The 62316-nt window shown below is 53.7% G+C and overlaps 1 protein-coding gene across 2 annotated transcripts; it reads left to right on the forward strand.

Annotated features, from left to right (window-relative positions):
* The first annotated feature begins 546 nt into the window (after nucleotides 1–546).
* KRT80 (keratin 80) lies at nucleotides 547–23877 on the forward strand. Of its 2 annotated transcripts, none has more exons than XM_081588824.1 (9): nucleotides 547–926; nucleotides 6930–7138; nucleotides 11719–11779; nucleotides 12053–12148; nucleotides 19668–19832; nucleotides 20335–20460; nucleotides 21100–21320; nucleotides 21759–21814; nucleotides 21911–23877. In XM_081588824.1, exons 1-9 carry the CDS (start codon nucleotides 627–629, stop codon nucleotides 21943–21945), a joined length of 1269 nt encoding a protein of 422 aa, XP_081444950.1. In that variant the 5' UTR covers nucleotides 547–626; the 3' UTR covers nucleotides 21946–23877. The 2 variants fall into 2 exon arrangements, with proteins under 2 accessions (XP_081444950.1, XP_081444949.1); XM_081588823.1 differs by having other exon boundaries at nucleotides 21946–23877.
* The last annotated feature ends 38439 nt before the right edge of the window (nucleotides 23878–62316 follow it).

Raw genomic sequence — 62316 nt, forward strand, 5'->3', positions numbered from 1 at the left:
CAGGGAGACTCTTAAACGCAGATAGAAAATAAACAGTCAAGGTGCTATTTACCAATGCCAGGTTGGCACGGTGCCCAGGACGGCTGCCCTGCACTTGGGAGCCCAGGGACTGCTCTTGCCTCATCTTTTCCAGAGGTATGTAAGCCTAGATACGTCAGCCTTCAGGTATGCAATGAGGTCTGCGGTGAGAGGCATTGCTCTCGCCCTCTCTCTCTCTCTCTCTCTCCTCTCTTTCTTCTTCCTTGTTGAATCTGTCCTTCCTCTGGCTACCTCCCCACCCCCAGCCAACCAGCCAGCTCAGCCCAGCCCGTGTCCCCTTCCCCTGGAGCCAGGCCAGGCTTGTTGGGAGGCCAATGAACAGCCCCCTCAGCCTGGTAGATTCCTGCCCGGGGAGGAGATGGGTACATGGTGCCGGGGGGAGGGGCGGGAGCCGCATCATCTAACAGGTTGGTCGGGCTGGGAGGGGAGGCGTCCCGCCCTCGTGGAGCTAATGAGCACTGTGCGACAGGTGTCTGCTCCTCAGTCCACAGCCTGCCCTGCCTGCGACGGGAGCAAGCCGCCGCCACCCCTCAAAGGCTCGCTCGCCGGTCCCTGTGCCCTGCGCGCTCTGGGGCCCGGGGGCGGCGATGGCCTGCCGCTCCTGCGTCGTCGGCTTCAGCAGCCTGAGCAGCTGTGAGGTGACCCCAGCGGGCAGCCCCCGGCCTGCAACCTCCGGATGGAGCAGCTGCGCGGCCCCCGGGCCAGGCTTCAGCTCCCACAGCCTTACAGGCTGCTGGACAGCAGGCACCGTCCCCGAGGTGACCGTGAACCCCAGCTTGCTGGTACCCCTGGATCTCAAGGTGGACCCAGCCATCCAGCAGCAGAAGAACAACGAGAAGGAGGAAATGAAGGTCCTCAATGATAAATTCGCCTCCCTGATTGGCAAGGTGAGCAGAAGTGGAGGGAGGGGTCCCCAAACTAAGGCCAGTCTGGCTGGGGCAGGTGGCTGAGCCATGTATTTCCCCCCAGCATCATGCCCCACCCCCGCCCCCAGCCCAGCCAATGGGACGCCAGCATTGCCAACTACCCGGGCTAGCTTTGAGCAGAGAGAAGAAGGGGGAAGTCCCTACGCCATCCTGACACGCGGGAGAAAAGGACTTCAGGATGGCCTGCCTCTGAGGGGTGTCTGGATAATAACGCGCTGCATGGCCTGGGGTCACCCTCCCCGCAGGCAGGGACTAGGGAGGGGCTCTGAGTGTGACCAAGAGGAGGCCCTCTCTTGGGAACAGCTGATGGAGGCATGTGCTGCAGTCAGACTCCACGGTGGACAGACAGGGCTCACCTTCCTGTCCAGGCCGTTGGATCTGTTCAGCTTCCCAGGGTCAGAAGCGCCGACATGGGCAAGGGGGCGTGTAGGGCAGCCGGAAGGAGGCTGAGCGGCATGGGGTACAGCTGTGGTTCCTCAGGAGCTAGGAATGCGGGGGATGGGTGCTGCGAGCCTGAAACAGGTGGCCTGCCAGTCTTCCATGCCCCGACCAGAGGAGAGTGATTGAGTCCCTCGCACCTCACTTCCTGGACCCATTGCCATGGCCAGCATTCTGGTCTGGGCACTAGTGTCAAGCTCTGGCCCAGAACAGGGGCTTCAAGAGCTCCAAGGAAGTCCTGTCCACCTTCCAAACCTGCTCCTCACTCACCTCCTCCAAGAAACCTCCCATGACCAGCCCTCCCAGCTTTGCTCCCTCCCGCCCTGACTGAGAAGAATAGATAGTAACAGCTACTGTTGATTAACTGCTTACCCTGTGCCAGGAACTGTGCTGAGTGCATATTTATTTCTATTTCCCTCAACCTTAGGAAAGAAGTTACTTCTATGCCCATTTTACAGCTTTCTCACTCCCCCATCCTTCTGCCCCGGGCTGGGTCCTTCTCGGCCCCTTGCTCTCCCTGCCTCTGTGTCCCTCTACACATGGTTGGTGTCCTCCACTAGGTAGGGGCTCACCCAGGGGGGCAGGGGGAATAAAGTAACAGACCTGGAGCCCCAGTTGGTGTTCTGCCCCCACTGCCCAGCACTCCACAATGGCCGGTTCCCCTGACGTGCGGATGGGGAGATGGAGCGGCCCAGGGGCAAAGCGCCTCGCCCAAGGTCACACGACCAGCAAGGTCTGGACTTGAACTCAGGTCTGTGAGACACAAAGCCTCTGAAATGGGAGTCATTTCTCCCCACCTCGCCCCCAGATCCGAGTGCCCAGACCAGCATTCTTGCACCCACACCTGGGGTGCCTGGGGTGGGGGTGTGTAGGGGAAGTGATAGCTGGAGGACAACCATCCCCTGAGGGGGAGCGTTCCCTCCATCAGCCCCGGTGGCTGCGCAGCATTCAGACTGCCAGGCGGTCCACCCTAGGAGAAGGGCCCGCTGCCGGAGGGAGGCAGGTCCCTGCAGAACCACCTCCTCTCCAAACACAGCTTAATCCCTTAAAAGGAATGCTTCATGAGCTATGTAATTTGGCTTCGATGGGTGGCTTTTCTCCGTGAACGCCAGGGCTGATATCACCCTGTGCCTCTACCATGGGGACAGGAGGGGTGTGTAGGCACAGGGAGGGGCCCGAGGGGTCTGGGTTCTGTTCCCAGAGCCAGGGCATTGCCCTTGAAGGTCTAGAAGAACTCGAGTTTCCCAACCCCCAGTTCAAGCCTTGGCCTTGAGACCGGTGCTCTCCATGGTGGCACACAGGGAACTGGGGCTGCCAGCCCCTTGGGGATCCTGATCGCTGGAGCTCTGCCCAAGGAGACCCAACTGATCCACCAACTCTATGGAGAAAGTCTGTTATTCGCTCATATCCCTCCTTGAAAAGACCACGAGGGCCCAAGTGGAAGCAAGCAGAGGTTAGAATATGAAACCCGGAGTCACATTTCTGGGTTTGAATCCTGGCCTCACCTCTTACGTTTGTGTAATCTCAGGGAAATCATTTAACCTCTCTGGGCCTCAGTATACATTGTTGTCATGGGCTTGTCAGAATCAAATGGGATCATTTCTGAAAATCACGTAGAAAGGCCTCACCAGGTACCAGGTGTATTCTGTTTGTTATATTGAAAAGACCATACACGGGTCCAGCCCAGAGAACTCCAGCCCAGGGCATTTAGTCCCTGCCAGGCAGGAAGGGCTTCCCAGGAGGTGCCAGTGGTAAAGAACCCACTTGCCAATGCAGGAGGCATAAGGGACATGGGTTCAATCCCTGGACCAGAAAGATCCCCTAGGGAGGGCATGGCAACCCACTCCAGTATTCTTGCCCGGAGAATCCCGTGGGCAGAGGAGCCTGGCGGGCTACACAGTCCATAGGGTCGCAAACAGTTGGACATGATTGAAGCGACTTAGCACGCGTGCAAGCAGGAAGAAGCCTGGGAAGAAGAAGGGAAGGGCCCTGCTGGAGGGTGGGGTGGAGGAGCTTCGTGGGTAGGGGTGCAGCATGGAGCTGGAAAGAGATGCAGGAGCCCAGGGTGAGATGCCATCACCAGTGCAGGGGTAGGGTTCTAGGCAAAGAGAAGAGACTGACAGGGTGGCCCTCCATCCTGGGCCCTCTGAGGCACCCAGAGAAATCAGAGATCATTGAGGAAGAGCAGGAGGAAGAGGGGAAGGGTTGGTGAGGAGACCCACAGGAGTCCCCCAAGAGGCCCTGGAGCGGTGACAATTCTTTCACTTGCAGGCTGTGTTTCCTTGGGCAAGCCACTTACCCTCTCTGTGATTCAGATTCCAACTCCCTGCTCTGTGCCTGCTCCAAGGGTAGCCTTGACTTCATGCCAGTCAAGAGACTAGTACAGCTGCAGCCATGAAGGAGGAGGATGAGCAGAAGCAGCAGCAGGAAAGGAGGCCAAGCGGGTAGCACAAGGGCCACGCTGACAACAGCAGAGGCTGCAGGCTGGGCCCTCAACTGCAGACACCAGAGGGGATGGAGATGGGACAAGAGGAAGGATTGCCAGTGGCACCCAGAGGGGTGGGCACAGCGTCTTCCCTTGACCTGTGTAGCCTCTGGAAGTCCCCGGGGCCATCCCCCTGCCTGCACGAAGGAAAGCACAAAACAGCATTTCCTGATGGAGAGAACTTGAGGCTCCTGGGCAAAGCCAAATTAGGGCTGGAGGCAGGGGATCTGATACCGTCCCCTTCCTGAGGAACAGGACCTGCAAACACCAGAGGCATCACTCTGCACACTCACCTCCCTGGGCTGTGGGCTCCCACAGGAGGGCCCCAGCCCAGCCCAGGCTGCTCAGTTCCTCCCAACAGAAAGCACATCTCTCTCTACCCTCGTCTGGGCCTGCTTTTGAGCCGGAAGGCCCATGACCCTGGAGTTGGGTCACAGTGAGTTCTGTGCTTCTGAGCCTCAGTTTCTTTATCTGTAAAATGGGAAGCAGGTAGACCAGGGGCTTGCTCTCCGAGGCCCCTCCTAGAGCTGCTACCTAGATGGAAGGGCAGGGGGTCAGCCAGGAGAGGCAGAAAGAAGAATGAGAGGGGAGTGCTTGGCAGCCTTGACAGATTGAAAGAAGTGAAGCTGGCACCTCACAGGGTACTGGGATTTCCGGCCCTCCCTCGCCTTTGTTCCCAGAGGGAGGAGCCTTTCAGTATGGAAGGTTCTGGGTGGGGGGTGAGTTCCTATCCCCACCCACTGAGACAACAAGCAACTCCCCCAAGTAGGGGGAGGAGGCTTCCCTAAATCCCCTGCAACCAAAAATGCCCTCTGACTAGACTGGCTGGCCAAATGGATACCGTCTCCCAGCAGACAAATACTGAAGCATAGGGTATCGAAGTAAGACTACGGGGAGGACTTCCTGGTCTAAAGGGTTTGGTGTTGCTTATAGGTGGAGGAGGGAGCCTCACATCTCTTGTCTCACCCTACCCTCAGTATAAACATGGGGCTCCTACTTGTCAAAACACAGGGCAGGTGGAGTGAGCAGAAGCCTCCCACCACCCCCAGCAATCCCTCACACATGCAAGTAGGACAGAAACCCTCTTGACCACATCCCTACTGAACCTGTTTGGCTGCGACAACAGCACACTGTTGGCTTAAAGTCTGCTTCAGGCAGAATTTACCAGTACAAATGGGAGTTAAGGAGGGAAATGACAGCCCACAAATGCCATTGTTCAGTGTTCCCACAGATGTCGCCTCCTGCAAGTGTCAAAGGGGCCTCCCCCAGGGCATCAGAGATCTCAAGGAAACCGAGGGATGTGGGTAGGACAGACAGAGAAGGGGAGAGCCCACCTAGCACCCAGGTTCAGGAGGAACAGGAACACGAAGGTCCAGAGTAGGCAGCCACCATCCGATGGGCCTGTCGAGAAGCTGGGCCATGGAGTTGCTATGTGAGCCTGGACGAGTCATCTGACTGCCCCAGGTCCCCATCTCCTCCTCTATAAATGAAGGGTATGGACCAGCCGATCCAAAAGGCTCCTGTCTGTGGTTCTGGCTCTTTCGGGCTGTGATTCTGGGAGCTGGTGCCAGCAGTGGATGTGAAGACTTTCAGCTACTCACTGTGGTCATAGGTTTGAGCTGGTTATCACAACACTCTCATGACAACAGCCTGCCCCATTCAGGAGCCCAGCCCCAGCCACCCATCTTGCCTCAGTGGCCCTAAGCCACATCCCAAGAGGCATGCAGATGGCTCTCAGTCTGACATTGAGGGTGGTAGATGAGGACAGATGAGAAGCAGATACACCAAGGGTCAGATATTGGAGGGAAGAGGGGAGGCTTCCTACAGTGGGGTGCTGGGAGCACATGGTGGGGGCGGGCTGGGATGGTAGAAAGGAGAATGATGCTCAAGAGAGAGGCTGGGCCTGGAGAGGACAGGCAGGGTGCAGAAGAGGGAGGGGGACTCCCAAGCTCTGCTGGGCTGAACTGGATGGAGGGAATAAGAGGACCCAAGAGGGACTCTGCCCACCCGCTGGTCGGTGGCTGGGGTGGGAGCTGTGCAAATCCCTGCAGAAGTCTGAGCAGGAGGATTTGAAGGATGCAGAGTTTGAGAGGAGCCCTGGGCCCAGAGCCCTCCCAGGCTTTGTCCTCAAGGCAAGTCCAGCCCCAGCTAGAAGCAGAAGCCAGCCCAGCAAGGGCAACTGGGCCCGCAGAGAACTTGTTGCAGACCAGAGGCTTGTGGGGCAGTGGCTCAAATATTCTAAACCTCAAAGTGCTTGCATTCCACCTTGAGGCCTGCCACTTGCTAGCTGTGTGACCTTGGGAGGGTAATTTCCCCTCTCTGTGCCCTGTCTCGACATTTGTAGAATGCAGCTGATAACAGTACCTTCCCCGGTGGGTTGTTTGGGGGTTTGAGTTAAAGATGTCCAGCTCATAGAACAAGGCCTCACACACAGCAGGGACCACAGGAGCATTTGCTATTTGTTGCTCCAAAACACCTCCCCAGTTTTTCTCTCTGCAGGTGGGCAGGGCAAGTGACATCATCCCTGACTTCCAGCTGGGGAAACTGAGGCTTGGACAGACCTCAAATCCAGGGATGTTAGGAGGATTAGCATTTAAGAACTAACCAGGCCCTACCCTGCTGTTTCCAAAACTAGATGAGACCAGGCTTGTCGAGGTGTGCGGCAGACAGGCCTTTTGACACCCCACGTTCCCTGGGGTCTCCTACCCAAGCCCCAGGCGGCCTGGAGAACCTGTCACATGTGGGCACATTCACAGCTTGGTCCCTTTTCCCTTATCTCGCTGGTCCTGCCCTTCCTGTAGGAAACCTTGGCTAATTGGCCGCGCCTCTCTGGGATTCTTGGATTCCCCCCCTTATCGCACCATCTGCAGTTGAACAATCAGTACTGGAGATGCTACCTGAAGGTGCTGAGTGAGAGCCCCAGGCGGGTGCCTCTGAGTAGATGAGCTGCCACATCCCAGGGAGGCCCCCAGGGTTGGGGGGCGGGTGGCACTGGCTGGGCCACACCTGGCCCTCTCACCAGCACCCTCCCTCTCTCCCAGGTGCAAGCCCTGGAGCAGCGCAACCAGCTGCTGGAGACCCGCTGGCACTTCCTGCAGAGCCAGGACTCGGACACCTTTGACCTTGGGCACCTCTATGAGGAGTACCAAGGCCGGCTGCAGGAGGAGCTGCGCAAAGTGAGCAAGGAGCGGGGCCAGCTCGAGGCCAACCTGCTGCAGGTGCTGGAGAAGGTGGAGGAGTTCCGGATCAGGTAGGGGTGCCCTATGAGGGCCAAGGGTGGGGACCAACCTTCACGCACGGGGGCAAGGTCCGGGGGCCCAGGCCAGAAAAAAGAGGAAACTTCTGTGAAAAACCAGTCTTTAGTCCATACTTACTAAAGAGCTGCAACATGCCAGCAGTGTTCTAAATACTGGGAAGACAAGGCGGTGAATCTACAGCTACATCCCAAGTACCCTTACAATGAAGCCAGTCTCACGCTGGCTGACAGCTACACTGTGCTTGCTAGCCTCTGAACATCGCAGCCCCATCCCCTGCCCCCTCCCCTTGCGCCCAAGTCCACAGGAAATTGTGTCACTAGCGAGAGCAATAGATGGGCTCCTGCTTTGGCTGTAGCTTGAGATTTTGATCTCTCTTGAGCTGAAAAGGGAAGGGGGTAGGGGAAGGCAGGGGGCAGAAACGATGAGGTTTGTTTGCATAAAGAAGCAACTGCCTAGAGGTAAGACACACCTGACCTCAATGGCGGACTTGGGGTCTAGAGAGACAAGGAAAACACAGACTGGGGGGACCAGCAGCTGGCAGGCAGTACGGCCAAGTGGTTAAGGGTCTGGGCTTGGGTATGACTGTGCCCCATGGAAGGGGGTTACTCCTTGCCTATACCCCTCACCATCTCTGTGACCTCGGGCAAGTTGCTTCACACATGAACCTCAGTGTCCTCTTGTGTGGAGTGGGAATGGTGATGGTTGATACCAAGCTAAGGCTGGTGTGAGGAGGAAGCCAAGAGTTTGGCATGGCTACTGGTGGTTATAAATGGCCACTCTTCTGCCCCCCAAGAAGGCTCCACGCCCAGCACACAGCAGTTTGCTGAATTGAACTGGCCAGTCTAGAAAGGCAGACCAGTTAACTTCAGTAGCTCAGAGGAGAAGTGACCTTTTCTGACCAGTCAACAATCAGGGCTTCAAGGACAGGGAAGCTGGGCCAGAGAAGAGAGGCTGGTCTCTTTGCTGGAGGTCCCCAGCCAGAGTGAAGGAAGGACAGGGTGCGGTTGAAGCAGCCCCCACCTTCTGCAGGACGTGGGCCAGATCCAAGCCTTGTGATCTGAGGTGAGGCCCAAAGTCTCCCAAGACAGAGGGTGGAGGCAGCCTGTCAAGGGTCCTGGGCTGTGGCGCCGCCTTTGCCGGTGGCCTCTCTGCATGGCCTCCCCTGCTCAGACCACATGCAGAAGGAATGGTCACACAAGAAGCTTTTCCCTCTCTGGGGACCTCGGTTTCCTCATCTGTGGATCTGGCTGGCCCCCTCCCTGACCTGGGGTGGGGGGCACTTCTCCCCCTACCCTGCCCTCCCAGGTCCTTGGGAAATACGCAGGGAGTTAGACTGCCCATTCTGATGGTGACGAGGGAAATCACATTGGTGCGCCAGAACCCAAGACTCAGTGCACTGATAGCTAGCAGGTCTTTGGCTCACAAAGGATCAGAGAATAGCAGAGCTGGGTGGGGACTTGGATTCTCCTTTTATGGAGACAGAAACAGAGGCCCAGAGAGGGTGGGGGCTTGTCCTTAGTCACACAGCCACGAGTACAAAGTCCCATCCCTAACCTGGCAAACTACTGTGTGAAGCTGCTCCATGAGAGCAGCTGGATCGCATCCGTGGAGGCACTTTGTAACTGGAAGTTCTGTACAAACACTACTTGTTGTTTTAATCTGGCTCAGCCCCCTCATTTGGCCTGCTTCCTGGTTTCCATCTGCTGCCTGATTTTACTGTTTAGGCTCAGGGCCTCTCTTCCCCCTCTCTGGGTAGGAAGCCCACTGAATTGGGGGAGGTGAGGCTGGAGGGATTCTGGGTCTGCAGGCCAGAGCCAGGAAAGCTGCAGCCTGGCTGTGCAAAGCCTGAGGCCCCCAGGAGCCAGGAGACGCCAGGCCAAGCCCTGACAGGGAGGGGTGTACTTTGCCTCTACAAGGCCGATGAGATCAGCTTCACTCCTAGAAATAAACAAGTTTGGGGGGGGTGGAGAGGGTACGGGTGTGACCAGCTAAAAAAGGGCTGAGAATGGGTTTGGGAGCTGGCGGCTAGCATACGGGCAGGGGATTGGAAGTGAATGGGGGACATGGTGTTACATAAGCCTCTATAGGAATGGAGACTTCTAGAAGCTCTGATGTAGCAGGGACCCCAAGGATCAGCTGGCTATCCCCTCTATTTACTAGGGATGAAGCAGAGGCCCAGCAAGGGGAAGCAACTTGCCCAAGGCCACATAGCAAGTGATTCAGGAATGTTGTGTACAATTGTGCAAGCTGTCTGGGGGTGAACTGGGATTGAAATGCAGTGGAGTTGATGAGAAGGAAGGTGGGAAAGCTGAGAAGGGCAGTGAGGGGTAAGAGGAGGTTTGGCACCTCAGAGGGCTCCCACTGGACAGCTCTCTCCAATGTCCTGTTCCCAGGCAGGTAGAACTCTGTTATCCAGAGGAGAGGGGAGGGGCTAGACACAGGGCTTACTTGGGGAGCGCCAGTGAATTTGGGCTTCTCGGCATGGGGCCCCCCAGACCCCGTTCTCAAGTCAGGAAATTTTTCAGAGGCCCCCAGATCCCAGAAGGAAACTTGTTCGGATAGCCCAACCCTGAGCATTTGTGAAGAGTGTGAAGAGACTTGCCCACTCCCTCTGCAGTGAGGATTCCTATGGTTTCTGTCTGGAAACGCTGGAAGAGAGGGGCTGAGCTGGGACATGGTGTTGGTGAAGGTGAAAGTAGTTCAGTTGTGTCCGACTCTTTGCAACCCATGGACTGTAGCCCATCAGGCTCCTCAGTCCATGGAACTCTCCAGGCCGGAATACTGAAGTGGGTAGCCATTCCCTTCTCCAGGGGATCTTCCCAACCCAGGGATCAAACCCAGGTCTTCCACATTGCAGGCAGATTTTTTTACCGTCTGAGCCACCACGGAAGCCCTGGTGTTGGAGAGGATGGTGATAATAATAGCAGTAGCTCTAGTGGGTGTCACGCACCTTTGTAAATGCTTTATGTGTTCATTTATTTAATCCTCATGAAATCAACATTATTGTGACAAGGGCACATAAAAGGAGCCTATCCAAGGTCACATAGCTAGTTAGCAAGAGAGCCAGAATTTGAGCCCAAATAGTCTGGCTCTGGAACCCCATTCTTAACCAGCACATGACTCAAGCTTCCAAGCCTCTCTCTGAGCCTCCATCTCCTCATCTGTGAAACAAGACCAAGAGAACATCCCTGGCTGGGGGCTCTGAGGGTCACAGGAGAGGCATTTTGTTTGCCTTGGCAGGCTCCAGATTGCAGACCAGTCTCCCTGACCCACCCCACCACCCTGTCCCCATGGCCTGCACCCTCAGGGATCCTCAAAGACTCTGGAAGCCCAGGCAGTGGCCAGGGAGAGTGTGGACCCTCCACATACTGAATTTCAGGGACCTGAGTGCTCTGTGGGCTCTCGTCCCCTGGGGTCTGCTCCCCTTAGTCCCTCTGGGAGGCTAGTGAAAGAGAAGGCCTGGGGGTGGCAGGTCCAGCTAGCTGACGTGGGTGATGGGTGACGCTGCCCCTTCTGTGAGGTCAGGGATTGGGGCAGGCAGGCGGCTGTAATTAGAGCCGCCAATGATTCAGGCATTCTCTAGAGAGGAGGGAAGGCAACAGGAAGCCACAGAAGCCCCATGTCGGCTTGGGCAGGCAGAGCAGGGATGGGAAGCATGCAGCAGGCAGACACCCATCCTGGGGCCCCAGAGGGTAAGGTCAAGGATCCAGGGATCCCGTCTCCCCACCCAGCAATGCCCTGGTTCTGAACACGAGGTGGCCTCGACACATCTCATCACATGTGTAAGGAGGAGACACATCTGAGAAGAGAGGGAACACAACTTTGGAGTGCTGGTGAATTTCAGCCCCCGTGACGCACGCACCCATGCACGTGCACATATGCACACCCCAATAGACAAGGGAGGGGAGGAGTTTCTTGCCCTGAAACATATGGGGGTCCCATCTGACTGCAAAACCCACACCCTTCCTGCCCTCTCTCCGGAGGGAAGATGGCATGGTGTCCTGTTGTCTAGCAAAGCAGTGGGAGAAGCCTGGGGCTTCAGGAAAGGATGGAGTTAGGAGAGGATGACGTGTGAGCAAGATGCTTAGAGAAGACACTAACAAAGGCACAGCTTGTTTGAAACTGAGACTCTCGGGGGAGGAGATGCGATAAAGATAAGGGAACAAAACGTCAGGGTAAAGGGACTGTGCAATCAGGAGAGGCTTCCTGGAGGAGATGAATGTGGAGCAGAGCCAGGAAAGAGGCAGATGCCCCTGAGAGAGGAATGGCTGGTCATCAGGAAGGAGTTAGCATGGGGAGCGGGATGCCTGATTGCCCAGAGCCAACACTAGGGTATCAGGGAGGAGAGGGGACATGTCATAGAGACAAGGGGCTGCATTCTCCTCAAGGAAGGGACCACTTTTTTCTAACTCCACAAGGCACCAAAGGGATTGCAGAGGCCCCGAGCCCCACCCAAGGAGGGTTAAGCAAACCGTTGCCAAGTCCACCACATCCAGCTGAGCAGTCTGTGTGTGTGTGTCTGTCTGTCTGTCTGTCTCCCTTCCTCTCCTTCTCCTCTCTCCCCACCTCCCAGGTATGAGGACGAGATCTCCAAGCGCACGGACATGGAGTTCACCTTCGTCCAGCTGAAGAAGGTAGCCTCCTCAGCCCACCCCATGGGTTCCTTCCTCAGGGACCCTCTGCCCTCTTTTGTTCAGGATCCCCAAACAAAGGCCCCACAGGCTGAGTCCCAAGACCACAGGCAGAGAGCTAAGAACATGTCCCCACCCTCCTCCAAGGCTCTGAGCCAGGTCTCCTCTGGGAATCTCCCCCATCATATTCAGGAAGCAAAGTCCCCCCTTACCGTACCCCTGCCCTGGGACCCCTCCATTCCCTTTCCCATCATGCACCACTGCTCCCACCCCCAGGACCTGGATGCAGAATGTCTTCGACGGACGGAACTGGAGACCAAGTTAAAAGGCCTGCAGAGCTTTGTGGAGCTGATGAAAAGCATCTATGAGCAGGTGAGAAGACGGGGCCAGGGTCCCACTGAGCCAAAAGCCAACTGGTCCCTGGGTAAGCAATGCAGGGGAGGCAAAGGTATCCAGTGGGTCGTGGAAACTTCAGTAGGCACTCACTGTGCTGGCCACAGATGCAACAATTTCCTAAACCCCTTTGTGCTGCAGTCAATAACCCAACGTGTCCCCTCGTTACTCATCTCATGGAGTATGGCAGATTCCCACAAAGCCTCTCTCAGGGAAAGCCCCGCCTTCCTGTGTTGGGGGGCACTGAGGGCGTGAAGGGGCCCCAGTACATCCAGGGAAGGATCAGGAGGTGGCCTTGGAGCGGTGAACCAGGAAGCTCTGAACAGTAGTTTTTATTGAACTAATTTCTCTCTCATCCCTGCAGCTTAAATTGCAAACACCCACAGCTCTAGCTCTCGTAGGCCTGCAACGCACCCTCCCCCATTTGGGGCTCAGACAAGGAAGATCTATAGACAGATTCTCTGGTAATCAGACAATACAAATTTCTTCCAGACAAAAATGACTCAGGAAGGACTTCCCTGGTGGTCCAGAGGTTAAGACTCCTTGTTTTCACTGCAGGGGGCATGAGTTCAATCCCTAGTCAGGGAATTTAAGATCCCACAAGCCATGGGGTGGGAGTTCAAGTTCAACTTCAAAAAAGTTCAAGTCCCAGTAAATGCAGACAGAGGAGCCCCTGGACACATTCTCATTTGTCCCCAGGTCCTCACTGTCCCTGAGGGGACAGTAGCCACCAAGGCATGTCCCACAGCCATTGCCACCAGCAGATGAATTCTGGACTCTGCCCCTCGGCACCATCTGCCTCTTGGGCTTCCTTGGGGATGTGTGTTCTCCTCTCTACATTCCCTATCTTCTCAGGGGTGAGGAGGCTGATGGGGTGATGCTTTGATTCAGCTACAAGCAGGCAGGACCATTACTGAGAGTGACAGGGCACAGCAGCCTGTGTGCTGTAAGCTGCTGGTGCCAAGCTACGGCAACGTGGCCCAGGGCAGAGCAGGGGTCAAAGTCACCACTGCAACCAGGAACATCTGTTAAGGTGGCCCGAGGGGCTGCTGACCAGGGCTTCAGGGCCTCGCCCTGTGGAGAGGGAGATTGGGCCTCGTGGCTACACATGGACCTGAGACCTCTGTGCAGCCATGGGAGGGAGCAGAATAGAGGGAACCTCCTAACCCTTGCCAACATTAGGGAGGCAGCCCTCACGGGCAGACCACCCTGAAACACATCTTGTCCCCGGCAGGGTCCTCCACACCCGGCCCAAGCCCCAAGGGGTTCCAGGGCACCATGCCCACTGAGTGGCTTGGGAAGTGGGTGAGAGCTTCCTCTGCCCACACTCACCAGGGCTGGTACCACCCAGCAGACGTCAGCAGGGCCACAGTTTCAGGACCTCCAGTCCATCCTGCTCACCAACATCTCAGGGAGCCCAGGGCCAGGCAGAGGCCTTACAGGTGTAGAGACATAGCTGAGGAAGGCTGGGCATATCCAGCCATATACCTGAGCATTGAGGAGACACACCTGCTGAACTTCTGGGCTCCGCCCCATAGCCAGGCTGCCGACTCCATTTGGACTTGGCAGCCCTTGGGCCCCAATCTTAACTCTGCCTTTTTTTTTTTCCACCATTTCTGTGACTTGGGGCAAGTTATTTCTCCTCTCTGTGCCTCACTTTCTTCATCTGTTAAATGGGGAGAGTGATAGTAGCAGGTTCATCATGCTGTGATGGGGTAAATTACTTAACAAATGTTTATGGCATGCCTGCTAGGTGCCAGGCACTGACCTCACAGCTGTGAGCCAGGCGGGCAAGTTTCCTGCCTTCAGGAGAGCACAATTTACCTAAGAGGGCACAGGTGATAGGCTAATACACACATCTGGACAAGATCATTTTGGAGGGGAAAAGTTGCTAGTATGCAAAGAAACTGGGCTATGCCTTAGGGCTAGAGGGGTTGGGGGCCGTGCGTCTCTGAGGAGGCCCAAGAGAGTGAAGCCCCAACCTGGAAAGATCCAACTCAGCAGAGACTTGAAAAGGCTTCAGCAGAAGGAAGGGCTGTGTGAAACACCTGAGACGGGAGTGATGTGATCCTGGGAGGGAGAGAAAGTGGCCAGTGCAGCTAAGACAGAGTGGGCAAGGGCCAGGTCGTGCAGGGCCGGAGGCCCAGGATGGAGTGTGGACATTATTCTAAGCAGGATGGGCAGTCCTTGGTGGAGACGGAGGCGGGATGCTGTTGGAGGGCTGCTGTGGAGAAGGGGCCACAGTGAATGCAAGAGTGCATTATTACATATGTGTACATGCTCAGTCACTCAGTCGTGTCCAACTCTTTGTGACCCCAGTGACTATAGTCCAATAGGCTCCTCTGTCCATGGGATTCTCCGGGCAAGAATACTGGAGTTGGTTGCTGGGCCCTCCTCCAGGGGATCTTCCTGACCCAATTATTACATACACATTCTATTATGTTATATCATATCATATCACATTGTATTTATACTGTATTATATTGATACTACCATATTATATTGATACTATCATATATTACAGCATAATGTATGTAATGTAGTATATGTATAGTATATATTATTATATAATATGCATTATATATAATGTGTAATAATAAAATATTATTTTCTATATTGTATACTATATAATCATATTTAATTATTTTAATTATAATATATTAATATATTAATTGAAATAATAAAATATGATTATATAGTGTATAATGTAGAAAATAATATTTTATTATTATTACACATTATATAATGCATATATATATATATCCTATATATATATATATAAAACAATAGCAGTTATTATTGTTTTGGGAGGCAGCAAGGTAGCAAGTTGGTGTCGGGACTTGAGGTTTGAGTTTCCCTCCATGTACCTTTGCAGGCTGAGAGGGCAACACTGACCCATAAAGATTCCCCATACCAGTGGGTCTCTAAGCTGGCCCTGCCTAGTAGAAATATAATGCAAGCCACATAGGTAATTGTAAGTTTTCTAGGAGCCACATTTTTTTTTTAAAGTGAAGAAACAGAAAAAAATAATTTTAATATATTCTATTAGGCCAATATATCAAAAGTATGATTATTCAACAAGTAATCATTACAAAAAATGAATGGGCTATTTCACACACATTTTCCCATTGTAAGTCTTCAAAATCTGGTGTGTATTTTACACCTCCGGCTCATTTCAGTTCTGACTGGTCACATTTCAATTGCTCACGACCACACAGGGCTAGTGGCTACCACATCAGACAGAGCAGGTCCAAGTAAAGAAAGGTGCCAGCCATGCCACCTCGGGTGGAAGAAAAACATGGTGGGATGTGAGTAGCCCAAGGAGGGCCAGGCACTAGTCTCAACTTTGGAGTAGATACCAAAAAAGCACTACTGTATAGCCCACCCCAGGGCTCCAGGAAACAGCCCTCCCCTCTCCCCAAGACACACATACACACACACAGGTCAAGATAGTTATGGAAAGCCTTTCCCAGAAGCCAATGGCTATAGGCTACTCAGGGCCTCATCTACACATTGCAACCACCTGGGCAACACCCCTTCCCCTCACCTCCAGGGATGCTGACTGGTGACAGCACCCTGGGGCTCCCGCTCCCCCTCGGCTTCCAGGATTCACCCCAGCTCCCAAGTGCACTGGGGCCTGGCTGCATCCAGCCAGAAAGCCACCTGCCCCACCTGCAAACTCTGGTTCCAGGGAGATTAGCTACGGAATCTACTGACAAGCCCCTGCAGCCAGCATACTTCCTGGGATACTGACCCCTACAAAAAGGACCTGGCATGTCTAAGTGCCTGCCTTCATCGTGCCCCAGAGGCCACTCCAGAAACAGGCTGCTCAAGCCCTGGACACTTCCTCCCAGCTCCATCACATTTTCCAATCACACCAATAGTTTCCCAGCTGTTGTTTATTGAGCACCTACTATATTCCAGGCACCAGGCTGAGTGCTCTCCAGATGTAATCTCATTTAATCTTTCCAATAAACCTATAAAGTAGGGAAGATTATTAAGAGAGCACAGACTTCGGAGCGGCTTGGATTTGAATCCTGGCTCCATGATTATATGGACTTGAGCTGGTTCCTTTATTTCTCTATGCCTCAATTTCCTCATCTGTAAAATGGAGAGGGCAATATTACCTAGCTCACTGGCCTGTTGTAAGGATTTATTTTGCTGGTATATCCTAAAGCACTTAGGACAGTGTCTGGCACATGGTATTTAATAAATGTCAGCTGATTTCAATTCCATAATTATACTCATTTTTCAAATGAGAAAACTGAGGCTCAGCTAAGTTTTAAAGACTTGGCCAGGGTTAACCCAGCTAATAAGAGGTGACATTATTCAGAGCTCAGTGTCATTGAACACTATATTTTACTGAGCAGTACTGTTACCCTTCAGTCACCATATTCCCTGACCTGGGGGGCCACGATGACAATAGTCACACATATGGCGGCCTCCTCAGACTCTGGCTCCTAAGAAAAGCTCTAAACTTGAATCAACTTGATTCTTGCCAGCTTGGAGATGCACATCCTCTCCAGCTCCCCCCCACCCACACCCCACTATGGTGGCAATTCCACACCACACAAGTCAGCATTGTTATGCCCTCTGCAGCCTGGCAGGGCCAGCATGTCTGAACAGGTCTGCAAATAATCCAAGCCCTCCACTTCCTGCTTCTGTTTACCATGCTCATGCTTACACTGGCTCTTTCCAGAAAGGACCTGAAGTTGCCCCATCAGCCGGGTTTCGCCCATCCTTTTGCTGCAATAGTGCCCTGTGCTCTGACAGTGCCCTGGCCTTTTCCTTGCCCATAACAAATTCCACCTTAAGCCTGGGGAAGAAGTGTTCCTGGAGAACTTTGTCTGAAACACCCGCATGCCTGCCAACCCCCAGCACATGGTGACCAAGGAGGCCCCAAGCTGCATCTCTGAAACTGGTTTGCCGCCAAGCCCCAGCTGGGATGTCAGTTCCATCTGGAAAATGTCAATCTCCAGTGAGGACCCAGGGAGCAGAGGTGGAGCATGAGTCTATTCTGGCAGGGGTTGGGGCCTTCCCCTGCTCTTGCTCAGAGATCTCTGTTAGATGTATTTGAAGGTCAACCAAAATCCTCCATCAGGAGACCCTCTAAAGGACAGCTGGCCACTGAGCTCAGGGTCCCACCAGCTCCAGGGTGGAGATGGGTGGCCTGCCACTGCTCAAGCATCCTTTTCCAGGAGGCGATCCTGATCACCAGGAATGCTAGTGGGCAGGGTCAGGTGGCAAGCAGACAGGGAAGGGGTGGCCTTCCTCTGCAGGCCTCACAGCTGCCCACCCCCGTGGTCTCCAGCCACAGGGACACAAGCCACAGGTCAGAAGTAGTAGCTCTGCAGGTCTAGACTCCAGAGGTTCAGCCACAGCCTCTTGGAGCAAAAAGACGGATGAGGGCCAGGAGGGGGCCCAGAGTCAGAAAGCAAGATTGGAATGTAGTCATGAGCCAAAAGCAGAACCTGGATCTGAGCGGGCCTCCTGATCCAACTGCCCCTTTTCAGGAAATACAGAAGCCAGAGGAGCATGCTAAACACCAGCATGCGGGGCAGTCAGGAAGATTCAGACTATAGGCAAGCAACCTGAGGTTTTCAATAAGAAAAAGACAGAGGGGAAATAAAAGAGACAGAGAGAGAGATGAAGAGAGTATCTACAGAATAAGAAAGACATATGGACCAATGGCGGTGCATGAACCTTGTTTGGATCCTGAATCAAATGAAAAAAGGTCTTTTTTTAGTTTTCTTTAATTTTATATAGGGCTTCCCTAGTGGCTCAGTGGTAAAGAATCTACCTGCAATGCAGGAGACCCAGGGAAGGCCCCCTGGAGAAGGGCATGGCAACCCACTCCAGTATACTTGCCTGGAGAGTTCCATGGACAGAGGAGCCTGGTGGGCTACAGTCCATGGGGCAGCAAAGAGTCAGACACGACTGAGCAACTAACGCACACACACACATACACACACACACCCATATATATATGGGTGTGTGTAAAATGAGAACACTGACCAAATCTTGATGACTGAAGGAAGGGTCGGGGATGAACTGTGAACACCAGCAGTAGTAACTGTGCCATCCGTATCCCACCCCTCCCTCCCCCAGCTGAGCCCCACCACCCCTCCCTGGGTGACTGGCCCCTCTCCCTGCCTGTCAGGCTCCTCAGCCAGCTCACTCACTCTGTACAATGCTGGCCACGGACACCCTGCTTACACCCACTCACTCCTCCTTTCCACACGGGGCCCCGCCCAGGCCCAAGCTACTGATCAGCACCTCCAGGAGAAGCAGCCCAGGGCCTGGAGATGACACCATGCAGCCCTTCCAAAGACCCCTGTCGCCACTGGCTTTGCTACACACCTCTGAGCCTTCACTCTGGAGAGCTATCAGACTGCAGGGCATGACGGAAGCAAATGTGGGGCTTCAGCTCCCGTCCCTGCCCCTCTAAGGGAGCTGAGCAGGAGCAGCAAAGCTCTGGGTCCAGCTCTGCCCTCACAGCTGTTTCCATCAACTCTGGGTGCCCCAGCTTTTTCCCTGTCTGTAATCTGGGGCTGACAATCGTGCCAGCCTGGTGAGGATGAGCCGTGGATGTGCCTGGAAAGCACTTAGCACACACACCGCCTGGTCTTTCGGGAGCCCCCAGAGAAATGGGAAGTTTTACCGCTTCCAGGTGTCTCTGAGGACACAGGCTGGCATTTTCTAGGCAAAGAGGAAGACAGAGAGGAGGGGAAAGAAGGATCCCAAAGGACAACAAGAAGACAAAGACACTGAGGCTAAATCCTGTCATTGTGGCTGGGCAAGCCCCTCAGCTAGACGGGGAGAGGCAGTGAGTCTCCAGGGTGACCCGGAAGTCACCTGAGCCTCCGCTGCTGGTGGGAGAGCAGAGGTGCATGATCGTCAGCCTCTGGTCCCCTCCTGCCCGTATCATTCACGGGCTTCCATTCCCACATGCATTCAACAGAGACACTCCTCTGCCAGATACGGAGGCCTGGAGGTGAAAATGCCTCAGCCAGGCCCTCGAGGAACTCGCGTCCTGGGAGGGCAGGGATGGGGGAGGCCAAGCTGCACAGCAGTGAGCCTAATGGTAGAATGCCCTCAGGCTCAGACGTCCTGGGCCCTTTCCTCTTCTGCCAAGAGGAAGGAGGCCCACCCTGGGAGCATACAACAGTGTGTGTGTTGCGGGGCAGGGGTCGGGGGGATGAGGGGGACTGAAGAGGAATAAGGCTTGCAGGTGGGCCTCCAGAGCCGAGGGTCCCTCCCTGCCAAATCAGACAGGAAGACCGACAGGTAGGTGAGTTGGGAGTTGGGGGGACTGCTTCTCAAGAGTGCAAGCTGCTGCAGAGGCGGGGCAGGGAGGCGTTTATCCTCTGATCATCTCTCCAGGGAGACAGAGAAGCCTGCCCTCCACCCACCAGGGAACGAAGAGACTATGGAGACTATGTCTGAGGGTCTGAGATCCCCCCACCAGCCCTGAGCCCCCATGTCTGTGCCCCGTCAGGAGCTGAAGGACCTGGCAGCCCAGTTGAAGGATGTGTCGGTGACCGTGGGTATGGACAGCCGCTGCCACATCGACCTGAGCGGCATCGTGGAGGAAGTGAAGGCCCAATATGATGCCATCGCGGCTCGCAGCCTGGAGGAGGCCGAAGCGTACTCCCGGAGCCAGGTTTGGGGCTGGCAGGCAGCCTGGGGTGATGCAACCAGGGCAAGATGGGCAGCAGCAGAGATGGCTAAGGCCGCCTGCAGCTCTGGGTGCTGAGAGTCCAGGAGAGATGCATGGGGAGACACAGGGGTGATGGAGCCCACAGCAGTGAGTTCACAGGCAGGGACGGAGAATGTGAGAGTCCAGCGATGTGCCAGGCCACAGGGGTGACGGGGACAGGGGCAAGCCACAGTCTGCACCCTTCAGAGGCTCATGGCAGTGCTGCCACCCAGTGACTTCAGTCCCAGTGTGGGCACGGCCCGTGGGGCTCAGTCTAGGGCGACCAAGAGAGGGATCCAGACATGGACATGGTGGGGACAGGAGCAGGGAAGGAGGGAGATGCTGGCCTGGGAGTGGTGGGCCACAGAGGAGGGGATGAAGCCAAGAGTGAGGAAGAAGGCGGGGCCAGGGGTCCTGGGGGGACACAGTGAGCTCCCCTGACTGCCACCCTCTCCCCGGCCTCCAGCTGGAGGAACGGGCCGCCTGCTCGGCTGAGTTTGGGAACAGCCTCCAGAGCAGCCGCAGTGAGATCGCTGACCTCAACGTGCGCATCCAGAAGCTCCGATCACAGATCCTCTCCATCAAGAGCCACGTGAGTGTTTGGAGGACCCACCTGGGCTGGAGCAGGGCAGAGTGCGGGACACATGCTCTCTCATACCCTTCACACACATACATACACACATGCTAACACAGGCTGTGTCCATGTAAGCCCTGGCTTTGTGACCCTGGGCAGGTCACGTAGCATCCCCGTGCCTCAATTTCCTCATCTGTCCTTAGACGGCTCTGAGAACCACATGAGCTTGGCCGGTGAAAGTGCTCTGTAAACTGGCCAGGGCTGTTGGAACGTTGGAGGGCCCCCTACACACACACCTAGAGCCCACCGCCTCCCCCCAGGTTTCCCACCAACTCTATGGAGAGAAGCGAAGGGAAGTGTAAGCCCCAGCTTCCAGACAGGACGAGCCTTCAGAGAAGTGCCATCCTGGAAGGACAGCTGGGACAGGCTCCCTGGAGCCCTGCCATATTTGGTAGCCTTGGGAAAGTGTCTCCTTAGGTCTAACTGAATGGCCTCTTGCTGCGATGCACTCCATTACCACGTCAGGAACGCAGTGCCGAGTCCTCCCTCCCACACACACTCCCACCAAGGACAGAGGTGGGCTCCTGGCCCTGACCGTTCTCTCCCTCCCTCCTTGCTCACTGACCCCCCTTTCTCTCTGTCCTCCCAAACTTTCAGTGCCTGAAACTGGAGGAGAATATCAAGGTGGCCGAGGAACAGGGTGAGCTGGCCTTTCAGGATGCCAAGGCCAAGTTAGCCCAGCTGGAGGACGCCCTGCAGCAGGCCAAGAAGGACATGGCGCGGCAGCTGCGCGAATACCAGGAGCTCATGAACACCAAGCTGGCCCTGGACATCGAGATCGCCACCTACCGCAAGCTGATGGAGGGCGAGGAGAGCCGGTGAGGAGCAGGGCCAGCAGGGCGGGCCTGGGAGAGGGGGAAGACTGGAAGCCCCACAGGAAACCAGTACCACTCCCTCACCTCCCAGCGTGATACTGTGAGCCTGGCAGGCCTGGGTTCATGTCCTGGCTCAGCCACTTACAAACTGGAACTTCAGTCCAGTTTACTCAATTCTCAGTTTTCCTATTGGGAAAATGGACTGATCATAAGTATGCCTCATCTGTGCGTACAATCCCATGTGCAAATACCTGCCACAAATCACTGCTCAGCAAACGATAGCCATTCATGCAGGGGAGAGGGGACAGAGCTGGCTAGCCAAAGTCACACAGCAGGGCAGCCTGGAGCTGGTGGCCTCTGCCTGCCAATCCCCAGGCCTCCAATCCCAGGGGAGCTGAGTCACAGCTTCTCTTCACATTCCACCATCTCTTCCTCCCACAGGATGGACATGCCCTCAGCCACCGTGGTCAGCGCTGTGCAGGCCAGATACAGAACTGGTGAGCCTGCTTGCCCCAAGAACCCATGGTGGGAGGGGGAAAGTGGGGGGATCATGGCCCTAAAGGCATGATATTAAATGCCTCCCAAACCTCCAGCCCCTACCCTGCCCCACCCGTTATGTTCCCTGTAGCTGTCTCCAAGTCCAACCTCTCAAGAGCTCCCTCTCGGAAAAAGAAGAACAGGAAAGGCCCTGTGATCAAAATCACCGAAATGTCAGAAAAGTTCCTCTCGCAGGAGTCAGAGGTCTCAGAGTAAGGCCGCTGTCCATACCCCAGGAGCTCCAGGTCACTCCCCTGCAGCAGCAAGGACATAAGCTAGACTCAAGAAAGCAGCTTGGAGACTCTAGGTTGGGAAGGGAGGCAAATCTGATCCTGAATGGAGAAGAGGGTTGAAAACAGTGACTGCTTTTTTGCGGGAATGGGACAGGACTGTCACCAGCTACTCAAAGTCACTTGGCTCCATATCAATATCTCACAGTCTCACCCTTCCAATATCTGGCCAGAGGTCTTCCTGCCTGGGTAAACTGGAATTGGGATTTTGCCTCCACCTCCTTGCTCCTCGCACAACAGGGGGCTCTAACCAAGGTGCCTTTGACCCTTTGCCCAACCCCTGCCCTAAACTCACATCTCAAGTCTTGCCTTGCCTCTGACTAGGAACCGAAGTGAGTGCCCTCACTCCCCTAGCCCCGGCCAGCCTCGAACCAGGGGCTGATGGGGACCACGTGGGCACCCTCCAGTATCCAGAGTTCCTGGGGAGGCTGGGTGCTGAGGACACCTGGCTTTCCTGCACCACCTGGGCTTCCCGGAGACCTGACAGTATTAGGAAGTGAGGGGAGGAGGCTCCCTGGGTGTTTGGGACCTGAGCCCAGAACTCTGAGACCAGCCCAGACACCCATGCCCCTCCCGTCCTCCTGTGAGTCCCTCCCAGCAGGTCACGGTCAGAACTGGACAGCTGCCCGGCCAGCTCCCAAGCACGTTTTCTAGAAGCTTTTATTGCCATGACAAACTCCCTGATGGGGAAAGTGGGAAGTGGGGGAGACCGGGCAAGAAAACTGGACCCTCCTTTCTCCTTTCTGTCATCCTGGGATTCACCATCCTGCCTGGGGTCTGAGCTCTCTGCCTCCCACCCAGATGCTTCCCAGACTGAAACCTGGTTTGGGTATGCCCCAGGCCCTGGAGACTCCTATCACCACCCCTGCCATGAAACCCCAGGCCCATTTCCCATGAATCCCACTCTTGAGGGTCTCTGTTCCCTCCATCAGGCCAAGCAGCCTGGCCCTCCCCTCCTCTGCATCCACACTTGTGGATCAGAGGTCCTTCCCTTCTTCCTCCTCCACGCCTGCCCTTCTGCTACCATCAGGGTCATGAAGAAGGCACTGTCCACTCAGGTCTGGGAACTTCTGAGCCCTTGAGGTCAGGTTGGGGGGCCCCAGTGACTACTAAAGAGAAATTCTGCAGCAGCGACCCAACAAGAAGGTTTGGGGCTTAGAGGAATGAATGCTCCTCTTTCATCCTCGTGGCTCTCATCTTCAGGGCCTTACAGGGAATCTGGTAGCTCCACCTTCTCTTCCTCCCTTTCCTCTCCCTACCTCCCCCTTGCCTCACCTCCTCTGCTGGACCCAGTCTTTAATTCATTCATCTCATTTTCCAGGACAGGGTGGGCCAAGGCCCTGGCCCTCTCCTAGGCCAGAAGGTCCTCTGGGCCTGTTGGGGGTGCTGAAGGGCCACTAACACTAAGGCTTGAGGGAACTCAGACATATACTTATCCCTCAAGTTTCAAAAGGGTGCTGATTGCTGCTTTTTCTCCACCTATTTATTGGTTTCCATGGGAGCAAATCCTCAATGGGGATATATGATATTAAAAGTATATATATTATTTTTTCATAACTTATATAGCTTTTAACTTATTGCTTCCCTTCCTGTTTCTGCATAATCAATGCTATATATTATACTATCTGGAGAGACAGCACATATTCCAGCCAACCCATCTGACTGGCTGACTTCTTGGGGTAATGCCCTCTTCTCCCTGCAAAGGGATGAAATAAAGTGCTGAGATTGTTCATGGATAGAGCTGTGTGTCTGTCTGCTTTTATATCCCTTCTGAGGATTGGTCAGTTATTGGTCAAACAGGTTAACCATAGGACTTTGGAAATTCTCCAGCTATGAGAAAGGGCATCCAAGGACCTAGTTATACCTTCAAACCAGTGCAACTTGGCCATGGAAAAGTTCTCCTGCCCTGCCATCCTACAAGGAGGCTATACCAGTGTTGACCTATGTTCCAATACCTCCCAGTATGCCCAGGAACCATGTGACCACCTCAGCAAGCACAGACATGGGGCATTCCCCACGTGGTGGCGGATTCCCTCTGAAGCCCTTCTGCCTGATTGTGTGGGTTGGCACAGCCCAGAATATATTCTGATAGGTACAGGCCTAATCCTGCCAAACCAAATTCTAGATCAGCGATCAAGGATCGAGGGCCTTCTCCAAGCCCAGCCCTGCAGTAAAACACCTACAAGTGCTCCCCACCCTTCCAGCTGGAGAAACTCACTATCAGGTCAAGAGAGGTGCTCTCTGCTCAAGGTAGCAGTCTGGACTTTCTCTCCAAGTGCAGAAGGCAGAGAGGAAGGCACTGTCAGGGAACTCAGGAATCGGAACAGGAAAAAGAGGTGTCTCAAGGACAGAAATTTGGGGGGTGAAGTAGGGCCTTCGAAGCATTTGTGTCCTGGCTCACCCACTCACTGGAATGAGACAAATGGAACCTCAGTTTCCCCATCTGTAAAATGGAACACATAGCTTCCCTATTTACCTAAAAGGATGTTTGGGGATCAGACAAGATAGCTGGGCTCATTCCTACCAGGAGTAGCACATCTTGCTTCAGGACTCTGAACTGTAACAGCTCAACAAGAACAAAGGATTATTAGTGATGTCGTTATTGTTATTACAGCAGATATTATGGACTAAAGACAACAGACTAGTTGGGAAACTAAAATCAGGCCTGGAGCTAGCTCTTTCAGGGAACAGCATAGCCATGCCCCAGGGCCAAAAGACTAGAGACTTCCACTCAGGGTTTATCCATTCTCCTGGGCTCTGCTCTCAAAACTCAGAAGAAATGATGAACAAACCCCATTCTTATGCAGGAAGATCCTGGAACCAAGCCCAGCTCTCTACTTATATTATCTTTGTTTTCTATTCTATTAACTCCTGAATTATGAATTTCTGAACACTAATTTGAATTTCTGACACTGAATTCATAATAAATATTACATTTTAAAAACCTATTTGTTATTTATTTTCCTTTGCTTTCTTTGAATTTATCAGCTTTCAACTTCTTGAGTTGAATGTTTTAACTTTCCATCTTTCTTTTTAAAGACCATAAATTTCCTTTTATGTACTATTTTGACTACTTCATATGTAGCATTTTTTATCAGCCTTTAGTTAATACAATTTTATTCTTTGACTCATAAGCTGTTAAGAAAGCTCTCTACATAAGGGTCACTCATCTCACAAACATTTATGAATACATACTTAAATCCAGCAGAATTTATCTCTGGATCCTAGCCTCCCTAATCCTCTACTTTAGCAGTGCTTTCTTGCCTCTTTTTGTGTCTTTTATCCTCTAAACTCCTTGCAGGCAGGGACTGTATCCCATTACCTCCCCAGGGCTTTGCACAGTGCCCAGCCCATAGCAAGTTTTCAGTCAAAGTAAAATTAAAGAAAGAATAAATGAATGGTGTACTTTCCAACTTAGGTCTCCTAGTCTTAAAGTCCCATGAAGGGGAGGGCATATCTCCTTGGCCTCTGTGTCCCAGGTGTCAATGCAATGCCTGGCCTGTTGAAGCAGCACTGTGACTACGTGAAGAGAGGGAGAGAGAAAGAAGGCAGAGGGTGTGGAGAGGGAGAGAGGAAGGAAGGAAGAAATGGAGGGAGGTAGGGAAGGAAGGGAGGGAGAGAAACTATGACCTCCCTATTCAAACAAGAAACTCTCCTGCCCTTTCCTGCTGGCAGATCCTGACTAGTTGTCAGGAAGTCTGGAGCCAGATTCCCCTTCCTCGTGAGAGCTCCCTCCGCCTCCTTCCCACTCCTAGCCTCTGGAGTGAATCAGTGAACACCTGGCCAAGGGCACCACCCCTGTTCTGAGTACAACAACAAAAATAAGCCCCTACGTGGGCTTGGCTCTTTCTTCTCCTTGATCTCTAGTCCTCCCAACCACTGGTGAGACAAGCAGGACAGGTATCATTAGCAGAAGCCCAGAGAGGCCAAGCACTGTAACTCCGGTCACCCAGCAGGCAAAAGAAAGCACGTTGGTTCACTGGAACCATTTTTCACCTCTAGACTGTCTGCCACAGGGACATACAGCAGCCAAGGCCGGGACTTGGTGAAGTGGATACTGAAGGCCCCCACCTTCAAACTCAAAGGGTGCTGGGGCTGAGTGGGTACCCAACAGCTGGAGCCCAGCCTGAGTCCCCAGGCTCAGCATGAAAGATTAGGGCTCAGGGGTCTCAGGTCAGGACTGTCAAGTGAGTGCCCTGCTGATTCCAGAGAAATCTTCCTCCAAGAGGCTCTGGGGTCCAGAGCCAAGGTAGCCTCTGTGTGCTGAAAGTTGGCAGCATGACCTCCCCTCCTGCCTCTTCTGGTCTATTGAGACCTGAGGAAAAACAGCTGGAAGGGAGGTAGTCCCTGTGTTTGGGAAACTCCAGAGCTTGATGTTGGAGGAGAGGCAGGAAGTGCCTCACACAGAAACAGAGACAGATAGAACAAAAGATACCTGGGCAGAGCTCAAGACCTCAGCACTGGGGTCTGTTGAGCAGCTGAGGGACTTAGTCAAAGAGGGCTTCCTGGAGGAGGGAGTGTCTGGGCTGGCAAAGAAGAAGGGAGTGGAAATGGCTTGGGGGAGGGAGTGGAGCAGATTGCTCAGCCTCTGGCCAGGGCAGAGAGCAAGCTGTAAGTGCCAGGCTGAACAGAGGAATGAGGAAAACTACGGGTGCACAAGTCGTAATGGGGGGTAACCCCTGTAACCCGCAGTAACCCCCTGTAACCAGGAGATATGCCAACAGGTGCAGGCACTGTGTTTTATTCAATTGTGCATCCCAGCATCTAGCAGGGTGCCGAGCACTGTCAGCGCTTACTAAATGCCAAGTAAATGAATGAAGTCATGAATGGCAGATGACTACAGCTACTGAGGGATGCAAGACTGACTCACTGTGGAGGACTATGAGCATCTGCTATGTGCTGCCCCGGTACCAGGGACAGCAGGGAAGGGTGGGGTATAAAGGGGTATAGAGGGGTCCTTGCCCTCCAGGGAATTCTGGCTTCTGCTCAGGATCCAGCTCATGGTCCCCTGTAGTGCCCAAGTCCCCTCTGTGTGGCCAACCATGTGATCTCTGGGGGACCCTCGGCAAGGCACTGTCCCCTCTCTGGAGTTGATTCTTCATCTGCAGAATAAAGGAGCAGATGAGTGCTCCAGCAGGTCAGCCCCTTGATGATCCCCTTCTGCTCATCCCTTCCCTACTCATCTCAATTCCCTGGGCAACACGCCCTCCTTGGAGGCAGCAGGAGAGGAATTGAGACGCGGCGAGTAGAGCAAATGCTAGTTCTTGCTGTGTGATCTTGGGCAACCTCCAGGAGACTGAGTACCTGCCTCATAGATCTGGTGTGAAGTTTTAAAGAGATGACGCATGATAAAAGAACGGTGCCTGACACATGCTAAATGCTTTAAAATAAAAATAATAGTGTTAGGGGAAACATGACACTGCCCACCCTGGCCAGGCACGACAATAAGCATTGGTATGAGTTATTTTACTACCGGTGATCTTGGTAAGGAACACGGAATTAACAAGCCATCTCAGACCAGAAGAATTTGGGAAAGGTCAAGAGGTGACAGGAGAGACGCCAGTCCACATGTTCTCCCAGAATCCTTCTCACTGGAACCTATCTTGGCTGAGCAATATGTGGGCCACCAGGAAGGACCCTGAGTCACAATGATTGGCGAAAGGCAACCTGGAAAATAATCCAATCACCATAAACCCCGAGATTGTGAGCCACATGGAAGAGCAGTCCTCTGGTTTCCCTTACCCTCCTCCTCTCCATCCTGGCCGGCGACCCTTCCCAGTAAATTCTCTTGCTGTGTCAGCTCGTGTGTCTCCTTGGACAGTTCGTTTCCTAGTGTTAGACAAGAGCTCACTCTAGGGCCCCGAAAGGGGGCTCCCTTTCCTGAAACAATAGCAAATATGCCAATTGTGAGAGCCTTTCCCTTAGCCCACTGGAACTGGAACTCGGCCAGGAGTGGTTACGCAAGGGTCTGCACATCCGCCCGGCCTCACCTGCATCTCCCTCCCCTACTCCCACCCCCTCCAAGGAGAGGCCAGGGCTCAGAGATCTGTTTGGGGGCCCTAGGGATTAGAGAAGGTAAGGGAAGTGACCCAACCCGGTGCCCTGGGAAAGCTGACCGCCCAAGTTAACACTAGGGGAAAGGTCGGCCGCCAGCTTGCGCGCACCTCAGCAACCACTGCCCTCTACTGGCCGCGACGAGATCAGCACTTCTAAGGAGCCGGAGCCACGCGCAGAGGCTTCCCTCCCCCAGGTAGGGTTGGGCGGGAAGAAGGGAGGCGGGACTAAGTTTCCAAGCACATACTTAAACCAAATGTCTGGCCTCTGCTCAGAGGCTCCCAGGGCTAAAGCCTCGGAGCTGGGGCCACAAACTAAGCCATCTCTTTCTCTTCACCGCCACTCCCTCAATCATCACCCACAAGGACAGGCTTCCACTGAGGGGCTGTCACAGCCCACAAGCCCCAGAGACCCTGACCCCACCCGGAATACTCACCCCCCAGGTCTGGCTCCTCCTCATTTGTCAACTCAAACATCACCTCCTCAGAAAGCCCTGCCCATTGAAAATAGCCCCTACCCCCTACTACCTCCACACTACTTTTTATTTTCTATTTCATTATTGCCCTCTCCTGTGTTCTTCCTCGGAGAAGGCAATGGCACCCCACTCCAGTACTCTTGCCTGGAAAATCCCATGGACGGAGGAGCCTGGTAGGCTACAGTCCACGGGGTCGCTAAGAGTCCGACGACTGAGCGACTTCACTTTCACTTTTCCCTTTCATGCACTGGAGAAGGAAACGGCAACCCACTCCAGTATTCTTGCCTGGAGAATCCCAGGGACGGCGGAGCCTGGTGGGCTGCTGTCTATGGGGTCACACAGAGTCGGACACGACTGAAGCGACTTAGCAGCAGCAGCAGCAGTGTTCTTCCTAGTGTTTAGCACAACTTGCTTTGTCTTGTTGATTTTCCTTTCTTTAATGTATCAGCTGGGATTCTGGTCAGGAAACCAGACTAGGCATTTCACGGACAGGATTCAATGCAAAGAACTGAAAGTGTACGAGGTACTGAAGGTGTAAAGAATAAAGCAAGAGAGCTGAAATACAGTAAGTCCCTGGCATTTGTTTGTATACGAGTTCCATTCCAAGACCTGGTTCATAAGTCCAATTTGTTCGTAAGTCCAACTGGACTTAGTTAAGCCCAGTTACTCAACTAATACAATTGGCTATATAATACTGTACTCTAATAGGTTTATAATACTTTTCACACTAACAATACATACATAAAAAGCAAACCAAAAAAATAAAGAAAATATTTTTCATCTTACAGTACAGTACCTTGAAAAATACAGTAGTACAGTACAACAGCTGGCATACAGGGGCTAGCATGCATGTTTGCGTCTTTTGAAAGTCCGCAACATGAAGGTTCGTATGTAGGGGACTTACTGTTGTTGTTTCCTCAGTCATGCCCGACTTTTTGCGACCCCACAGACTATAGCCCATCAGGTTCCTCTGTCCATGGGGTTCTCCAGGCAAGAATAATGGAGTGGGTTTCCATTTCCTTCTAGAGATAAGTAAACACAGATTCAACACCATCCCTAGGGCTGAAAGTTTGGCCTTACTCAAACCCAAGAGCTCAAGTGAGGGCCCCAGAGGCTGGTTCTTGGACATGGGGCAGGGAATGGACAGGTGAAATGTTTCCCTTCTACTGGGAACAGCTGGAACTTAAAGACCAGGCTATTGTTCTGACAAGGTGGCCGAGGCCCTTGTTGGCTTCCAGAAGGTGTACTGCACGTGTGACCCAGTGGAGAATGTATAATCCTACGAGCCCCCTGTTGGGAACCCTCTGTTCAGAAACACAGACATTTCCCAAAAATAAACAAGTGAGACATATCAAACTAAAAAGTTTCTGCACAGCAAAAGAAACCATCAACAAAATGAAAAGGCAACTTAGGGAATGAGAGAAAATATTTGCAACTCGTATCTTTGTTAAGAGGTTAATATCTGAATTATCAATATATGAATGATTCATGTAAACTCAATAGCAGATAACAGTAATAACTAAGAAGGACCTACTATGTAGCACAGGGAACTCTACTCAATACTCTGTAATGGCATATAAGGAAACGGCATCTTAAAAAGAGTGGATGTATGTCTATATATAACAGATTCACTTTGCTGTACACCTGAAATTAACACACCATTGTAAATCAACTATACCCCAATAAGATTTCTTATTAGCAAATAACAACAATAATAATCCAATTAAAAATTGAGCAGAGGAACTGAATAGACACTTTTCCAACGAAAACATTCAGTTGGCCAACAGGCACCTGAAAAGATGTTCAGCATCACTCCTCATCAGGGAAATGCAAATCAAAACCACAATGAGGTAGCATCTCACACCTGCCTGAATGGCTATCATCAGAAAGACAGCAAGTGTTGGTAAGGATGTGGAGAAAAAGGAAAGGTTGTACATTGTCGGTGAGAATGTAAATTGGTGCAGCCACTGTAAAAAACAGCTTGGAAGGTTCTCCAGAATTAAAAATAGACCTTCCGCATGATCCACTTCTGGATATTTATCTGAAGGAAACAAAATCACTATCTTGAAGAGATATCTGCAGTTCAGACAACTTTCTTCCAGTCATGATATAGAAATAACCTATTGCAGAGATAAAGTTGTGGTATATATACCAAGCCATAAAAAGAAGGAAATCCTGCCATCTGCAACAATGTGGATGAACCGTGAGGATATTATGCTGAGAGAAGGAAGTCAGACAGAGAAAGACAGATACTACATGATCTCACTCACATGAGGAATTCAAGAAAACCAGACTCACCAAAACAGAGACTAGATTGGTGGTTGTTAGAGATGGGAGATAGTTGAGGAAAAACAGAATGAAAGAAAGGAAGGAAGAAGGAAGGAAGGAAGGAAAGAAAAGAAAGAGAACACCTCCCCCACTTTGATTGCTATATTTTTGTACTAATTTAATTTTTTTCAAAGGGAGAGACCTGCATCTCCCTGTTTCAACTAAGGCGTGTTTGGTGGATATTACCATAGCCACTCAACTTCAGTTCCAAAAAGAGCAAGAAAGAACCAAAACACTCCTGCCTTCTCCTCCTCCCCACCCCAAGTCCTTCAGCCTTTGACAGGTTTGTGGCAGCTACGACTCGGCTCAGCTACAACTTAGGCACCTCCCTGTCATCAGCCCCTGTCACCAAGAAATGCGTGCCACTCAGAGCCAGCTCTCAACACTCACTTGATAAATATTTTATTGACGCCTAGTGTACCAGACATATTTTAGGCTCTGAGAAGACAGCATAAACAAATCTGCCCAAATCCCTGCTCACAGGGAGTTTACATTTTCATGGTGAGAGATACATAAGAAAGAAACATATTATAAAAGATATAGGTGGCCAGATGGAAATGATAAATGCTATGGAGAAAAACTGGGCTTCCCTGTTGGCTCAGCAATGAAGAATCCACCTGCCAATGCAGGAGACGTGAGTTCCATCCCTGGGTCAGGAAGATCCCCTGGAGAAGGACATGGCAACCCACTCCAGTATTCTTGTCTGGGAAATCCCATGGACAGAGGAGCCTGGCAGGCTACAGTCCACGGGGTTGCAAAGAGTCAAACACAACTTAGCAACTAAATAACAACAACATGGAGGAAAATTAAGTGGAAATGTGCATAGTTAACATTGGTGGTGGGGTGAGTCACAGGAGATTAGGGAACGCCTCGGTGAGAAGGGGACATTTCATCAAAACCTACATAGGGGTGAAGCAGGGAGCCACATGGATGGGAAAGAGCATTCCAGCAGAGGGAACAGCAAGGGCAAAAAGGCTCTGAGGCAGGACCTGCCTGGCATATTTGAGGACCTCCAAGGAAGCCAGTGAGGAGGCAACAGTGGAGGGGCGAGGGGTAGAATGAGAGGAAACTGGTCAAGCTGGGGGCCAGGCTGTGCCCGGCCTTGAGGGCATTCCTAGACTCTAGCCTCAACTGAGTCAGATGTAGAGTTTGAGATGGAGAGTCAGATTCTGACTTCTCTGGTCAGAGACAGAGGATCAGAGCAGAACAGTAAGATCTGGAATCTTCCCAGCCCGGCATTTGACAAATAAAAGAACCTTCCCTGCCAACCTTTATTTTACATCATTACTTCCCTGGCGGCTCAGCTGGTAAAGAATCCGTGTACAATGCAGAAGACCTGGGTTCAATTTCTGGGTTGGGAAGATCCCCTGGAGAAGGGAAAATTTACCCACTCCAGTATTCTGGCCTGGAGAATTCCATGGGGTCACAGAGAGTCGCACACGACTGAGCGACGTTCACTTTCTTTCCATTTTTGGAGAATCAAAGGACAAGCCATAGGACGCCTACTCCCTCTAGAACCAAAGCTCCTGGAGGCAGGTGCTATCCCATGTGACAGTGCTCATCGCTGTGCCAAGAGGGTCCCACAAAGGGCCAGGCACTCAGCAAGTGCTCATTAAAGATCTATGGAAGAAATGTGCAGACCTGCCGTGAGGGAGATTCTGGCAATTTGTATTAAGCTCCATGGCCATTGTGTGAAGGCCAGTTCTGGGCACCTAGCAGACATTGCCCCCTTTTCAGTAGAGCTGGAGCACCCTGCCTAGGGTCCCAGTGAGGCCCAACTGGATCAGACAGCCAATCTGAGTCCAAGGCCCTTGCCCCCTTCTCACTGCTACAGAGGCCCAGCACACCCTGTCAGCACCGTGGGTCACCCCCACCTGCCTCTGGCTCGCCCAGGGCCCTCAAACACCAGCCCAGAAGGCGCCAGACTTGGGAGGGGGCATCCCTGTGCCTACCCCTCTGAGGGTCTGTGAGTCTGTTGGGGGCAGGGAGGGTCAGATCCTTCATGAAGAGGGTGTATATCTGTCCCTCTTTGGAAAATGTTCCTCCTGGCACAAAGTCGGTGCTCTCCTCTCACTGCCCCTCCCACTTCAGGTGAGTCCTACCTGTGTTTCAGTCCCGCCCTGCTAGTATCCATCCCCCTCGGGGCGCGCCTCGCGTCTCCATCCGCGGGCCCCGAGCGCCCCCTGCCGACCGCTGCTCCGCCTGCACGTCCACGGCTCAGAAGCCCGAGGGCGTCGGTGCAAGAGGGCGGTGTAGTGGTCAGTTCCTGGGGCTGGGGCTGAGCCTCAGCCCTTCTCCTCCACACCCAGGAGGCACAGGGGAGTCCCATCTTGGCCTGAAGGGGGATTGCCTGGCACACACAATATGGGGACAGGGCACAGACCTCACAGGCACCTCCTCCCCGCCGTGGTACTCTCCTGCAGGCCCCCTGGAGCATTTTCCTGGGTAGTAGGGGGCTGAGCCTTGAGAGAGCAGGGTAGAGAAGGCCAGCAGGGAGATACAGGACAGGGGCTCCCTGGGCCAGCCCACAGAGGGGCTCCTGCCCTGCCTGGGACTGAAGAAAATCCAGGCTGGTCCCCACCCACCAGCCTTAATCCCTCTTATCCCCTATCTTCCTCATATCCAGCCCCTATCCCCGTCAATCCTGTCCCTCTCCAAAATGGCTTTCCTTCCAAATCCCTAGACGATGTGGTGCCATCAACAAGGCCATGGTGCATCCCTCTTTTTTTTTTTTTCACTATTTATTTATTTGGTGGCCCCAGGTCTTAGTTGCAGCATGTGGGATCTTTTAGCTGTAGCATGCAAAATCTTAGTCACGGCATACAGGATCTAGTTCCCTGTTTGTTGTTGATATTTAGTCGCTAATTGTGTCTGACACTTTTGCGACACCATGGACTGTAGCCCACCAGGCTCCTCTGTCCGTGGGATTTCCCAGACAAGAATACTGGAGTGGACTGCCATTTCCTTCTCCAGGGGAGCTTCCTGACCCAGGGATGGAACCTGCGCATCCTTCATTGACAAGTGGATTCTTTACAGCTGAGCCACCAAGAAAACTACTTCCCTAACCAGGGATCAACCCAGGGCCCCTGCGTGGGGAGTGAAGAGTCTTAGCCGCTGGACCACCAGGGAAGTCCCACGCACCCCATCTTGGTACTGAATCAGGAGCCTGAGAAGGGGACACAAGGTGGGTGAGCAGGAGGGCAAGGTCAGCCTTTGGAGAGGACCTCACATGTACAGGCTCACAGCTGTGTGCAGATGTGAACACAGGTACACAGCATGTGCATGTGTACACACACATGTGCACTCGAGTGTGTGTATATGTGAACACATATGCACAAATATGCCTCTGTGTACATGTGTGAGTCACATGCTCACACATATGCACTGCGCGCACACCTCCATGCCTAGGCACAGGTATCCACGCCTATACCTATCTATAGGTGTAGATAGATAGCATCCTTAGATAGACTGATACAGGTCTGCCATCCAAGCCCACATCTGCACACATAGACAAACACACATCCCACATGTGCACACATGTCTCCACCTGCCTGGGGAAAAACTAGACTCTAGAGTCAGAAAGACCTGTCTGAACTCTGATTTGGCTTTACCACTCTCTTATTCCGTGATCTTTTGTGTGTGCAGCTTTTCAGAGCCTCTGTTTCTTGGTCTATAAAGCTGGTAATAGGGTGCCTGTCTGTCGGGTTGCAAAGATTAAAGGAGCTAATAAATGGATCAGGCCTGCCAAATACAAAAGCAGCAGGCAGACCTCCATCCTCAGGCCTGCGAGTGACAGTGACCATAAGGTAACCAGAAGGATCCCCATCTGGGGGTTGAGGCAAGGAGGCCCCCAGCACAGGCACACACATGTGCCTGCGCACTGGGCCCACTCTGTGTTCCTGCTGTTTGTGCAGCCGGTCTGAGGAGCACGTGAACCCACACGGGAGCCTGGTCCTACCACCCTAGCCTGTTGGAACAGGGCCTGGCCAGGGTTCCTACATTCCTACTGCCTTCCCTCTTCCTCCTGGCCACATTTAGGGTATGAAATGGAGGAGTTAGGGAGCTGCTCACCCTCCAAGCCACCAAAGGCTTTGCCCGGTCCACAGTAAAGTTGGTGCTGCTGTAGGGGCCCTCCCTGAGACAGGGGGACCCTGGGGCCCTCCTGGGGGCTCTCCAGCTTGCCTGACAGCCCCTCTCCAACCCCATCTCCTCACAAGCCCAAGGCTGCTGAGACCTCAGCGAGCTGAGAGGTGGGATGCCCCGCCCCCTACACATTCTATGCATATGGCCTCCTGGGAGAAGGAAGCCGGCCGGTATCCCATGAGCTCTTCTCCCAGCTGGCCAGTATCCCCGTGAGCTCTTCTCTCTAGCATTCTAAGTCCCCTCACAAAATCCTGTCCCCCAGGCCACCCCCCTGGCCACCACAGTGCCCAGGCCAGGGGTGGGGGTGGGGGTGGAGGGAGAGGAACTCACTGTCCTGAGTCCAGAGCAGAGAACAAGTTGGCCTCAACGCTGGCTCTGGAGACCCTCCTGGGATCAGGGACAGCCACACAGCAGGTCATCCCTTGAAAGCGTGCCTTTCTATCGACAAGCCCCCAAACCATCAAGCCCCAAAGGGATGACTGGGACTCCTCCCCTTGCCTGTCCTCACCCCCAGGCAGGCAGGGGGCACCAGGCAGGGACATCAATGTCATCCAATGACAGTGACATACATAATCCCGTACTGCGGACTGTGAGAGCCCATCCTTTGGTAAACTGGCCCAAAGGTAGTGGGTGCAACCCACCCAGGCCCTTCCACTTCCAGGTCCCTCCAAAATAGGTCGAGGTCACCTCACACCTCAGGTGTGGGGGTGTGGATGGTAGACAGACAGCCGGGGTGACACACAGCACCGTGAATGTAGTCTACAGTCTCTTTCCACAGACGGAGAGACTGAGGCCCAGAGAGGAAGGGCCTTGCTCGAGGCCCACAGTGAAGCGGGCCTTCTGACCACTCACCACCCTCTTCAGGACTCTAGCAAATCTCCCACTCAGGGCTTTGCTCTGCATCCTGGGACTGCCTGACTGGTGGGGTAGAGAGAGAAAGAGGAGAGGCACACCCCCAATTGAGCTGATATGTTGGGAGGAGGGGCAAGCTGCAAAGAGGTTCTTCCTAGGGCCTAGCCTTAAGGCTGACAGGAGGAATAGTGCCCACTCAGGGTCTCTTCTGGAATTGCAAGGGCCTAGGGCATGGCCAGAATGAGAAGGTCACTGGTGTGACCACAGATAGGCCTGGGTTTGGAAAGAGGGACCCTGAATGTATTCTGAGACCCACACCCTCTCTGCCACTGTGACTCTGCAGCTGTAAATCCCCAAAAAATGTGGAGATAAAAAAAACACGGAAAAGGAGTACTGGACTTGGAATTAGGGGCTTTGGTTCTGGTCTTGTTTCTGTCTCTAAACTCATTGCAGGAACTAGAGCCTCCATTTGAAAGTGAGTGTTAAGTGCTCAGTCCTGTCGGACTCTTTGGGACCCTATGGACTGTAGCCCGTCAGTCTCCTCTGTCCGTGGAATTCTATAGGCAAGAATACAGGAGTGGGTAGCCATTGCCCTCTCCAGAGGATATTCTAGACCCAGGGATCGAATCTGGGTCTCCTACACTGCAGATGGATTCTTTATGACTGAGCAGCCAGGGAAGCCGAAGCCTCCTTACCCATCTGTGAAACAGCAGTGGGATCTGTGCCCTCCCTGCCTCCACTACCCACACTGCCAGAGCCTGCCTCTTTGCGGTGGGATGGGGTGGGGGGACTATGGGGCCCCTTCCTGAGGAGTCTTGCCCTAGACTGGGGAAATGTCAGTCTAACAGGGGGAGGTGGGCAAGAACGTTCTTTGGCACTGTCCTGAGCCACTACCCATGAGTGTCTCCTATGGGTCAATGCAACAGTACTGCGAGGCAGAGTCATGGCCCTCTTTTACAGATGAGGAAACTGAGGCCCAGAGCCAGGACTCCAACACAGCTCTGGAGACCTCCAGCAGGACGGCGGGGGGGGGGGGGGGGGCGGGCACCAGAAGGGGGCTAAGCACGTGGGCCTCAGCCACCCACCATCAGGGCAAGTGTGTTATGTCGCTGCAGGCGGAGGACCCCCTGGACTCGGAAACTCAGGAACTACAGGCCTGTGTCCTCGGCAGTCGCTCGGCGCCCACCCTCCACGGCGCCCGACGGGGACAGGGCCGGGTGTGGCGCCAGGATCCAGGGCGGGGCTCGGAAGCCTCTGTTGCCGCAGCGCCGACACCTGGTGTCCGCCCGCCCGCGGATCGGCGTGCCCGGGCAGGGAGGCCGCTGGGGGCCGCCCGGACCGGACGGGACAGGACGCGGGCGGCGCCGCCACATCTGAGCCCCGCCGCATTCCGGGGCGCCCCGCCCGGGGCAGCGGAGGAGGGGCTCCCAAAGCCGGTGGAGCACCGTCCCCTGCCGGCCGCCGCAGGCGGATGCAGGTCCGGGAGAAGGGGGCGCCTCCCTGGTCCCACCACCCGCCTGGGTCACTCATCAAACACTTCCTGCTTGGGGCTAAGACTGGGGGGTCCTGCAGAGGACAAATGCCAGAGCCTGGTTTAGCCCTCTACCGTCTTGGCTACCTGCCAAGGCTCTCAGCCACCCCGGCAACGCCCCACACTTCCTAGAGAGCACCGGCTGTACGCCCTGCAGCCAGGCTGGAGAAGTGGCCTCCAGTACCTGGACTCCCTGGCCCAGAAAGTGAGCAGAGCTGGAGTCTCCTTCTCTCCGCGACGTCCAAGCTGCTCACACTCCAGGCCCATCTGTTATGCTACTCTCCATGCCCACCCCTCCTCTTGCCCTCAACCCAACCAGGAATGTCCATGCAGTCCTTGCCTGTCTTTTCTAAGACCCCTCAGAGTAGCAACAGCAGAATGCTTGTGCAGCAACTACTATGGCCAAACACCATTCTTCCTGCTTTATAAACATACATTTAACAAGCCTGCCCAGAGCCTCACACACACACACACAAACACACACACACACAAACACTTTGGGGCTGTCAATAAGTTCATATTCCCAGGTCTGGGTTTCTGTGGATTTCCTATCGGGGTCCCCCCACCATTGGCAGCTGTGCTTCAGAACACTGGGCACTGCCTGTCCTTCCCTTCTCTGGAATCCCCTCCCTACCGCCACTGTGCCCTGTACTCAGGCAGCTCTGTGGGCTGAGTTGCTGAGGAAGGAACATAGACTCTAGTCCCACCCATTATACACTGCTGTGTGACCCAGGGCAGCACAGGACCCTCTCTGAGCCCCAGGTTTCTGAGCTGCAGGTAAAGGCCATTTCTGAGTCCACATCAGACTTGCCCGTATGGGATTTTGTATACAGCAAGTGCTCACCAAATGCATGTTCACAGATTGTGACCCCGCTCTCAGCCCCACTTTCAGACCAGGACCTAGGTGGAACCGCGCCCTCTGCCTCCCCTGCCCTGGCCTTCCTGGCCTCTAGAACCTCCTGATAAATCTTGGTCCAGGCCCAGAGAAGTCAGTAACAGGATGGGGTGATGAGCCGTGAACAGGCCTGGCAGTCTCCTCCTCCCTCTTTTCCTCTCCAGGGCCTGGCACCAGGTACAGGCCAGAAGAGAAAGACAGTCCAAGTTCAACACGTGTTCAGATGCCCCACTGAAGCATTTTGAACCAAAAGTCCCTGTGGGTTGGACTTACAGGGTCTATCCTGGAGTTTCCCATTTGGAAAGTCGGGAAGAGTCAGCTGACCATGGTTTTCAGCATGTGCTAATACTTGAAGAACTGCCCTAAACAAACTCGTGACACTTATTGAGCACTGACTGGTGTCAGGCACTGCTCAAAGCAGTGGAAAGACAGGCTAGTGCGAGACACAGAGAAAATGATGGCAACAGGCTCAGATGCAGAGGCAGGGACAGAACCTGAGGCAGCAGGTTCTCCTCCTGGAGAGGGGGGCCTGCTTGAGTTGTGGAAGGCCCTGGCAGGGCCAGCTGGCTGGGGAGGGGCAAGGAGAAGGGCACCCCCCTAGGAATTCAGAATAGAGCCTCAGGTTTCCCCAGACCTCACAGTGGAGAGGAGGGAAGGACACCTGTAATCCTGACCTCCAACTTAACTGTAGCCTGAGCACAGGACAGTCTCACCCTCCAGCGGACAGGACAAGAAGAGAGGGGGTTAAACACAGCAGGAGAGACCAGAGCCAGGCACCAGGCAGAGTTTCCTGCTAGAACTGTCCAAATTCCAAACTGGCAAGCAACTGAGGGGTTCCCTGATCCCCAGGCCTTTTAAGAAGGGGAGCCACCTAGGGCTTCAGGAGGGTCTTTTCTGCACCAAGGCAGGAGGCTGGGAACAGGAAAACGCGGAGAGTCTCTCACGGGTTTGGCCTTGTTTTCTTCACACAGCAGAAACTGCTTCGTCAGCTCCTTGAAAACCCTCTGTGCAATCACTGGTGGAGGAGCCCTGCCCCAGGCCTCTCCCTCCCCCTCTGCCCTCTGTCCTGATGCAGGAACACAGACCTGCCTGCTCCCAGCACAGGCTTGGGACCCCGCCCTCACCCTGTCCTCTCCCAGCTGGGCCATCCAGGTGCACTGGTCAGCCAGCGCAGACCCCAGAGCCCGCCAGGCCCAGGCCCAGCCACGGGGAGGGGGCAGGGAGAGCACACAGCCTGCCCCTGGGGAAACAGGGTGGGGCTGGGGAATCGGGAGTCCTGGGCTCTAGTCCCAGCTTTGGGTCTCAGTTCCCTAAACTCTGCAGTGAGGAGCTGAACTCAATAATATCCAAGGACACTCCCAGCTTCGAAATCTAGGACCAACAGGAAGAGACACTCCCTTCCTTCACTGTGCCCACAAGGGGGCCACAGCCAGCCCAGGGGCTGCCTCCAGGCCTGGGGCTCTGCCCCTACTATGCCTCTAACCCCTCTGTTGAACCCACCTGCCAAAGTGTCCTGGCAGAGGGGCTGTTGCAAGAGTCAAATGAGATAATGCTTGAAAACTGCTCCAGGAACAGTCAGTGCTCTCATCTTTCATCTCCAGAGTGAAATTCCAAGATGGTACATCCGACACACACAGGATGAGTGGCATGGGAAGATACAACACATACTGCCCCTAGGGCTGGGGAGAGCATGGCCAGGGCTAGGCTGGGGGCTTTCCGGGAAGGTCAGCTCCTCCAGGGAGGCGCTGGCTGAGAGCTGAAGATGGAGGGCATTACAGACCAGAGACGGGTCTAAAGAGGGGGTGCCTGCTTCCTCAGGCTGTCTCCACCAGACCCCCCTGCTGGAAGTAAGCAGGCTGAGCCAGGCTGCCTCACCTGGAGAACAGGCCAGGAGAACTGCCCTGGAACCTCAGCTCCCTTGGGACAAAGAAGGGACACCCAGTGAAGCCTCTTGGCTTTGGGGAAGGGGGTCAGGACTGGGTGGATATAGTCTTGGCTTGCTAAGTGTCTGTGAATGAAGGGACATTCCATGGGGCTGAAGATCCTCAGGGAAATTCACAGCCCCTAGCCCACCGCCCTAAAAGTGAGGACAAGGAAACTGAGGCTTGGGAAGGAGCGGTCACTTAGCCAGGGTCACACAGCTGACTCTCTGAGTCCCGACTGCCTTGTCTGCCTCCCAGGTGGGGCAGGCCGGGTCTCCCCCACAGCAGGTCTCGGGCAGGAGCCAGGGTCTCCATGGGGGTTGGGAGGCATTGTAGGGTTCAGGGCCGGACTGGGGTACCACAGACGCCAGCTTCTTCCTGAGCAGGGTGGGGAGGCCTGGAGGCAGGGAGGTAGCCTGGCCTCCACCTGGCAGACAGCATTTGTTACCTTATAAGGTGCTTTCTCTTCTCTCTCAAACAGCTTCTGACAGAACCAGGTGGGGCTCTGGGTGGAGGGGTGGAGCCGCACCTACCAACTCGCCCAAGTGAACTCTTGAGCCTCGGGGTCCAAAGCAGCCCCCTGGCCTGTCAGAGAAAGGCGGCCAACACGCAGGCCCCAAGCCTGGCCTGGGAACCAAGACCCCTGAGTTCCCACCCTCATCACCTGCCCTTAACCTGCACTGCTTCCCCCACACCCCTGGTTTACAGCCAATCTGGCTCTCCTGTCCCCTCACACCCGGACATACCCACAGCAGAGCCTGGGGGCCAGAGGCGGTGGGACAGGGGAGCACAGTGTTGACAGTAGGGAGGCTGGTGTTCATGTAGAGACTGCACTTTCTGTCCTTTCCTGGGGACAGAGAGGCCTGATTCCCCAAGGAGGGAGCTGCCTCTCACGGCCTCAGGGCCTCCTGAGAGGAGGAGCCTCCACTGTGAGGCAAATGGGCCTCTCTTGCCCAGAGAAAGCAGGCTGGGCATTGCCCACGAGTCCAGCAGGGTTGTGTCTGTCTCCATCCTCAGAGGCGTGGAGGGGCCTAGGACCCAGGCCTAGTGGCTGGGAGGGGCAACAGGGCTGCTCACTCATCACCCCCCGCTGTGGGACCCCTGCCTGACTCTGAGTGAGGAGTGGAGTCCAAGGGGTCCCAGTGAAGAACAGCAATGAACCTCAGGACCGGGGCCAGGCCACCATCACTGATGCCTCCCACACCTCACACAGGGCAGGCACCATGAGCATCCGATGAGGGGCTTTAAGGCCTGCTGGCCCTCTAGTCACACCCTCTAGCTGTGTGACTTTGGGCAGCTATGAGCCTCCCTCAGCCCTGGTTTCATCTCTGTAAAATGGGGGTGATAGTTTCCTCCTCCTGAAGTTGTTTCCACTGGTTGAAGGTTTGGATATGCTCTTGCTAAGTCACTTCAGTTGAGTCCGAGTCTTTGCAACCCCATGGACTGTAGCCTGCCAGGCTCCTCTGTCCAGGGGATTCTCCAGGCAAATACTTGAGTGGGTTGCCATGCCTACCTCCCATGTCTAGTTGCATATAACGTCCTGCAAACAGGTTTTATTGGGCAGCTGGGGAAGGGTTAGGGTGCTCCCCAGGATCTCTGGCTGTGCTGTGGGCGCTAAACCCCATTTCAGCTCCTCCAGGCCCTAACTGGAGGGAGTGCAGGGGCACAGGGCCCTTGGTCACCGAGGAACATCAAGGGAGGTGCTCACAGCACTACCAAGGCAAAGGCACTGAGGACAAGCCCCACACTGGGCGGGTCCCTTTGCCCCCAGGTCGCCGGTGTCCAGGCCCCAGTGCCATCTGTGCACAAAGCTCTGTGTGTGTGTGTTTGTGTGTCTCCAAAGTGCCACCTGGCCCACTGGGCCACACCCTGGTGACTCAGGGCTATGGCATGTACCCTGCCCAGCCAGCAGGAGAACAAAGCCACCAACTCAGGGCCTTGGCATCTAGGCTGAGTCACAGGCAAACACACCCGCGCAGCTGCCCCCCTGCCTCCCAGGCCTGTCCCCCCCCAAGGGATCTGCCGTGGAGAGCAGAGGAGCCCCTCACACTAACAAGGGGGGGGAGGGGATTAGGGTTGGGATTAGGGTTAGTATTAGGGACTGCTTTCACTGGCAAGGAGGAGCCTCAAACCCCAGGCCAGCCCAGTGTGACATGGAGCCCCTGCTTTAGCTGATACCCAGGCCCCAGAAAGTCTGAGGTTCAGGTGCAGAATGCCACCACCTTGGGACCCCACCTGGGTGCAGATGTTGGAGGGGGCCCTGCCTGAGGACCCTGTCTCCAGCCAAGGTCTCAGCTGAGAGCAATCCACCAGGAAGGAGAGGACAGACCCAGGGGTACACCCTGGGACAGACCCAGGACAGACAACCAGATCCCCCAAACCCTCAACCAGTTGCAACCATATCTGCCCCTAACATGGAAACTCTGATCCCGACCCAATCCAACCTAACCCCAAACTGTGCATAACACTGACCTGGGCCTGTCCTCCGACCTTAGACCCACGGCCTGATGTGACACTACACAAACCCCAACCCTAAGTCCAAGTCTGAACCATACCCCAACTCTACCCTGAATCAAATTCACTCCAAACCTGGGTGCTTCCCTATGCCCAAACCTACCCCATCCTCAAAACCCGGGCCTAAAGCCATCTCATCCGGAGTCCCAGCTCTGACCTGTACCCACGCTCAGACTTTTGCCCGAAATGCCAACGTCAGCCCAATTTCTGCTCCAAACCCATAACATTCCTCCAAACTCTGCCTTCCCAGGCCCTCCCCTAACCCCAAACCCTATTCCACGTCTCAGCAGCACCCCACACCCTGCATCCACTCTCACCCCCAGCCCTACCCTAACCTCCCCAAGCCCCAAGGTCCCCACAAGCCCACGTCTAACCCAAATGCTCCCATTGAGCCCACTCTGTGTCCACTGTCCGACAATCAGAGATCTCTGCTGGGACTGGGAGCATCAGGCGGGGCATAGATCCACAGTGGTAGGTCAGAGCCCATTTGCTGAAGCTGGAAGGCAAGGTAAGAGGGCAGAGGCCGGGGACAGGACGCACCCCCAATAAGAACAGCAAGCCCTCTGCCAGCACTGTGAGCACCTGCCCCCAGTGGCCCCATATTAGGACTTTCATGGGGATGGGGGGTCATTCAGACTCTGGGCTGGCCCTTGCCTGCCTGTCCTCCCATCTGGAGTGGTGGTCGGCCCACCCACCTCAGGAACGCACCGCAGTACAGCCCCCAGCCCACTCCTCTACCCCAGGCCCTGGGGTACCCGCAGAGAAGGGAGTCAAACCCAGGGCCCTGGGGCCTGTGCCAACACCCCCTAGAGAGCTCAAACACCCACTCCCACCTGCCACCCCCTGTCCCTGGTCTACATGCCCAGTAGGCCAAGTTTTGAGGCCCTCCCTCTGCAGTCTGGGGCAGATGGAGCAAGGCTGGCCGGCTGGTATCAGCCCCCACCGCCTTCCCCCAGGCCCAGGCTGCATTCCCAGCAAGCCAGGACCTGCCTCTCGGGTAAACAAGCCGAGCTCAGCACTCTCCTCCGCTGTCCTCCCAGACTCCAAGGTGCCTGCTGCAGTCAGATGAGGTCTCTCCCACAGCTCTAGCCTCAGGGCCTCATGCTGCAGACTGCCCAGGACCCCTCTGAGGCAGGCCCACACCCCAGAGGCCCTGCACCCACCACAGTGGAATGATCCTGAGTGGGTCCTTTCCTTAACCTGCCTCTCCCCATCTGAAGATCTGGCCCCTACGGGGACTGCCAGGAGCTGCGGCCCCACGCCTCCCCACCACCACAGTGTACAGAGGAGACCCTGAGAGGTCGTTACCTCATCACATATCGCCTAGTAGGGTTAGGGCTGAAATGGCCTTACCCTGTCTCAGACCTCAGCCAGTCCAGGGCTAGCCCAGAAGCCTGGATAAGCATACGGGGCATGTGGAGGCAATGGGGACCAGGAGAGGCGGGGCAGGGCTCAGGTACAGGTAAGAGAGGACCAAGCCTCCAGGCCAGGGCTCCCCCAGACCTCTGCCCTGGAAATTCTCGCAGTCACCCAACCTGATACCCTTCAACACCATCCAAGGGCTTTTCCTCCTTTCCATCTCACCCTGATGCTGGGCAAGATCGAGGGCAGGAGGAGAAGGTGGCAACAGAGGATGAGATGGTTGGATGGCATCACAGACTTAATGGATGTAAGACTGAGCAAACTCCAGGAGATAGTGAAGGACAGGGAAGCCTGGTGTGCTCCAAGTCCATGGGATCGCAAAGTGTCAGACACGACTGAGCAGCTAAACACCAGCAACAATCCCTCCAGGAGGCAGCCAGGTCCCCACCCAGGCACCTCTGCCCCACTCCTGCTGCTCTCCCGGGTTCTGAGCCCGCCCTCCACCCCAGCCCCCACACTGAGCAAAGGGACCCAGCCAGCCCGCCTCCAGGGGTCCGAGCTGCCCAGAGTCTTCCCAAAGCTCCCCTGCTGGTTGTGGAATTCACAGCCAGACTCCCACAAAGTGCCAGCCCACCCACCCCAACAACTGGACACCTGCTGCATTCTACCTGCCCCTTCCCTGGGCCATGCTGGCCCCTGATGCCCTGCAGTTTCAGCCTCCTGGCTTTGCTCCAGTGCTCCACAGTCCAGAGAGCCCTCCCCTCCACTTCCAAAGTGGAAGCAAATCCCATCTGTCTCCCTCAGGCACGGGTTCAACAGGAGCCCCCACTCCTCCAAAAGCAGTCCCCTGCTCAGAAGCCCAGACCGCGGGGCTCTCTGATGACGGGCCCACCTCCTGACCTGCTGTATAGTGATGGGTCTTTACCACCCTCCACCTTCAGCTTGCTGAGAGCATAAACTATCTGCCACAACTTTCCATCCCTGGGGCTCAGGGTGGTCTTGGGGCTGTGATCTCAGGGTGGTCTTGTCTGACACCTCCCCACCTCCCCAGCCCGGCAGGCGGCAGCGGGGAGCTAGTGCTTCCCACCTGGAGCTCCAGTTCTCACCACAATCTGTGACGTGGGTGTTCTCGTCCCCATTTTACTAACTGGGCTACCTCAGGGTAAGTGACTGCCCAAGTGGCAGAGCGCGTGTTAGACCTCCAAGCCCACCCTCCAAAGAACTGAGAAATTGCCCCACGTGGATGTGGATGTGGACGTGGGGACCCCTGGGGAATGGTCAGGAGGGTGGCAGGGCCAAGACCAGACCCCAGTCCTTGAAACCCTACCGCGGGGTCCCGGGATCTAGGGGAGCAGCCGGTACCCCAGGGCACCTCCACAGCCAACCAAACCCTGCAACCCGCCCGCACCTCACACACACATTCCAAGTGCGTGTGCAAACCCAGCACCGCAACCCCTCCGCCGCAGAACGCACCGACGCGCCTCACGCCCGCCTCCACTTCCGCCCCCGCCGTCCACACCCAGACCAACCAGACCGGCTGAGCCGGCCCCGCGGCTGAGCGAGGCTCCGGAGGCTCCCCGCCCCCACCGCGAGCCTGCGTGAAAGGATTCCGTGGCGCAGGAGCGCCCCCAGCTGACCAGTGTGGGACAGGCAGGGCACAAGGACCCATCCAGACCCCAGGCCAGAAAGAGGAGTCCCGCGAGGATCCCCTATTCCATGACCTTCTTGAGTGCCCAGGACCAAGTCGGAGCGGCTGAGTCAGGAGCAGAAGAGAGGGAAAGGGCAGGTCTGGGGGCCACATTAGCACAAACATGGAGGGGAAGAACGGAGAAGGCAATGGCACCCCACTCCCGTACTCTTGCCTGGAAAATCCCATGGACAGTGGAGCCTGGTAGGCTGCAGTCCATGGGGTCGCTAAGAGTCAGACATGACTGAGCGACTTCACTTTCCCTTTTCCCTTTCATGCATTGGAGAAGGAAATGGCAGCCCACTCCAGTGTTCTTGCCTGGAGAATCCCAGCGACGGGGGAGCCTGGTGGGCTGCCGTCTATGGGGTCGCACAGAGTCAGACACGACTGAAGCGACTTAGCAGCAGCAGCAGGAGGGGAAGAACAGCAGAGCTGGAGGTCAATGGGTGGCTGGATCGTGTGCTCCGGCCTTGAACTTGGGGATGGAGCGGGCCCTGGCTGGAGAAAGGAGAATCGAAAGGTCCTCTTAGGTTTCTGGCACCGGCTGGATGAAGATCAGAGCTCCAGGCCTGGGACAGCGACAAAGGGACTTGTCTTGGTCATGCAGGCTTAGAGGGACCCGAGCAACCAGCAGAGACCAGCAGGAGGTGATCTGGAGAGTCCATGAACACGGCAGGGAGGCAGGGACAGCATTACAGCACGGGTCCCCCCTCACTGGCTTCTGACCCATCCCTGGGCAAGTCTCTTCTCACAGTGGGATTAGTGTGGGTTAGCTGCTCCTAGGGTCCCTTCCTGCCCTTGTACTTGTCATCACCTGCCCGGCCTCCCTCTGTCTGGCCCTCAGCCCCCTGCAGAGCCCTCCTAAGAACACACTGAGGACACAGTGCTAACTTCCATTTATTGAGCACATACTAAGTGCCAGACACTGGGCTGAGTGGCCTTACCAGCCTGAGGGTGAAAACTGGCCACTTTGACATCAGTGCCAAGTCAAAGGGGCTCTTGGGCCCCACCTGTGTGGCTCCCGAGGTACTTCCAGGGTCTCCCAGGGATGCTGCCTTGCCAGACAGGAGCACGTAAAGGCGCCCTACCTCAGTGGCCAGTGTCATCCATGAGCTCTCTGTCCACGGCCTGCTGAGCCTTCTAGGGTCCGCGGCAGGGTCCTGAGGGGGTGGAATTGGGGTGGCGTAGAGCAGCACTTCCCTCTCCAACCACCATCTCCCCAGTCCTCGAGGTCACACGGTTTTGGCCCAGAATCTCAGAGATCTTCAAAACCCAAGGCTCCTTCATCCCCTGGTGCTGCTCCTCTGAATGCCTCTCTCTGCAGGGCCTCACAGCAGCCCTCCAGGTGGTGGGATGGGCACCAAGTCTGCTCCATCCTCTCTGTCCTCCCCCCTCTCTCCCCAGACACCTTGTGCACAGACGCCCCCTCTCCTCCCCCAGCCCGGACACCAAATACACTCTATACCATCGTTGTGTGTGCTCCGTCATGTCCAACTCTTTGCAACCCCATGGACTGCAGCCCACCATGCTCCTCTGTCCATGGAACTTTCCAGGCAAGAATACTAGAGTGAGTTGCCATTTACTTCTCCTGGGGATCTTCACGACCCTGGGATCAAACCCATGTCTCCTTCTTGGCAGGCAGATTCTTTACCACTGAGCCCCCAGGGAAGCCCCTACTATGTTCTGTTCACTACAGTACCACCGTGGTCAAGCCCGAGCCTTCCCTTCATGGAGCTTACATTTCATTTGGGGGGAAAGGACAGTAAACAAATATGTACAACATTATTGAGGCCACTTCATGGGTGTGACACCCACGCAGTTGCCCAGGGCCCCGCAGTTGGTTTAACACACTGCTGTCACTAACTTGGAATTCTCAATAATTTTTTTTAACAAGGTACCCACGTGTTCATGCTGCATTGAGCCTGCAAATAACGTAGCCAGTCCTAAACATAGTATGTTAGATGGTCGTTGCCGTGGAGAAAAATGAAACAGGAAAAAGGAATGGGGGTGGCAAGGAGGGGAGATGATAAATTTAAATAAGGCTTCATCCATAGGTGATGTTAGTGAAGATAGAATGAAGTGAGGGAGCCAGTCCAGTGGCTGTCTGGCTGAGGACAAGGCGAGCGCAGAGAGGGGACATGGCTGGTTTGTGAGGAGAGGCAGGGGGCCAGGGTGACAGAGAGAAGGCCGGTAGGAGGTGAGGCTCGAGAGGCCCCGTGGGCCAGTCACTCAGGACTTGGCTTTACCGTGAGACAGGAAGATACGGAGACTGGAGACCAAGGTGCTGACATGATCTGACTCAAGGACGTACCAAGAACCTCCTCCCGCCGCATTGAGGAAAGCCTGCAGGGCCATGGCAGAAGCAGGGAGACCACTTGACGCTTGATGGGGCTCCTCATACTTTTCTGTCTCCCCAGTAGACCTGGAGGATTGAGGGTTGGGAGGGAAAGTAGAGGCCACAGGGGTGATGTCCACGCGTCTGGTTTGGGCAACCAGATGGGCAGAGGAGCCATCCCACAAACCGAGACAGGGACCATCACAAGAGGGCAGAGTGGGTGGGGAAAAGAGGGGCCATGGCCACAATTTTCTCCTCAGAGCTGCCCATAGGCCGAGTCGGGTCAGGGGCCCACCTACAGATACCCCAGCCCACCCACCCTTGAGCTCGTCCATGCCTAGATGCTGCTGCAGGAGCTTCAAGGCCTGCCCTTCCCCTCGTCTCCCTGCTCCCTGACCCTCCCCACCCTCAATGAGGGAGCTTCTTCTCCTGCACCCCTCAGACCTCCCCAGCCCTTCTCACAACCACAGGACGGCAAAGGCTCCAACAATAGTTAATCTGCTTTTCACTTAGAAACACTGCCACCAGGCAGGGCCACCCAGTCCAGCTGTCCACCAGGGTCCCCTCTGCAGCCTTCTGTGTAGCAGGTGCCCTCTGCTTGCACACCTCCGGGACCCAGGAGCTCAATCTCTCACCAGGAAGCCCAGCCTACACCTCCACCTTGGTCCCAGCCTGGTCTTCTCTGAAGCCACATGGTAGACAGCAGCTCCCTCCTCTGTGAGATGGGAGCAGGTGGAGACAGAATGAGCTAATTAATCACCAGCTCTGTGCCTGGCACTTGGGGTGCAGAGCACCCCTTTCCAAGGTGCTCACCCAGTAGAGGTGAGCAGCAAGCTGGGGTCCCTGCCCTCAGGGGCTATGACAAGTTCCTGCAATACAAATTGAAAAGGAAAAGAACAGCGAGTTTTATCGAGCATTTACTATGTGTCAGACACTGTTCCAGTATCTGAACACAACTTATGTGTAATAAAATCATTTTGTTCTCCCCAAAGTCCTCAAAACTGGGGTCTGTTCTTATCTTCACCTATGTATTGGCCCAAAGTCCTGCAGGCACTATGGTCAGCCAGAGTTCACGCTGAGAAGACCAAGCTGCGGGAATTAGCAACTCACTGCCTGTTTTGAGTGTCGGCTAGGGTTTCCTTCCTCAGTTGAAAGGGTTTCTCTGTTACAAAGGGTTTCTCGGGTTTCTGTCTTCAGTCGTCTCCCCCAACTGGCTCGCACAGGTGGGAAGGGGTACGGTCCTGTGGCGCCATCTAGGGGCAGAAATATGCACTGCAGAGGTTTAAGCACACACCTCCGCCCCCCACCTCCCACCCCTCACCCCCGCCGCTTTGTAGGGATTCAGAGGGACTGCATATTTAAATGTCAAGTGTCAAGCACGAACCATTTCCCACCACGCAGGTGTCAGTACTGCAATATGACTGCACACCTGCTTCATCTAGTTGCCAACCAGAACACGTCTCCCTGTAGAACTGTGTCCTTAAAACGTTGTTGTTTCTTCTTTATGTGAACACAGGTGACTGTAAGAGTTTTGAAATCTGATGCTCCGCCAGACAGCTTCATACAGTCCCTGAACACTGTTAAATTGTCCCTGCCTCTGGAGTTTGGTAGGCTTGAAACAGATCTTGTTGGGGGATGCATGTAAGGGTGTTATCACTCACAATATAGGCAATATTCTTTTCCTTAGGATGGGCGCAGGTACGTGGCTGTTCAATTTATTCTCTGTTTAACTTTGTATATAATTTTGATAGATATGAAATATTTTCTTTAAAATATATTACTTCTTTTTGACAAACTTCACGGTGTTTGAGACCTACTCTGTCGGTACTCAGGTGTACCCACAAGGAACCACCAACAGCCTGGATACAGCCCCACAGGAAAATCTCAGTTTGAGGCCACACCCAACCACCACACACCAGAGAAGAGTACTAAGCCCCAAGGTCAGGAAGCTGCAGGCAGTTCTGTCCTGAGAACTCTGGCCTTTGAGTTACCAAAGGTTAATGTGAAAATCTACAATGGATATTTCACACATTTTGAAAAATAGTAAGAGGGCTACCTGGTGGCTCAGTAGTAAAGAATCCACTGCAATGCAGGAGACGCAGGTTTGATCCCTGGGTCAGAAAAAATCCCCTGGAGGATGAAATGGCAGCCCCACTCCAGTATTCTTGTCTGGAAAATCCCATTGTCAGAGGAGCCTGGAAGGATACAGTCCATGGGGTCACAAAAGAGCCCAACATGACTTTGAGACTAAACAACAGCAAAAGTACTTACTATGTGCTAAGCCCTGTGTAAGGTTCTGGGAATCCAAAAGTGAACTAGACGTGGCTCCTTCCAGCAGAGAGGTGACTCTATGGGAAATGAGTCCTGACAATAAACAACAACAAGACAAGAAGGAGAGAGGGAGATGTCAAAGAGGGAAGGAAGGAGACAAAATGATCACTTCTATCTTGGAAAAGCTGGGAAAGTGGCCAGGAGGAAGAGGCATAGAGCTGGGCCTTTAAGAGCGTTGGAGATTGACTGTTAGAAGGAAGAGATTCATTCCAGGAGGAGGAAACAGGGTCAGGAAAAGCACAGAGGCTTGGAGAACAGCAAGAAAGAGATCAATTTTTACAAAGGAATTCTGGGGGCTTTTCTGGTGGCTCAGTGGTAAAGAATCCTCCTGTCAATGCAGGAGAAGCAAGTTCGATCCCTGAGTCGGAAAGATCCCCTGGAGGAGGAAATGACAACCCACTCCAGTATTCTTGCCTGGAAAATCCCATGGACAGAGGAGCCTGGCAGTCCATGGGGGCTGCAAAAGAGTCGGTCATGACTAAGCGAATAAACAAAAAGGAATCCTGGATTCTCAGGCTGGACAAGTAGCTTGGTCCACCATGGTGGCAGGTCTGGAGTGGGTTTAGATTTGACTCAGGAGGAGCTATGGCAGGTGTTTGAGCAGGAGAATGCCCCATCAAAGTGGTCGCTGTGTGCTAGGTGCTAGGAGTAGGGAGAGCACTGAAATTGGCCAGTGAGCTGGCCGCATAGGTCTATGCTAGGAGGGGTGAGTAGAGGGAAATTGAGTTTGTCTCTGTTGTGAGTCTGTCCAGTGAGTCATGTGGCCAACTCTCCCCCTGCCAAAGAAGGTGGGAGTTAATCAGTCCAGAGTGGTGTATACAGAGCACCCACTGGGCCCTGAGGGGCCACAAGAGACCCAGGACAAGAAGCCCAATCTCCACCCATAGGAGCTTGTGTCTCCACAGGCCAGCAGCAGCTCCATGGAAAGCTGCCTCTACAAGGTGGAGGTTTTAGGAACCCACTCCTCCCACCAGAAAAGCACCCTCACACATCTCCTGTCTAAGGACTGGTCTCACCCTAAGAGATGCATTGCTCAGATCCAAACTTTTGTCCTTGTAGTGGATTGAATGGTGGCCCCCAAAAGATATGCCCACATCCCAGAATCTGTGCATCTGACCATATTTGGCTAAAGTGTCTTTGCACAAACAATTAAGTAAAAGATCATAAAGTGAGATCATCCTGGATTATCTAGGTGGACCGCAAATCTAACGACAAGTGTCCTGATTAGATACAGAAGAGGAGGCACGGACACATAGAAAAGGAGAAGGTAACGTGAAGGCAGAAGCAGAGAGCGAAGTGATGAAACCAGAAGCCATTATTATTACTATACTGATGCACAGAGAAGTTAAGTGATTCACTCAGGGTCACACAGCTTCTGAGTGATGGAGCTGAGATCAGTGCCTATACCCTGAATCATTACAGGGGCCGCTAAGGGCTCCCTGCTCTGCCTCTCTCGCAACCCTGCTGTTTCCTTCTTTCTGAGGACGGCCTGGTAACCACCCCTTTTCTGCCCCAGCTGCTGGGAAACTGGAGTCAACACTGACTCTCAAGTACAGCAGTAGGACTACCTTCGGAGCCACCAGTTTTATGTTCTTCCCAATTAAGGGGCCCTAGCTTTCTGTTTCATCACTAATGATAACCTGCTTCTTTCTAGAGAGAACGTGGGAGGCAACAAGTACTAAAGACATAACAGTAAGACCAACACAGAGAACTAAAGTGCTGGGCCCACAGGAAATAGAGATTGTACAAGGCTGACTGAGTGGCCACAGATGCTGTGATTAAGGCTCCGGGCAGCCAGGGCGGAAGGGGAAGTCTGATGTGTTACAATCTGCAGGAAGCAGGCTCTTTTCTCAGTGGGAACAGTTTTCCTTTATAATGAACTCTAGTGAAAGTTGCTCACATGGTCCTTGGTATTGGGAACACTGAGTGATGTGATCCACTGACTATGTCCTGAAAAACTGTTTTTGCAGAAAAGGAAAGTATTTTATGCAACTGTTGGTCAGTGTCAAGGGCACTGCACTGAGCCACACTCAGGGAGGGAGCATCCTCCAGGGGAGGGACCAGCGTGTTCCAGGAACAGAGTGGCCAGAACTCAGAGACCTGGGCCTGGATGGACAACAGAGCCCTTCAAAGCTGTGCCCTAAACATCCTCCAGCAGCTTCAGTTTGTGAAAAATTGTGTTCCCTGAGAGCAGAGTCTAGTCTTTTCATATCTACAACACTGTTCCTGGTTCAATGCCCTCAACAGCCGAGTTGGTTGGAAAGGTGGGCAGAAGGATGTTTGCAGCCGGGCCCCACGGCCCCCATGCCCAGCTCAGTAGACACTTTCCTTGCTCCGCCCTCATGCCTGCTCTCCTCTTCTGTAGAAGCGGTGAAACCCTGATCTGTTGTTGGGCACATGGGTGCCTTGTGCTTCCCAGCACCCCAGGCACCTGGCAATTGCCACGTGCCTGAGTACAGCCAAGAGGACGTGAGTGGAAGTCGTGAGTCCATCCTCCACGTTGGGGGACACCCTCTCTCCACTACGTCCCCTTCCACTGGCTGGAAGCCAGACGTGGAAGTCAGCATGGAGACAAGTCAGCATGGATGGCGCTCGCCTGCAGCTGTGGAGCGACAGGAAAAGCCTGAGACCCGATTCTGTGTAGCTGCTCCACCAGTCCTGGAATGTTCCTGCCAGATGATATGGGACAGAAAATCATGTTTCATCTGTTTAAGTCACTGTTATTTTGAGTCTCTGATGCATGGCAAATGGATAACCCGACTAATACCCCAGCGAACCCAGGAACTCGGGGGAAAAGCCCTTGCCTTTTGTCCCTGGGCACCAAGTTCAACCAAGCGGTCTCCCCCGAGGCTAGTTCCCACGCAGAAGGATGGCTGTTCCCACCGCAGCTTTTGACACATTACCTCACCCTCACAGCCACTCCACAAGGGACCACACACTTGACAGATGGGGAAACTGAGGCTCGGAGACGTGACCAAATCTGCACAAGGGCTCAGAGGCAGCAGAGGTGGAGCCAGTCTCAAATCCAGGTCTGCCTGCTCCCTCTACTAAAATGAGAATTACTCACACTGACCCCAATGCAGACAAGTTGTTCTCTTGGTGGGAAAGACCCAGTCTGCAGGAAATGTCTTAATAAGTCTGCCAGCAGTCCAAGCCCAGATCTCCCAAGTCGGAGTGACGGTTTGTGACAGTCAGTCTGCAGGGCTCACAAAGTGCAACTGAACTTCATGATTCTATCAAGGCCTGGTTCTCCAACAGCCCACCGAGTGTGGGACATGGCAGGGTCCCCACAGAAGAAGGGCACTTATGAGGGCAGTGACCCCAGGCTGCAGTCTGCTGCCACAACGTTTCCAACATCTTCCACGTCAGTAGCATAAACATCTTCTGGTTTATTGTATTCAGAGAATCTGTGGGTCAGGGGGTTGGGACAGGGTGTGTGGTGGAGTGGAGGCTGGGGTTCAGATAGGTGTCTGGGGGTGTAGTCATCATCACTCCAGCTTCTTTCCTCATGTGTCTGGACCAGATGATTCAAAAGTTGGACTGGGCTGGCCCCCTCCACTGGAGGATCTTCTCAAGCCTCTTCGAGTGGCTGTTTACAGATGACGGCTGGGTCCCAAGAGGAAGCATCCAGAGAAGGATGTCAGAAAAGCAGTGTTCCCAGAGATTCAGCTAGTGCTGCCTGGCTTTTATGATCTAACCTTAAAGATTACAAGGGCTCAGATGGTAAAGAATCTGCCTGCAATGCAGGAGACCCAGGTTCGATCCCTGGGTCAGGAGGATCCCCTGGAGAAGAGAATGGCTTCCCACTCCAGTATTCTTGCCTGGAGAAGTCCATGGACAGAGGAACCTGGCAGGCTATATGGGGCCGCAAAGAGTCAGACACAACTGAGCGACTAACACTTTACAAGTCACATGGTATTGTGTCCACCGTGCCTATTGGTGAAGTGGTCTCAAGCCCATCCAGTTTTAAGGAGGAAACGAATGAAAATCCTATTTCAACGGGAAGAGTGTCAAAGAATTGGAGGCCATATTTTTAGCTGCCAAGTCCCATAATACCTGAGGGTATCTCTCCAGTTGACTTATGTCTCTGATTCCAGAGTGTTTGAATGTCAAAAAACAACTCCCTTTCCAATAGCAGATGCCCAAATTCCCCTGAAGAGCTTTAGTCTTTGATCTTTCTTTTTTTTTTTAAGATCTTTTTGACATGGACCATTCTTAAAGTCTTTATTGAATTTGTTACAATATTGCTTCTATTTTATGTTTTGGATTTTTTGGCCATGAGGCATGTAGAATCTTAATTCCCCGAACGGGGATCAAACCCACACCCCCTACACTGGAAGGCAAAATCCCAACCAGTGGGCAGCCAGAGAAGTTCCAGGTCTTTAATCTTGAAGCAACTTTATTCTAAAACAAGTCCCCCTGGCCCCAGCTGCCCTCCAGACTGTGCTGTAGGCCTGACCCTTCTTATACCTCAGTATCAACAGGTAAACCCACCACATCTTTCCAGAGAGCAGCAGTGGCTGAGAAGCGGAGGGAACACGTGGACCCCTGGGTTTCACCAAAACTCCATCCTGACTGGATGCCCAGAAAGAGGAAGGGAAGTAAAGAAGGGGGGCATCAGAGGTCCTGGGGTAAACTTGGAAAGGTCACCATTTGTCTGTCCTCTCCCAAGCTTCTGCCTCAGCTACACCTGTATCCACTGCCCCACATCCCCCTGGCTTCAGAGAAACAGGACTCCTGTCCAACCTTGTCCCTCTGAGAGTCCCCCCACCACCTCCTCTCCTCCAATCTAGTGTGTCCCTCTCTCTCTCTCAGAGTCAAAGATCTCTGTTAGGAACAGATTCAGTATTCTGTTTTCCATTCAAACCAGCTTCTTCTGTATACTTACTGTACCAGCAGAGTAGGGAACAAGCCAATCTAGGTTTTAAAAAGGAGGAGTGGGACTCAGGGAATTAGGTGCTTATAAAATCATGGGTGGAAGCAGCAGCTGGCAGGTGGAGAGGTAGGAAGCTGGAGGCTTCCAATGGAATTGTTGAGTTCAAGGACACACACACATACCATCATGTCCCCATCCACAGATCAGGAATTACTGCAGCAATGGTCTCACTGCACTTTCAAATCCTCTACAAGTGCATCCGTTTGGCCACACCTGATGCACTCTGTGGGTTTCCCAGGTGGCTCAGTGGTAAAGAATCCGCCTGAAATGCAGGAGACGCAGGAGACAGGGTTTGATCTCTGAGTCGGAAAGATCCCCCGGAGGAGGAAACAGTAACCCACTTCAGTATTCTTGCCTGGGAAATCCCATGGACAGGGGAGCTTGGCGGGCTAAGAGTCAGACACGACTGAGTGCACATGTGCACACCCGCACGCACACACACACAGAGTACACTCTAGCTGCAAGGGAGTCTGAGGAGGGTGATTTCTGGCTTTCTGGCCTCAGCAGTGCAAAGGGCACATTGAAGGAGGAGGGAACAGATGTTGAGATCCAGGGCACCAGACCCAGCACTGACGAAAAGGCAGGCATTTGCTGGAGGCATCCCCTTCTCTCAGGGAACCATCAGAAGGTGGGGTCTCTCATCTCCCCAACACATGTCCTCTGGCTTATTTTTCCTGCTATTGCTGTGTCATCTTTGGAGCCATCAGTCGCCCTGGGAACTTCCTGGAAGGAGAGGGGTTGACACCAGCTTCCTTTGCCACCATATCCCTTAAATCTCCCCCAAAGGCACATTTACTCCATATGCAAATTTCTATTCTGAAGTGTTGTAAAAGGGAATTAACTTCTCTGAGAGAAACCGTTAACTCTCCAACTGACTTGGACTTTCCCTTGTGGATCACTAAGGAATGTACCTAACAACTGGGCCTTTCCAAGGAAGGGACTTCCCCAAAGAGTTCCCCCTCCCACTGCTCCCTCCCTCTCCTTCCCTCCCCTTTCCTCTCCCTCCCGGTCCTTCCCTCTCCTTAAGGGTATCTACTCCTTCCCTGGGGATCCTCCCTACACACCCACCCCACTACCCCTGTGCCTTCCTTCTTAGGGCCTCAGGTCTGGGTTCTGCAGCCCTGAAAAGCATCCTCAGCTTCAGTGGGACAGAGAGAGGAGGCAATGCCAGGCTGTCTATCACAACCCACCCTTGGGGAGGGAGCTAGAGGAGGTGGGGTACTGTCCCACCTGACAGTGACAGAAATCTTCTCATTCCGTTCCTTTTCAGAACCCCCACTAGAGGGAGCTAGACATTCACTAGTGCCGTCGCTGGTGGTTCCAGCCTAGAAGAATTGAAGCAGCTCCCTGGGACTAGTTTACACAAATGAAATTCAGAGGAAGAGCATTTCCACATTTGCAAAGTTTGGGGGCTTAGACGGGGGAGATTGAGCTGAGACAGATGGCCCTCCCTCACTTCCACTACTGCATGAGTAAAGGGGCACAGGGGTCGGGGGAACATGGTAAAGGGAACGTGGGACAAGAACACTTTTGCTGGGCTCCTTGGAAAGTGGCTTCCTCGCCCTTTCAGGAGAGCCTCCCAAACCATCCTCCATCTCCCATGACCTAGATGGGGAAGCCACAGCCCAAGAGGCTGCTGTGCCCTCTTCGGCCACACAGGGGCGCAAGCCTCGGGTGGATGCTGCATCACATCTGCCTGGAGAGAGACTGACTCCCCAGGTCTTGACAGGCTGAACCTGCACCAAACCAGCTCTGAGGCACATCCTTCCTCCACACTGACCAGTTGGTTGAGCTGATAAGCCCTCTTTACTGCTTATCCCAGTGTGACTAAGGTGTGTCCTTGCAGGCAAAGCCTCCTGCTAACTCCAGGTGCTTCTCAGGATGGTGTTCCCCAGTCTCTTCTGATCGCACCCCTAATCACCACCCCTGAGCTAGACATGGCAGTGCTGACAGGAAGGAAGCACAGCCAGACTCACAAAGAGACAGACAAGTTGTCACCAGAGTGCAAAGTGCTACGGTACAGCTGTGCTATTGTGAGCATGATACAGGCAGGTGTGGGGCCCTGGGGTGGGCGATACAAACAGGAGCGAGGTTTGTGCTGAACCCAGGGTTACGTATGTCAACAAGGGGCTCCAGGCTGCAGGACCAAAGGTGGCCAGGCATGAAGGCTGGAGAGTGTCCACACAGTGCAGCTCCACAGGAAGGGAAAAGATTGAGAGTCAGGGAACACCAGTTAAGTGGCTATGGAAGTGGTCCAGGTAAGAGAGGATAAGCACCCAAAGACAGTGGCAAGGAAATGGAGAGGAGGGTACAGATGCTAGAGATGGATGTTAGGAGGGTTCCCAGAGTGACCTGGGTGATGGGAGCCTTACTGTATCATCAGTGAGTTCAGGGACCCAGGAGGAAGAGGCATGGAGGAGCTGACAAGGTCAACTTTGGACGATGGGAAATTGAGATGCCTTGGGACATCCAGGCGTATGGACATCTGGTAGGCAGTTCTGTATGTGGCTGTAGTGCTCAGGAAAGAATTAGCGCTGGAGATAGAGATTTGTCAGTCACCACTGGTCACTAACTGGTAGCCCACAGGCCAGCTTAGACCACAGGTGGAAGTTGGGATTGATTCACACCACTTCTTTAATGGAGCCTCCATTTTAAAGTCAGTAGAATTTATAGAAAAATCTGGATTTCAGACTTCCCTGGCAGTCCAGCAGTTAAGACTCCGCACTTCCACTGCAGGGGACGTGGGTTTGATCACTGGTCAGGAAAATGCCACATGGCACAGCCAAAATATACCCCCCAAATCTGGATTTCCATCTACTCTTAAACAATCAGAAGATCTGACACCGTCAGGCCTGAATCCCTCATGCAACCATCATCTCAGGTCACTTGGAAGGGCACCCTGGTTTTCCTGCCTTGCCCTCTTGGTATCGTATTTGATCCCCCAATAGTATATTTGGTAGTTACAGTAGATTGTTTCAAAAGAAACTCACAAGAATCCTGAGATCCTACAGGCTCCTGTACAATGTGACTTTGCCACACCTTTCACTCAGAATCGCTTCACTTTGATTATTTTAGCCCAGCCACAGAGCCAACATGACAACCGCCAGACATAACCACAGCAGCCAGAGTTACAACTCAGAAATTTACGTTCAGAACGTATAACATGGTGAAAAGACGTAGCCGGGTAAGCTCAGATTCATCCCACGAAACATTACCAATCTCTCAACCAGGGCAGCCAATTTCCCCCATGGAGCCTGCCCATCAGGCCTTCAAGCTTCTGAGCCTTGCCCTCCGCCCCTGCATCTCCACTCCTCAGCTAACAGCCCAGGCCACTGGTCCCAATCTCTGAGTCAATCCATTTTAGGCAACAAGGTAGCTGACCCGCAGGGCAGAATGATCAAATCAAAGCAGACAAAGTAGCTCTTCAAGGAATGGGCTTCTTTCATGACAATCATGCTGAAGGGAAACCAGCCAAGATCTATCATGTCACAGGAACCATGAAGCATGGTGAACTTTGGGTAAAATAGCTGTGGCAAATTGAAATTCTGGCATCACATGTTCATCATGTACAAAATTCTTGTACATATTTGGCCATTGCTCCATGCAGAGATTTGTTTCACATAAGTAATAGTTCCGAAATGTTTTTTAAAACTCTCTTTGGAAAAAAAAAAATGTGAATTTAAATTTAGTAATGTGGCATTACAGTCCTTGGAAATAAAATTAATTTTATACTGTTGTTCTGACAAAGTAAGAGAAATGCACGATCCGAAGTGGAATGATCTATGGTTTTTTCCAAAGTTTTTCTTCTCTTCCAAAGGGAAGGTTTTCAATGTTTCCCCAGAGCTTTGTTGGCTGGAATGGTGATCCCATGGGAGGCTTCTTTAAAAAAAAAAAGAGGAGGAGGGGGAAAAAATCAATTCTTTGGTCAAATCTGCTGGGAAGCACTTTGCGCTTCTCTTAGATTCATCATAATATTGGCATAGCAATGCCTCTTACGAGAAGTGCAATAAAGAAATCTCTTTAACTTTGCCTAACACAATAATCCCCAAATTTATTAGACCACAGAACCCTGTTTTCAAGCAACACCAATTAAAGTCTCTTGCAGGTGGAAAACCATGGCACCCACTTTAAGAAACACCACCTTAGTCACTGAGAGGAGGGCAACTGGGGCGTCAGTCCCTGGTTCCCACCAAATGGTTTTGAAATATTCATCATTTCTGTCAAATGACAAAAGGATAAACTATTGTTTCTACTTTTAATTCATTTCTCCTACAATTCCTGTAACATTTGGTGTCTGATCAAGACATTTTAAACGAAAAGATACTTTCAGATTTGGGACCCAACTGGCAGCATGATGTTCCTATTCATTGCCACCTGTGCCTTTGAAATGGTGGGTTCTGCTCCTGCTGTATCCACAGCCTCTGGACCGAGCTTCAAGGCACTAGAACGTGCTGCTCCCATCTTCAACCAGTCACACAGGCCTCCCCTCTCCACCCTGCTTGCACATAGGGGAAGAAATGTGCTTCTCTCTCGCTCTTTTTTTTTGCAAACCCACAAACAGTGAAGTCTAAAGAACAAACAGCATTGAAAGCATTTTGGAGTTATTGGATTTCCTCACAAAACCTCATTGCTGCTAAATCCAAAAGATGAACATGACAACAGCTAAAAGTCTGCCCACTATCCCCCTTAAACTTTACTGTCACTTCTCTAAAGCTCCTGTACATTCCAGCAGCACATCACATGATCCAACTCCCAGGTGCCCCAGCTAGATTCTAGCACATTGCTGGGAACTAACACATCTTTCACTTGAGAAAACTAAGGGGCTAGGATCCATTTATAGTTTCTTCCTCATCCCCACCCCGCGATCAAAGAAAAAATTTAAGGGACGATCCCTTTCGTTCAAACTCTATTTCCTCATAGCCTTCTGTGTGCAGTGAACGAAACAGCAAAAATCCCTATGCTACTGGAGCTGACATTTGAGCAGATGGCTTGGGCAGAGAACTTTCTGGCTGAGAGGGTGGCTCTTGTCATGAGAGCCAGTCCAGGAAGGAGGTAAATCTACCTTTAGCTAGGTTGTTGTTTGGCAAGGAAGAGGCTCAGAGCCATGAAAATAGGAGGGTTCACATGGGCTGTTAACTGTGGGTGAAGAGCCGCTATCTTAGGGTTGAGGGGTCCAGGCTGCTGAGGAGAGAGACCCTAGCACAGAAATGCCCTGGGATCTCCCCCCGCCCCCTGTGGAGGCTACAGAGGCCCTGGCTGCGAACACCTCCATGACAGTGCCCTGGAGCCAGTGGAGCAGATCTACACAAGATGAGGTGATCGGAGAAGAACACAGAGGGCGCACAGTGAGGCGAGAACTTCAGGGACCCTCATGTAGTAACAAGGCACCAAGTTAGTTACGTTACCCCCACGGCTTGGAACCCTAATGGCATGCTTTGCTAAAATATTTCTTCAGAGGCTTCCCTGGTGGCTCAGTGGTAAAGAATCCACCTGCCAATGCAGGAGACATGTGTTTGATCCCTGATCAGGGAAGATCCCGCATGTCACGAAGCAACTAAGCCGGTGCACCGCAACTACTGAGCCTGCGCTCTAAAGCTGGGGAGCCACAGCTACGGAAGCCTGCTTGCCCTAGAGCCCACGCTCTGCACCAAGAGAAGCCACCGCAAGAAGCCCGTGCCCCACAGCTAGAGAATAGCCCCCGCTTGCTGCAACTAGAGAAAAGCCCACGCAGCAACAAATACACAGCACAGCCATAAATAAATAAAATTCTAAAAAGACAGAGATATCTTCGGCCTCCAGCAAAGTTCAGTGTGATCTGGGCCAGGGGAGGGTGGCAGCCAGGGACACGGACAGTATTCCAGAAGAGGCTGTGTGACTTGCTGGCCGTCTCGGATGAGAAGAGCATCAGTCAACAGATGCTCGGGCCTGAGCGCTCGGGAGCCCAGTCCCCGAGGCATCCCTGTCTCCCCGAACACCGCTGGGGGGAGCCCTCCTTCCTTCACCCCTGCGCCATCATTTCCCAGTTGCTCTCTGGTTGAGTAGGGCATGTTCTTTGGTGATTTCCTGAGAAAATGTAGGAGAGGGGGCACGTCCCGGGTCTCTGTGGAAGGCCTGATCAGCCTCTCACTCACCACCACCACCCCCCCCCCGCCCCCCGCCTCCTCGCCTCCTCTAGCCCTGACCTCGGTCCTCACTACGGCCCTGCTCCCTCGGCCTCCCCGCTGTCTGGGGGGGCGGGCTCCTTCCTCAGGCTGCCAGCTCTTGCTGTTCTGCTGCCCAGAGGCCTTTCCCCACTTAGCTCTAACCCTCTTTCTCACTCCGGTCTTCGCTCTTTCTCACTCAGGTCTTCTTCGTTCAAACGTCACCTTCCCCATGACTTCACTGATCATTTCCACCCTGCCCCCACACCCTCCGTGCACCCTCCCTGTTTCGTTATTACCACTTGTTATAAACCGTATCCCCCCCCACCCCCCAAAAAAGAGATGTGTTGAAGTCCTAAGCCGCAGTACCTGGAACGTGACCCGATTTGCGCTGCAGAGGTAATTCGGCAAATTAAAGTGAGACCGCACTGGATTAGGGAGGGCCCCTATTCCAATGTGACTGGTGTCTTTCTAAGAAGAAAGACATTTGGAGCCAGGCACACAGGTGTCCCGAGGCAAATGGCACGAGACACTGAAGACAGAAGTTGGGGTTATGTGGGTATCAACCAAGAAATACCAAAGGGTGCCAGAAAGCCTCGTGAGCTCGGGAGAGTCAAGGGAAGGTTCCTGGAAAATCACGGAGGGAGCAGGGCCCTGCTGACACCTC

The sequence above is a fragment of the Giraffa tippelskirchi genome, chromosome 4 (genome assembly GCF_054371585.1).
Source record: "Giraffa tippelskirchi isolate mGirTip1 chromosome 4, T2T-mGirTip1v1.2.pri, whole genome shotgun sequence".
NCBI classification, from domain to species: Eukaryota; Metazoa; Chordata; class Mammalia; order Artiodactyla; family Giraffidae; genus Giraffa; species Giraffa tippelskirchi.

Coding starts and splice junctions, on each gene's coding strand:
- KRT80 (XM_081588823.1), top strand. CDS start 627: ATGGCCTGCCGCTCCTGCGTCGTCGGCTTCAGCAGCCTGAGCAGCTGT. Junction 20,461..21,099: donor TCCTCTCCATCAAGAGCCAC/GTGAGTGTTTGG, acceptor CCAAACTTTCAG/TGCCTGAAACTGGAGGAGAA. Junction 21,815..21,945: donor GCAGGCCAGATACAGAACTG/GTGAGCCTGCTT, acceptor TGTTCCCTGTAG/CTGTCTCCAAGTCCAACCTC.